Consider the following 72089-nt stretch of genomic DNA (forward strand, 5'->3'; position numbering starts at 1 on the left):
AAGCTGACACGTCAATCAGGTGTGTGAACAAGAGTACTCGTTACTCGAAACGCGTCGCTTGAAAGGTTAACAATAAAATAACATCTTGCCTGAAGCCGTGGGGTCCGTTTCTTCTTTCGCCACGCTGCGTGGAGGTCTGAGGAAATTGTTCGATATATATATATATATATATATATATATATATATATATATATATATATATATATATATATATGACTGCAAAGATCCTCAACAGAAGAACTCGGAGGCCAAGGGGAGTTCAGGGTAAACAGCTCGCTGTATTGATCGGTTCCCAGTGGCGGCGGATGCATTTCGGCTCGATAAGCCTTCCTCAGCGCCCAATCACTGTGGCATGTCCTCCCCCAAATGAATCCAACCTGTGTAAAATACCTCCCAGCACCTGGATCTCCTCCCCCTAATGTGGTCGTCACACCCTTTGTTGTTCATGTCGCATGTGGAACCACAAGTCCCAGAAAGCACTGTGGCGACTCAGTCCGGGTGGATGGCGTGGGGGAGTGAGTAAACGGTAGGTTCGTGCTGGAAACAGGTAGGTGGTGGTAGGCGCGCAGCCATAGAGTCGGACACTGTCCACGGCCGTTTTCCTTCGTCCCCTCGTGACTGCTACAGCCCGCATTAGCACACAGTAAGTCCAATGGGCAGGGGCAGTCAATGCGGACTGAAATCCCGAGTCGGTAAAATACCAAAGTCTTCCCACTGGTGCTGTGCGAATCCAGGCGGTCACCGGAGCTATCGATCACTCGATACCAGGAAATGCTGCAAGCAACATGGTGCCAGCCTTGCTCCGGGACGCTTTGATGTAGAAGGGCCATCCGTACTGCGTCGCAGGCAGGCGCAGGATACATGACTGCAAAGATCCTCAACAGAAGAACTCGGAGGCTAAGGGGAGTTCAGGGTAAATATATATATATATATATTACCTACTGGCGATAGCCAGTAGGTATATATAGTTAGGACCTAGCTACCATAGGAAATCCGCAACATTCTATTGGGAATAACTTTGGCGCCGGTTGAGGAATTTGCGTGTAATTTTCAAAAATTTTGGCCAGCTCCGCTGCGCTCCTTCCCTGAAAGTTTCGGGGGGATTCATGAAGTGGGGCTGAGAAAAAAGGGGGGTCCCAAAACGTGTTTTCCCCATGTTAATTTCCATAGGACGGTCTGACAAGGCTACAGCCCGAACCACTGAACGGAATTACACCAAACTTGGCAGAATTGTAGGGACTGGTACGCAGAAGTGCCTTTGCTATATTTGGTGAAAATTGCTCCAGTGGTTTTTATGAAAATTAACTTCAAAAACACATATATATCTATATGAGCTCACCGTACACTTACCCATAAGCTTACCCGTACGCGTACCGTACGCTTACGGTACGCGTACGTGCGCGTACCTCTACGTGCACGAGCTGCATGCTGATTGGCTGCCACTGTCTGTCAACACTCCAAAACAGAAATTGTGGGCAGCCATCTTGTGCCTCGGTAGAGTGAGGTACAGGAAAGCAGAAAAACAAATGTGTAGAACTCAAAAAGGGGGCAGGGTAGAAACACCCTGACGCCCTAGGCCTGCTCAGGGGTCCCACAAGGACCCCCCACGGCAAAAAGAAAAAAGAAAAATGTTTAAAAAGTCGCGGGGTACGCGTACCGTACGCGTATCGTACGCGTACGTACGCGCACGGTACGCGTACCCCGCGACTTTAAAAAAATATATATATATTTTTTGGGCCTGGAGGGTCCTTGTGGGACTCCCTGAGCAGGCCTAGGGGGTCAGGGTGCTTCTACCCTGGCCCCTTTGCGAGTTTCACACCTTTGTTTCACTGCTTTCTTGTGCCTTGGTTCTACCGAGGCACAAGATGGCTGCCAACACTTACTGGTTTAGAGTGTTGACAGACAGTGGCAGCCAATCAGCATGCCTTCCCGAGAAAGCTGCATGCTCAATGGCTGTCAACACTTCTAATCAGGAAGTGTTGGCATCCATCTTGTGCTATTGTTGACAGACAGTGACAGCCAATCAGCATGCCTTCCCGAGAAAGCTGCATGCTCATTGGCTGTCAACACTTCTAACCAGGAAGTGTTGGCATCCATCTTTGGCCTCAGTAGACTGAGGCACAAGAAAGCAGAAAAACAAACGTGTTGAACACAAAAAGGGGGCAGGGTAGAAACACCCTGACCCCCTAGGGCTGCTCAGGTGGTCCCACTAGGATATTAATATATTTAAACGTTATCCGCTAATAGAATTAGCATTTAAAAAACCTTGCAAATTCAGGTCCCACTAGGATATTAATATATTTAAACGTTATCCGCTAATAGAATTAGGATTTAAAAAACCTTGCAAATTCACTGAAAAAACTATAGGTTTTAAGCCTTATATAGTTAGGAATTAGCATTTAAAAAACCTTTGAAATTCACTGAAAAAACCATAGGTTTCAGGCCTTATATAGTTAGGAATTAGCATTAAAAAAAATTTGAATATATAAAGTTATCTACTAATAGAATTAGCATTTAAAGAACCTTGCGAATTCAATGAAAAAACCATAGGTTTCAGGCCTTATATAGTTAGGAATTAGCATTTAAAAAAACCTTTGAAATTCACTGAAAAAAACATAGGTTTCAGGCCTTATATAGTTAGAAATTAGCATTAAAAAAACGTTTGAATATATAAACGTTATCCGCTAATAGAATTAGCATTTAAAGAACCTTGCGAATTCAATGAAAAACCATAGGTTTCAGGCCTTATATAGTTAGGAATTAGCATTTAAAAAACCTTTGAAATTCACTCAATAAACTATAAGTTTTAGGAGTGTTATAGTTAGCTGGACATTTCACTCATACAAAACCATTGAAATTGCTCCTATATAGTTAGTTGGACTAACTATATTTCGCGCACCCGCAATCCACTGCTGATGATGTCACATATTACATCATTCATGACATGGTCTGTGACATCACTGATGACATCTCAAATGACATCACTGATGACATCACTGATGACATCACCCACGTGACAATTACATACACCTTTTCATACACTAGTAAAATCTTTCATCACTCTTTGTAAAATACAGAGTATCATATTTGAATCCATTGACACAGCAATACAAGTATCTAAAAACCCACTCAGTGATTCCTAGATGTATATACACATCTAATCACTTACCTGTAGATTCAATCATACATGCTGTCAATGAAAAATAGAACACTATCAAAAATACTTATACACCTATATCGTCATTACACACCAGCACACAACCTATTAAAATATTAAGTTATCCTACTCACTTATGTAAACAATGGATCATACTTACATACTTACTTAGCTACATACTTATACAAACACCACTTCATCTATTCATTTACATAGTAAGTCATACTTACTGTATTATAAAATCATTATTACAAGTATCATCCATATAGTCACTTACAGAATCATTGAGTCTTATGAATACTTATTTATATACAAAAACTGACATATACACTGCCTTTTATTTTTCTACTTTGTTGGACATGCACCAAAGAGAAATATATTTGCTCATCACCACTCCCATAAAGATATTCACTCACCCAAACAACTATTATAACATGTAGTTTTAACTTCATATATCTACTGAATCAACTATTGACACATCTTTGGGCACTCACACACCCCCCCACCGAACCACACACACATTCACTCTCCAATACAAATACTCAGTTAACTAATTAATAACTAATATAGACTTTCACATAGCTAGTAACCAACTGGAGAACCAGTTTATACAACAACTGACAAAGTGATACAGATATTCACACAGTTTAGTCACTATCCACTATATTTAGTGAGACACTATACATTGTTAAAGTAAACAGTCAATTACATTGCTACTAAATCCTCCATCCAAATATTTATTTTTATATATCCACTCATTCTTCAATGCAAATTGCTATATATAATGCATATTTAAATAACGAAGCAAACCACATTCACTGGATGATGTCATCAGTGAATATATATATATATATATTTATTATTATTAACCGACTTGGGTTGACATCAAATGTGATTGCAACAATGATGATAAATGCACCACCCACAGTGTAATGGGTGAATGATCCCTAATCTGGTATGGGATGATTGTATATTGTAAATACTTTGTAAATAGGGCTGCTGAGGTTCCATAATTTGCAGATCCACGGCAAGATTAGTATTATTCACTGCAATCCAGTGAATTAGGAACTAGTATAACGTAAGGGTCAATGCACAGTGTAGAAGCATAGTTCTGTGTAATAACTGACCCACTTAGAAATGGCTGCCCGTGTTACAAAGAATGAAATGATGTCCGTTTTCCTTTTCAGGTAACAGGAAATGAACTGTGTATATAGGGTGCTGGGTAACGCCGCGCGCATTGACACTGACGAAGGACTTTAAGTCCGAAACGCGTCTGTTTGTTTTTGTTTGTCAAGATAGCCGAACATTAAAATTTGAGCAAAATACCCCCGGGAGTGCGTGTTCGTCTTTTCTGAGTAAAGGACGGCTGGAGCTGCAATATTGACGCGCTGGTACCGGCGCGCAAAACGGCACCCGCCCGTGAGTGCCCCGGGATTTCGGTACCACCTTGGAGCTGAGAGCAACGTGTACCGAGGCACCGCGAAACGCAGCAAAGGGAGAGACGTGTCACACGGGTCGCACCAAGGAGCGACGAATCAAACGTGAGTCTCTTCACTGTATATCTTGAAAGACTGTAAGCTGAGCAGGGCGAGGGGGTAATGCTCATCGAAACGCGGTGAATTGTTCCGCATCGGCAAAACATTATTCTTTGACAAACATGTGTGATGAAACGGATCGCCGCGAAGCGGCGCTGGACATCTTCAAAAAAAGAGCACCTAATACACAGACAATACCGGCTAGAGGAGGCGCAGGGACTAAGTCTCAGGACGCCCTCACTACTTTACTCAACAAGCTTGAACGATGCTGCGAGAAGGAGATCAGAAAATGGTGGGAGGCCACCTCGCTCCAAAATTACATGGATGTAGATCGAGTCCCAAGAGGGCTCAGAATATATACTGTGCCGGCTTATGAAAACCCAGACCCCATGCTACTCGAACAATGGGCTGAGCTGACGGCGGCATCCTGCAAGGCAATGTTAAATTTACTAGTTAAATTTGCATGGAGCGACCGAGCGAAAGCGCTAGAAGAAATTGCCTCCCTGGAGAGAGATCTCTCAAAAGAGGAGGATCAAACTAAGATTCAGCAATTGAGAGATGAAATGAAGAAAAGACTGATGAAGTATGAACTTAAAATAAGATCAAGAAAACAGGAGAAGTTCGAAAGGGATGAACGCGATTACTCCCAAGGAAGAGTGCTAACATTCTCTAAAAAATATGACGGTGTCAGAGCTGCAATGAAGAACAAAAGCAGGAAACAAACTACTGAGCCAGAGGTTGAAGCAGCCACTTCAGAGTCCAGTGTCACTGATGAGGAACCCTCTGGAGATGACAACTTGGGAACAACTAGCCAACTGCGAAAGAACCCTTTTCATTTGGAGTTCAACCTAATCCAGAAGACATGGTTGAGAGGGGGAAAGAGCAAACCCCCAGAGGACGACGACAAACAACAAGGGGTGGCTGGCAGAGGAAGAGGAAGAGGCAAAGCCGCGAGTTACAACACTCGCAAGAAGGGCAACAGGTGGTAGATGGTAATGACAATCTGACCATAATAAACCTAACTGACCACGATCTATCAGATATTGAAAAAAACACCTTACAATTGGGCCTCACCTTTTGTCCCAGTGACAAACTAGAATTCACGCAAACAAGAATCGACTTGTTTAAACTAGTGCGAAAAATGAAGTTACACAAGTTCCACAAGATGAAACCTAGTGGTGTGGATTTCCATCATAAAACAAAGAAGAAAAGAACAATATCTGCTCAACCTACTGACAATCTAACCGTGAGAGATTTAGACTCAGTCCAAGTATTAGAAGATCTGAGGGAAGAACAAACACAAACAGTGGGGATACAAACCAGAATTGAGCAAGAATCACCTCAAACCAATTTCCGAGCCCCTTCGCAGTTCAACCCTCAAATGCCTTTTGATGCGATAGACACTTTTTCAGAGGCAGTCATACAGGACTTAATACATTACAGAATGGATAACAACAAGAGGCGGGGTTTGAATAAGAAACACAACCTGACCATGGAACAGCAATCGGCCTTGGATAATATTCAAAGAAATGAAAAAATTGTATTGAAACCATCCGACAAAGGAGGGAACATCGTTATGCTATCCAGAGAGCAGTACTGCAAAGAATCTCTCCGACAATTGGAAAATCAAGAAAACTATACCATCTCCAATGAGAGGGAATACGAATGCAGTAAAAAGTCATACCATGACCTACTGACAAAATTGCGGAATAAGTCCATGCTGGATATGGATGAGTTTCTGTTTCTGCGTAATCCCGAACCTATTACTCCTACGTTCTATCAGCTTCCAAAAGTGCACAAAGACATAAAAAAAAACCCGGGACGACCGATCGTATCATCAAAAGGTGGATTGACGGAGAATTTGTCAATATACATCGACTCTTTCTTAGCCGAATTTGTGGGGAATCTAAAATCGTATGTGAGAGATACGAAGCATTTCATTGAACAGATTGAACTCATCACTTGGGATAATTCTTTCCTGCTCATTACTCTTGACATCACGAGCCTATACACCTGCATAAGGCATGATCTGGGGGTGAAGGCCGTTAAGTATTTCCTTGACATGAGACCTGGGAAACACAGGGAACATGGTGTCATGTTAATAGAGATGCTGGAATTCTGCTTACAGAATAACATTTTTTTGTTTCAAAACACCCTGTTTAAACAAATCTCAGGGACGGCGATGGGAACCTGCTTCGCCCCCAGCTACGCGAATTTATTCGTGGGCTGGTGGGAGGAGCAGGTGGCCCTCGCCGGTGAGAACAACAAATGGGCAGACAACATTGTGATGTGGCGTCGCTATATCGACGACTTGTTTGTGGTGTGGAGGGGCTCCTCCACAGATGCAAACAATTTTATCAGGGATCTGAATAATAATGATCTGCATCTGATATTTACTGCCGATGTGAGTGGGGAGGAAGTCCACTACTTAGATCTTAGAGTTTTTGTAGAACAGGAGAAGTTGCAAACCGCCCTCTACAGAAAACCCACGGCAGGAAATAGTATCCTCCACGCTAAGAGTAGTCACCCACCCAGCCTGGTAAAAAGCATCCCTTACGGTGAATTGCTGAGGCTGAGGCGAAACTGTTCCCGAGATGAGGATTTTTTGATAGCAGCAAATGAGAGCATGCGGAGGTTCCACATGAGAGGGTATGATCCAGAATTACTAGATCAAACTTTGAGAAAAGTGTCTAGGATCACCAGGCGACAGCTCCTAACATGTAAATCAAAAAGAGAGGAAGGAAGTGAAAAGATCAACAAGTTCAGAATGGTCACCACATTCTCAGAGGGGGCGAATGCCCTTAGAAGCATGTTAACTAGAAGTTGGCATATACTACGCACTGATCCTGTGATTGGCTGTGATGTTCCGGAGAGACCTCTCATCACTTTCCGGAAATCACGCTCCATCAAGGACAAGGTGGTACAGAGTCACCTTACACCCATGAAGATTGCTGGACAGGGTACATTGAGAGATATGGCTGGATTTTTTCCTTGCGGGAATTGTCGCGCATGTGAAAACAGTCGTAGGGTACTCTCGTATTCTGTCCCAGGCCTGATGCAGTCAAAAAAGATCAAGCATTTTATTACCTGCACAACACCATATGTGGTGTACTGCCTTATATGTCCCTGTGGACACAAATATATAGGGAGTACAATCAATGGGGTCAAAATGCGTATTCTAGAACACCAACGGGCCATCATGAATAAGGACATAACGTACCCTGTGGCCAGGCATTTTGCTCAGGCTCACCAGAGCAATCGTGAACTTCTCCAATATTTTGGTATGGATCATGTCCCTTTAAATCCCAGGGGAGGTGACAGATTGACACGTCTACGTAGGCTAGAATCGCGTCACGTAATCGATATGCAGACGAAACAGCCCGGTGGGTTGAATATTGGAGAGGAACTGGGTGTTCATCTGGGAAAATAATCATGGATCTGGACGTAGTTCCTCCCTTTGAACAGAACTTGGCTTATGTATCCATGCAGATATAATTGGATGAACTGTGAACTACAGATCCTGCGGATAATATAGCCACTGTGTTTGCCCTGCATTGTCTTTTTGATACATGTATTCTTTCAGTCAAAGTTGGATCCAATCTACTTGCTTTGCTGTGTACAAATATGTATATAGATGTATATATATCTTTTTTCTTTTTTCTTTGTGCTTGTTTTTTCACTTCTTCCTCTCTGCCTTACTTCTCCCTCCTCTTCCCTGCCTTCTCTCTTTTTTCCTCTTTTTCCTCTTTTCAAACCCTCTTAACATCATAGTAGAATGTTGGCCATTTGCAGAGACCTATGGCCTATAATTTCACTTGGTTGATTTATGTAGTGAAATGTAAATAGAGTTGATTCTAGGGGGATTGTCTCAACCTATTCAATATCTGATTAATGTAAATATGAGAGTTATGCAGTGGTGGATTGAGGAATTGTTCTCACAAATAATGAGTTTTGAATTTTGTTTGATTATGACTTTGCCGGTCTATTATAGTCGGTGACATGCCGATACACGGCGAGATTTTGGATTTAACCGACTTGGGTTGACATCAAATGTGATTGCAACAATGATGATAAATGCACCACCCACAGTGTAATAGGTGAATGATCCCTAATCTGGTATGGGATGATTGTATATTGTAAACACTTTGTAAATAGGGCTGCTGAGGTTCCATAATTTGCCGATCCACGGCAAGATTAGTATTATTCACTGCAATCCAGTGAATTAGGAACGAGTATAACATAAGGGTCAATGCACAGTGTAGAAGCATAGTTCTGTGTAATAACTGACCCACTTAGAAATGGCTGCCCTTGTTACAAAGAATGAAATGATGTCCGTTTTCCTTTTCAGGTAACAGGAAATGAACTGTGTATATAGGGTGCTGGGTAACGCGGCGCGCATTGACACTGACGAAGGACTTTAAGTCCGAAACGCGTCTGTTTGTTTTTGTTTGTCAAGATAGCCGAACATTAAAATTTGAGCAAAATACCCCCGGGAGTGCGTGTTCGTCTTTTCTGAGTAAAGGACGGCTGGAGCTGCAATATATATATATATATATATATATATATATATATATACTAGCAGCCCGTCCTGACCTTGTCCGGGTGCAACAGGCTTCCCCGACCCCCGTCCGCCCTGACATTGTGCAGCAGCCCGGGCCCCCGCCCTGCCTGTCCCCCGCCTGCCCCGACCCCCGCCTGCCCTGGGTGCAACAGGCTTCCCCGACCCCCGCCCGCCCCGACATTGTGCAGCAGCCCGTGCCCCCGTCCGGCCTGTCCCCTGCCTGCCCCGATCCCCACCTGCCCCGACATGGGTCCCCTTACCTGAGCCGCCGCTCCTTCACCTGTCCGCTGCACGCACCGCCGCTGGCCTATCCGCTGCTCCTCATGTCACCGCTCCTCCCCCACGCCATGTCCGCCGCTCCTCGTCGCGCTCCTGGGCGCCGCTCCCCCCGCGCTCCTGACGTGAGCACGCACGTCGCTGCCGGCGCTACTTCGGAGGGACTATTTTTTTTTTTACTTAACATTTTTTAAATGACGTTTTTTTAAAAATTCATATAGCCTATAACCATCTACACACCCTGACGATTCCAACGGTGTATCGGGTGTGTGGATTGGCGCTGTGGTTCCCGAGTTTACCCGCCTCAAAGGCTGAAAGTTCTTCCTTTATTATAGTAGTATATATATATATATATATATATATATATATTGCCAACTCCAGGTCCCACGATCTTTGGGACTCGTTTTCCAATGAAGAGCACTCAGAGCCAATGAAGCGTGGTTTCGCCAAGTTATTTAATAACAGAAACACTTGCAGGTTTAATTTCAAAAGGGTTACAAACGCGTTTCGGCGTCACCGCCTTCGTCAGTGTGAACCCGCACTCTGTTTGTTTGTGATTTAAATAAAATCATGATGACAATCTGTCACGTGTTCTAAAAGAAATAAACATAAAAAGCGGCACAAAACTTGTAATTACTTCATTACTTGTGGCGGCCATCTTATAGTGGGTTTGATGTTATGCAATCTCAATCATTACCATCTCATTTGGTACCACAATGTACGACAATTCCGTGCACATAATTCATATAGTCACGATAATTCATTATTCAATTCTAACAATTGTGTGTATATACATGATAGATTTCATTGTCGTATATTTCTATAGGCCCCTATTTTCTCCGTGCCGTTAATTCGCAAAGCCCATGACGATCACATCGTCGGCCTTGTCGAATGGTTCACGGAAACAAGGAACAATTATATATTTCCAATGTACTTTAATCATATATAATATATACTGCCTAATAGCTCATTTGCACAGAAGCTGTTTGGTGATATCAGAATATACTTACACGTTACATACATATTTATTTATTTATTTATACATGTAGATATCGTTGTAATTATAATTGTATATGTATGACCAAATGTTTAGCTATTCCCAATGGACATCGATCGCTTTGGGTAAATGGACAAAATGTCCATTTGTGAAGAATTTACTTTATGCCTAACATTTAAATATGTATCATTCAGAACTGTACTTGCATTGATAATTGACTTCAATGGGACACAACATGACAGCCTGTCAGGAGGCTAAGGTCACAAGTGGCGTTAATCACCCACAAGAAGTACTGTAGCCCAATGCTAGATCAATGCGAGAGTACGTGGAATGAGAGGGTGCGAACATGGAGATTCAAAAGGGCCGTTAGGCGGGAGTCCAAATCGCTGTCTAGTGTTTCAGAGTGACATCATTCAGCCGAGCTCTGGTGAAGCGCGCGCTGATAGAATCCTGCGCACTTCACCTGAGAGCGTACGACGAGGAAGTGGATAACCCGTCCCCTGAGTGAAATTTCCGAAGAAAAACCTTAGTTTGTGTCATTGTGCCCAAGTAATTACTGAGCGAGAATAAGGGCTGTAGTTATCTTATAAAAGTCCGCGAGTGATAATCCGCTTGCTTTTCCTATGAGTCAGCCCTCTTTTGAAACGACCGCGAGTAACAAAAGCGGCTCGCGTATCTGTCACCCACTCGCTAAGTTAGAGAGAGAGAGATAGTGATTTTCCTGTGCCCGTTCCAAGGTTCGTAGTGAGTAAATCTGACCAGAGTCCTAGTGTACAGCGGAAAGTTCGTCGACCTGTTGTCAAGAGTCTGAGGAGGTCGTTAAGTCCGTTCTAATTCGTCATGAAGACGCCTGCAGAATGAAGAAATACGATAAGTGAACCTGAATACATGTTATGTCATTTTAAGGATTTAGTTATTGAAGTTGAATAATACTTACCCAGATGGCAGATGAATACCTAGGCGAATAGTAAAGGCCGAATAATCTCCCAAAAGGTCTCATCTGAAAAGAAAAAGAAAAAGACAAAGAATAGTTAAAAGAGAGAATAATCGTAAAAGCAGAGAGCTAGCACAATAACAAGTAAGTTAAGGTTACTAGTGTCATAATAGTGAGGCCATTATAGGAAGAAAGCGCAGTTTAATAATAACAGTGTAATTGCCCTCTTCCAGATAAGCTAGACGATAACAAACCACCAAGAAAGACCAGAGATAGGAAAAGAGGAGGACAGAAACAAAGTGAGTAAGAGAATAGAGCAAATAAGAGTTTGAGTCTAGATTTAATTAAAAACATACGCTAATACTATACAACACGTTTCTATATTGCAGAGACAAATAATAAGAGCTCTGTCAACCCAACCTAGTTAAGAAGCTAAGAAGAGAAGGCAATTCTTGGAGAATAAATGGTAGGTGAGGATATAAGAGGGAGGTCTTAGGAAAAGAGTAGAATAAGAGTTAGCGTTAATTGTGCTTCTCATTACAGGGTTCTAATCTAGGAAACCAGCCAAGAAGATCTCTTCTCTTGTTGTTTTTTATTTTATCCACTCCCCCTTCCCTTTTGGGTAACGGTTTTGGAGACTAGAAAATACTGGCTCTGGATTGGTGCTCAGGGGGGATTCGGGAATCAGCATATCTGTTCCTGTGCAGCTTCAAAGAAGTATCCTTTAACGAATCTGACAGAGTGAAGTGCCCAAGTTGCACCTTGCACCCGAACAGAGATGGCAGAAGGAATTAATTTACAAGGTCTAGGAACCATTTTAGACACGATACAAAAAGAGTTAAGTGCGTTGAGGGAGGAAAATCAAAACCTTAAGTTAGAGATAGTTAATTCCAGGAAGGAAACCGCAGATTTAGCGCAGAAGATTAGACAACCTTTTGGGGTAGGTCAAGATGTTCAAAATCCCTTAGCAGAAAGTACCAATAGGATGACTACTCAAGTCATCCATTCACTGTCCCCAGTTATTCCCTTAGCAGACCCAGAGAGATTTGGTGGGGATCCCCAAAAGGCGCAAATATTTTTAACCCAATGTTCATTGCATTACATGTGTCGCCCTTCAATATTCCCTGATGCGCAATCCAAAGTCGCCTTCGCCCTGTCCTACCTAAGTGGTGATGCAGCAGCTTGGTCACAACCGTTGATAACCAGAAACGATCCAATCTTGAGGAATTATGACGATTTTAAACAAGAATTTTTGCGAATCTTCGATAGGAGAAGAATATCTCAAGTGGTGGACAATGAATTATTAGATTTGAAGCAAGGAAATCGAGACCTAGTTGCATATCTGGCACAGTTTAACAAGCTAGTGGTGGAAACAGATTGGCCGGAGAGTAAGCGAGTAGCAGTATTCTACCGCGGATTGAAAGACGAACTGAAGGATGCCTTGGCGGGAGTACCAAACCGACCCACAGAAATTTCAGCGTTGATTGATCTGGTATTAGAGATAGACTTCCGACAAGGAGAAAGGAAAGGTGAGAAGAGAAGCGAGTTTCGGTCAACGATTCCGAGGTTTGATCGTGTCAGATCGGAAAATAGTCGAGTAAGTGAAGGATCCTCGGGAATCGAACCCATGCAAATCGGGACAATACGGGGCCCGGTATCAAAGGAGGAGAAAGAAAAGAGGCGAAGTAATAACCTGTGTATGTATTGTGGAGCTGGGGGTCATTTTGTCAGAAATTGCCCCAAAAAACCCAAGACAAGTTACAAGCCGAAGGAAAACTTGTTGCACCACCTGTTGCTGGAGTTGAACAGGTGGGTGCGACTTTGGAAAAGACTCCCGATCAACACCGAGTGGCAAACACTCTGCAGTCGGCAGCTCCTCATTTGAGTTTGTCCATGGAAGTTAGGTTCAGAAATTCTACCCTGGCTGGAGTTTCCGTAATGATTGATTCAGGAGCCACGGGAAACTTTTGCGACCTAAAATTTGCACAAAGAGTTGGAATCCAGGCAATTATGAAGAGCAAAAGTGAACCTGTACGAGCAGTAAACGGAACAAATCTATCTTCCGGTCCAATCGTGAGCCATACAGAAGTTGTGCATCTAATCTCCAACAATGGACACGGAGAAAAGATCCAATTTAACTTGATTGACGCTCCTCAATTTGAACTAATCCTAGGTTTACCTTGGCTCACCGAGCATAATCCGACAATCAATTGGAGTGACAGAACAATACGAATGGACTCAGAATATTGTATCGGAAACTATTTTGGAAATAATGAAACAATGCAGAAGATCAATCTGGCTCAATCCCTCTGCCACAATGGAGGATCGTTGTGTGTAATAAATACTCCAAAAATCCCAGAAGAATATATAGACTTTCAAGATGTGTTCAACGAGACTGAAGCAGAACGATTACCTCCACATAGAGTCTACGACTGCAAAATCGAATTAGAACCCGGCGCCAGTTTGCCCTGTAGCCGAGTGTACGCACTAACAGAAAAAGAACACAGTCATTTGAGAGAGTACCTGGATAAATACCTTGCTAATGGTTTCATCAGGCCTTCACAATCCCAAGTTTCGTCGCCGTTATTCTTTGTGCCGAAGAAAGAAGGCGATCTGAGAACTTGCATGGACTATAGAGCAATTAATCGAATTACCAAAAAGAACAGGTATCCATTACCCCTAATATCAGTGCTACTGGACCAAGTAAAAGGAGTACAGGTATATACAAAACTTGACTTGAGAGGGGCCTATCATCTGGTCAGAATGAGGGAAGGCGACAAATGGAAGACGGCTTTCAGAACCCGATTCGGACTGTTCGAATAGCAAGTCATGCCCTACGGTCTTTGTAATGCCCCTGCAGCCTTCCAGCACTTCATCAACGACGTGCTTAAGGAATACATCGACCAGTGTGCAATTGTGTATATAGACGATATACTTATCTATTCTCCAGATCAGGAGAGACATCAAGATCAAGTTCGAGGAGTCTTACAGAAGTTGCGAGAGAACAAGTTATTTGTCAAACTGGAAAAGTGTGCCTTCAATGTGACACAAGTGGAGTTTTTAGGCTTCATCATCTCTCCAACTGGCATTCTAATGGATGAGCGGAGGATTGAAGCTGTGATAACTTGGAAGTCTCCAGAGAGTGTCAAGGAAGTGCAAAGCTTCATTGGGTTCGCAAACTTTTACCGTAGGTTTATCAAAGAATTCTCTCACAAGATCCTACCATTGACTAAACTACTAAAGAAAGGAATCAAATTTGACTGGAAAGAAGAAGCGGAGAAGGCTTTCAGTTTGTTGAAACAAGACTTCACGTCAGCTCTAATTCTTCAACATGCAGATCCAGCCGAACCATTTTACGTGGAATCAGATGCCTCGGATCAGGCGGTAGGAAGGGTCCTATCCCAGCGAAACAAGATTACTGGACAATTACATCCTGTAGCCTACAGGTCAAGAAAACTGTCCCCGGCCGAGTGTAATTATACGATCACAGAAAAGGAGTTGTTGGCAATCAAAGACGCTTTTAAGGACTGGAGGCACCATCTCATGGGAGCCCAGCATCAAGTGACCGTATTTACTGATCACCGGAACTTAAAGTTTATAAAGACAGCAAGAACATTAACTCCCAGACAGTTGCGGTGGTCCCTGTACTTTGCTGATTACGATTTTGTGATTACCTATCGACCGGGAACACAGAATGGAAAAGCGGACGCCTTATCAAGAATCGATACCGAAAACCAAAAGACGCCATTAGAGAATCAGTCTATCATTCCAGAAGAAAAGATAATTGGTGCGATGTCTTCAGTGAGCTTGGAATCAAGTATTTCCGAAGTGATGAGTCCCGAAGATATGCAAACATGGGTGCAGGAAAAGGAAGGTAGAAGAGTCGTTAACCAACTTCCTTACTTCCAAGATCAGTTGTACATTCCTACAAAAGAATTGCAGCAACAAGTGATGCAAGAATGTCATGACGCAAAATTGGCAGGGCATAAAGGAGAGGCCAAGACCAAGGAACTAATAACTTGTCACTACTGGTGGCCGGTTATGGCTAAGGACATCGAGGAATATGTCAAGACTTGTGAGATTTGCGCACAGGGAAAATCTGAACGGCAATCCCCAAAAGGATTGTTACAACCTTTACCCACACCACCTTATCCCTGGCACACAGTCACCTTAGACCTCATAGTGGACTTACCCCTTAGTCAGGGCAATGACACCATATTAGTAGTAGTGGATTCATTCTCCAAGATGGCACACTTTACAGCATTGCGAGGGCTTCCTTCCGCTAAACAGTTAGCTACACACTTCAGCACCGAAATTGTTAAGGCGCACGGAATTCCAAAAATTTTGATTTCTGACCGAGGATCGCAGTTTATTTCACATTTTTGGAAATCCTTTATGGAAAGTTTAGGAACAGAAGTGAGATATTCTACCAGTTACCATCCGGAGACTGATGGTCAGACAGAGAGAGTTAACCAAGAATTGGAACAATATTTAAGATTGTTCCTTTTGAAACAGGATGGAAACTGGTCAGAGTATTTATGGGCAGCGGAGTTCGCTTATAATAATGCCAAGAATGTGTCCACAGGTTTCTCTCCCTTTTACTTCAACTATGGGAGACATCCTAATTCTACACTTAGACAAACTGAGGTCACAGTCCCCGCTGTAAAAGATGTAGTTTCTCACCTAGAACAGATTCACCAAAAGGCAGCAGAGAGTTTGAAGGTGGCAAAAGAGAAGTATAAAAGCTATGCAGACAGAAAGAGACGAGAAGGGCCAGATTTGACAAAGGGGGATCAAGTTTGGTTGAACACCAAGAATCTCAGACTGAAAGGTAATCGAAAGTTCCAGCCCCGATTTATTGGGCCCTACCCAGTAGAGAAAAAGATTAATCCAGTAACTTATAGACTTAACTTGCCATCCAAATTGAAGATCCATCCAGTCTTTCATATTTCTTTGTTAAAAAAGGCTCCAAGTAATTTGCGAAAGGTACTGCCTCCGAAACCTCTTAATCTAGATACTGGGACTGAGTATGAGGTAAAAGAGATTTTGGACTCAAAATATTTAAAAGGACAATTGTTCTATTTGGTGGACTGGAAAGGTTATGGCCCTGATGAAAGGTCTTGGGAACAAGAGAAGGACATTCATGCTCCAAGACTAATTAAGACCTTCCACCAACAATTCCCTTCAAAGCCAAGACGGAGAGAATCTACCTTGTTGGGGGGTATTGTCAGGAGGCTAAGGTCACAAGTGGCGTTAATCACACACAAGAAGTACTGTAGCCCAATGCTAGATCAATGCGAGAGTACGTGGAATGAGAGGGTGCGAACATGGAGATTCAAAAGGGCCGTTAGGTGGGAGTCCAGTTCGCTGTCTAGTGTTTCAGAGTGACATCATTCAGCCGAGCTCTGGTGAAGCGCGCGCTGATAGAATCCTGCGCACTTCACCTGAGAGCGTACGACGAGGAAGTGGATAACCCGTCCCCTGAGTGAAATTTCCGAAGAAAAACCTTAGTTTGTGTCATTGTGCCCAAGTAATTACTGAGCGAGAATAAGGGCTGTAGTTATCTTATAAAAGTCCGCGAGTGATAATCCGCTCGCTTTTCCTATGAGTCAGCCCTCTTTTGAAACGACCGCGAGTAACAAAAGCGGCTCGCGTATCTGTCACCCACTTGCTAAGTTAGAGAGAGAGAGTTAGTGATTTTCCTGTGCCCGTTCCAAGGTTCGTAGTGAGTAAATCTGACCAGAGTCCTAGTGTACAGCGGAAAGTTCGTCGACCTGTTGTCAAGAGTCTGAGGAGGTCGTTAAGTCCGTTCTAATTCGTCATGAAGACGCCTGCAGAATGAAGAAATACGATAAGTGAACCTGAATACATGTTATGTCATTTTAAGGATTTAGTTATTGAAGTTGAATAATACTTACCCAGATGGCAGATGAATACCTAGGCGAATAGTAAAGGCCGAATAATCTCCCAAAAGGTCTCATCTGAAAAGAAAAAGAAAAAGACAAAGAATAGTTAAAAGAGAGAATAATCGTAAAAGCAGAGAGCTAGCACAATAACAAGTAAGTTAAGGTTACTAGTGTCATAATAGTGAGGCCATTATAGGAAGAAAGCGCAGTTTAATAATAACAGTGTAATTGCCCTCTTCCAGATAAGCTAGACGATAACAAACCACCAAGAAAGACCAGAGATAGGAAAAGAGGAGGACAGAAACAAAGTGAGTAAGAGAATAGAGCAAATAAGAGTTTGAGTCTAGATTTAATTAAAAACATACGCTAATACTATACAACACGTTTCTATATTGCAGAGACAAATAATAAGAGTTCTGTCAACCCAACCTAGTTAAGAAGCTAAGAAGAGAAGGCAATTCTTGGAGAATAAATGGTAGGTGAGGATATAAGAGGGAGGTTTTAGGAAAAGAGTAGAATTAGAGTTAGCGTTAATTCTGCTTCTCATTACAGGGTTCTAATCTAAGATGGTCTGCTGGTCGGACTGACGAGAGGAAACCAGCCAAGAAGATCTCTTCTCTTGTTGTTTTTTATTTTATCCACTCCCCCTTCCCTTTTGGGTAACGGTTTTGGAGACTAGAAAATACTGGCTCTGGATTGTTGCTCAGGGGGGATTCGGGAATCAGCATCTCTGTTCCTGTGCAGCTTCAAAGAAGTATCCTTTAACGAATCTGACACAGCCATAGCACATATGATCTCAGGAGTCATTACCATTATTAGACATGTGGTACATAGTGTTATATGATACATGAACTTCATGCCAGATTAGCACTATGAGTATTTGACAATGACATATTTACCACAGTATTTAACTATGAACATGTAGCACCATGATTTTGTTAATTCTCCACGACACCAGCACAATTAGGATTATTTGGCTTTTGACACCCGATGTACAACACAGTCCGGTTCTCAGTAGCTGTTTTTAAAATTATGATTGATTTTGCACTTTGCACCCATCTCACAATCTTTTTTTTAAATGAATTTATTTATTTTTGTTCATACAGAAACAGTAGCAGATAATATACAATCATTAAAGTTGTGGAATTGACATAGTATGCATGTTATATATACTCTTATTACATAACGCATAGTGTGGTGTGGTATAACGCCCAGGGCATAAGAATCTACATACATGACACTCGTATAATGTACAATGCGGGGTGGATACATGCAAGCCCGTCTTATGGACAGCTTTCGGGCATCAGATGTCAGTTACTGCCAGCAAATAAGATGTAAGTGGTCCCCATGCATCCTGTGGCTTGGAGTTAGTTGGCAGTTCCTCTGCATAGCATGTAAACTGATCCCGGCAGTAGGTCAGATCCTGCAACCATAGCTTAGTGGTGGGTATAGCCCTACTTCCCTAGCAGATGGAAACCCTACGCTTAGCCATCAAAAGTGCTATGGAAACAAACTTTTTGTTGGATGATTTCACTTTAGCGCCCACTCCCAGCAGACACACCTTTGGGTTATACTCCACAGATTCGCCAATCATCAGGCCAATAATTCTCAAGATTGAGCTCCAGTATTCATATATTTTGGGACATGCCCACGCCAGGTGATAGTAGTCAGACCCAGGGGCACTACAGCATTTGCAGGTGTCAGCCTGTTGTAGCCCATATCGATGAAGCTGCGCCGGAGTATAGTATAGCTGATGCAGATATTTGTAATGCACTAATCTTAGATTACCATTCGCTGTCAGCTGACCCGTTAAACAGCAGCTATCTAACCAATCATTCTCAGAGAGGGGCTCAGGCAGTACGGCATTCCATTTTGGCCAATGCAGCGGCATCCCCAGCTGGCATTTCCCTTTGTGATACTTTGTAAAGTCTAGTGACTAGCTTGGCCCTAGATGTGGTGGTGTACAGTAATTGCAGTGCCTCCAAGGTCGGTGGTTCTGTAGGGAAGTGGGGGTAGTGTGCACGCATAGCAGAGTGTAATCTAGTATAGACAAAGAGGTGCATGGCGGAGATATTGCCTCGAGTGCTGATGATATCTGGGGTTATGAACTGGCCACCCAGGAACACATCCGCCATCGTGGCCAGCTCGATGTCTTTGAGGGTCTGCAGCGTGCGAGCTTCACTAGTAACCGAGAGTGCTGAGCGGTGGAGGAGCGGCATGCTGGGTGCGTACAATGGCAATTTATGCGCTCGCTGACCGAGTGCACGCCCTGCCTTAGATGTGGTTTGAATAGTATCGAATTCCCCTTTTTGAACACTGTATACTTGCTTACTATCATGGCCTTGAGCGGTATGGGGTGAACAGCACCCGCCTCAACCACCACATGTGGAATATATGCTGGATCATGCTGCCAGTAATAGGCATAGTGCGCCTGCGCGCAGAGATAGTAGAGGTAAAAGTCTGGTGCTGAGAAGCCACCCTGATCATATGGAAGGGTGAGTACCTCCCATTTAAGACGAGGTTTCCTACCTCCCCAGGCTAGCATGGTCAGAAGGGAGCGAAGGCTGTCAAAAAAGCATCGTGTGAGGTGCACCGGGATGTGTAAAAAAAGATATAAAAAATCGCGGAAGGACCACCATTTTCATCAGTGCTATTCGATCTGCAAACGACAGCGGCAACTTAATCCACCGGTTTACCTGCTCCTCAAGTCGCGTGATGGCTGTGCCAAATTAGACTGTATGACAGCTTGAGGGTCTCTATGTAGCCAAACTCCTAAATATTTTACAGTATCTGCACACCATGTTAATGGATAGTCTATGTGGAACTGCTGTGTACTCTCCGTGAGAGGCAGTATAGTCGACTTGGACCAATTGATGTCCAGGCCCGAGAATCGTCCAAACCGGACATATTCCCGTATAAGCTGTGCAAGAAATCTGCAAGCGGACGTTGCAAAAACCGCAAGGCCGTCTGGGCATGGTGCTGCCGTACGATATTGGCCAGGGGCTAAAGCACGAGAGCAAATACCTACAGCGACAGCGTACAGCGCTGCCGTGTGCCCCGTTAGATAGGGATATTCTCCCATAGCTGCCCATTAATCCTAACCCGTGCCACTGGATTGGTGTATAATAATTTTATCCAATTAGTAAAAATAAATGGACCCCCATGCAATGCAGAACCACGATCATATATGACCAGGATATCGAATCAAACGCTTTTGCAGCGTCAAGTGGCACTGCCACTGCCGGTAGCGTGGGTTCCAATACTTGCATTACTGCAAAGATCATACGTAAATTGTGCGACGTAGATCGAGTGGGGATTAATCCCGATTGATCTGGAAGCACCATAACGGGAAGGAGCAATTGCAGCCGGGTGGCTAATACTTTTGCTAAAATTTTAACATCCGTAGTTATGAGGGACAAGGGACGGTAGGATTCGTAGCTGTCTGGTGTTTTCCCCTGGTTTTAAAAGCGCAACCACTAGTGCCTCACGCAGGGTTGGTGGTAAGCACTGAGCGTTATACGCCTCTTCATATAGTTGCAGGAGACGTGGGGCCAACTGGTCGACATATTCTTTATAAAACTCGGCCGCCAATCCGTCAGTGCCTGCAGCCTTCCTATTATGCAGAGCGGCTATAGCATCTCGCACTTCACTCAGTGTGAGTGGGTGCATCAAGAAATCTTGTTGTCCACGCGAGAGCCATATCAAAGCAATGTCCTCAAGATATTGCTCAAGCTCAGCAGCGTCAGCTGTGGGTCTGTGGGCATACATCCCGGCATAATAGTCTGTAAAGGTATTCAGAATAGTCGGCGTGTCATAGTGTGTGCCAGTAGCGGTGGTAATCGCTTGTATCGTGTGTGCCCTAGGTTGAGGTTCCAGGATACGGCTAGCTAGCGTTCTTCCCGGCCGGGCCTCCCCTCCATACTAACGCGCCTTACAGCGGCGTGACAAATGGTTTATTTCTTGATCAGCTATTTCATTGTATTCCACTATTTTCTCTTTAATGAGTGCTAAAATACTGGGATCCGCTCGGTCACTATATTTCCGTTCCAAATCTCCCTATTCACGCTCAAGCCCTATCATGGATCTACGTAATGATTTTAAAACCCCGGCCTGAAGACTTATACATTTACCCCGAATGGTTACTTTAAACGCTTCCCACAGCGTCTCCATAGTCTGCACTGACCCTGTGTTTAATGAGAAATAATCAGAGATAGCTTCACGGATCCCCTCTCTAAAGACCTGATCTAGTAATGAAGACCATTGCAAGCGCCATTGAAAGGGAGGAGGAGTATGAGTTGGCAGAACCATGTCAAGAGCCACAGGCGAGTGGCCCGATAATGTTGAGGTAGATGTCTTATCTGCGTAACCCATGTGCAGATTTCTTGCGTGCCTAGCCAACAGTCCAGGCGGGACCAGGACTGTCGAGCATACGAGTGACATGTACCTTCTTTAGTGTTCGGGTGCCTTAATCTCCAGATGTCCGTGAGACCCAATGACCACATCCTATCATGCACAGCTTTAGCGACTCTTCGGGGGGGCAGGACTGCCATGGACACCCGATCTAAGGTAGGATTTAAGACGACATTGAAGTCACCCCCACAGATAAGCGCCGTGGGGGACAGTTGACAGAGTTTGCACCATATTTTATCAAAGAAGGCGGGATCGTCTACATTAGGACCATATAAATTCACAATAGTCAGGTGTGTGTTATAAACCGTACCCTGCACTATGATATAGCGCCCATCGCCATCTTCATCCACATGCGTCGGCACAAATGGAACACCCCTCTTTACAAGGATCATAACTCCCCGTGCATATGAGGAATATGAGGCAGCCACCCGTACCCCTGCCCATCTAGTGGCAACCTGCGAAACAGCTTGCTTAGTCAGATGCGTCTCCTGCAACAGGGCAATTTGGAAATGATGCCGGTCTAGATAAGACAGTACCTGTCGCACCTTCCTGGCATTATTAAGTCCCCGCACATTCCAGCTAATCCAGGAGATATTAGACCGTTTGGAATCAGCCATGCCCGCACCCTTCAGCCATAGAACCCACCACATAGGTTAGAAAATATGAGTCATACAAAGCTATGTTCGCCGAATCATTCCAGTCAATGCCATCATAATACAACATAGATCCCCAACCACCCCTCCCACATACAGCAGCAAGAACAACGTGCTGCCAGTAGACCTCCCCAAGAAACACAACAAAAACAAAACAGTAGTACTCTCAAAGTATGCATCATGAGAAGAGTGAAAAGAAACAATAACCCCGTAAGGGCGCCAGAAGGGGCCCTACCAAAAAACGTAACTCTTTGGGGTATTCCCATACAGTGGGTCGCTAGTAGCCCTCAGCCCCCCGCATAGACAGGGTGGGCCGAGATAGGTAGAAATAGGCTAACCAACATACGGCCTACCATCAAACATTGGTCCTGCATTAAAGCAATATCTGGTGCATTGCACTCCTCTGAACTTGAACGCGCAGTAACACACGGTCAACCTAGGACCAGACCCTAGCAAACGCAATGAAAAAACATGGAAACATTTTTCGTATTGGCCAATTCCTGGACCAGAGATTGACATTTACATTTAAGCATCCAGCAGTACAGGACTAACAATACCATCAGAAATATTCCCAGCAATGTCTCACATGTTCAGCCTTCAGAATCGGAGGCTCCGCCACTTTCGCGTGGCGTCTCCTGTCGCTCAAGTCGTCTGGTGTATTGAAGAGCTTCCTTCGGCGTCGTAAATATACGTGCCTTCCCATTGTGTTGTATGCGCAGACGCGCTGGGTAGAGCATTGCATACTGAATCATGGAGCGCTTGCAACTTTTTCTTGACCGTTTGGAATTCTTGGCGGGCTTGCTGCACTGCAACGGTGAAATCAGGAAAGAGCTCTATCTTCATCCCTTGATACTCCACCCTTCCCTTTTCTCGAGCCAGACGGAGTGCCGTGTCCCTGTCCCTATAGTTTAGGAGTCTGGCAATTACAGGACGTGGTGGAGCGCCAGGGACCGGTCGAGCAGCTAAGGAGCGGTGAGCCCGCTCGACTATTAGCACCTTTGAGAAGTGCTCCGCCCCCAGCAGCGTTGTGAGCAGCGTTTCGACATATGCCTCCATGGGTCCGGTGTTGGTGGTTTCCGAAATCCCAGTAATGCGAAGATTGTTTCTGCGGGAGCGGGCTACTATGTCCTCATTTTTCGCCTTGATGACCTCCAGTATTTTCTCCATGCTAGCCCATGACACACTAACCACCTCCACGCGATCCTCCACAGTCTAAATGAGCTGTTCAGCCTCTGCGATCTGTGAGTCGTGCTTCTCAATCTTCGATGCCATGGTATCCATAAGTAGGTTGATGTGGTCTATCTTGGCGTCAATAGAGTGCAGGCTTTGTTGCATAGTGAGCATCATACGCTCCAGTTTTGTAGTCGCACCAGCCTCTGGGTCAGGTTCTGTGTCCGAGGTATTAGGCGTTATAGCTTTAGTGTGTTTCTTAGCCTCAAACTGCAGATTAGTTTGTTTCTTGTCTGTCCTGCCCATGGTGAAAGAGTTCCAGCTGTCAGAGTCGCGGGCAGGGGCGTCACCTGGGGGGTCAGACCGCAGTGGGCTGGCTAGTCCCAGGGCACAATCAGAGCAATGCAGGTAGATACAATCCAACGTTATAAGCCCATTGTATGCCAATGGATGTACTAGAGGTGTATCCTAGGAGCTAGCCGCGTGCACAAAATATCCAGATCTATAACAAACAGATTCCAGTGTTGGCAGATGGTAGTGATGTAGGGCACACTGCTTAGTAAGCTACCACTGATATGAAGAGACAACTTTTAATTATGCAATGAGGCAGGCACAACTGTGTCCAGCTGTAAATAATGAAAGGAGCAGCACTCGGCACCAGCGGGGGACCCGACTGCAGCCCAAGAGTTGTGCTGCGAGGTGAAGGGTGCTGCATTATGGCTCTGTATTATACGTGAGAGGCAAACAGTAATACAGCGCAGTGTCTGCCCCTGAGTGTTCCAATCATCCAAAGTGCAGCTGTCCGCGTCTAATGGTAAGTGCCACAAGTGAGAGTCCCCAAACAGCGCCAAGACCCAGCACCCCACACAGTAGGCGCTAATGAGCTAATGGAGAGGGCAGCTGGTGTTTTGGTCAGAGCCCTCATGAATTATAACATGTAGGCAGGGTGCACCATCTGCATCAGGAGTGGGGAGGTCCCTGCAGTTCAGTGAAGCAAAGTCCATATGCTGAAAAATTCTAAATATCTGAGGAGAAGCTGTCCGAGGCTGCTAGCAGGCGCTGTGGTTAAGTGTCCCCAGGCACCAATGAGTCCCAGTGGGTTCGCTGAAGTAGATTAAACAAGCATTTACAATGCAACGGTTTCGCCTTTGGAAAAGTTTGAGCTATTGGCATTATGAATGACAAACGTTTTATTTATGTGTTAGTTTTGAAAACAGATAAATAAATGGCATTGTCATTTACAATGGCAATAGCTTAATCTCTCGCAAATGCGATTTGTATTGCAACTATTTCACTTATCATTTTGCACTACAATGAAAACTGGCTTGTGCATTTACTCCTGCAGAAGAGTATCAAGAGGAGAGGCCCTGTTGCAGACCCGTGGAGTTTCAAGTATCTGTTGTGCATCACCTCATAACAAACAGCATAATTGTAAACGGGACTGAGAAAACTTTTTTTTTTTTAAGAGGAGTGCCCCTCTAAAAGAAAGGCCCCGGTCTCTACTGCTTTCTTTTACAAGGACGCACTTGGTTGTTGTGAGGCGCAGGTTGAAAAGAGAAATTGCGTTGTCAGTCCTCGCCCTGGTCCAGTCAGCAGGGCCACATTGGTGCTGCCATACCCAACCTAGCGCTGCCAACTGCATGCCCAATGAACTCAGTGCAGCAACGTGTGCCCACCCTCATGCTAAAGCAAGCCACCCTGTCCTGAAGGCAGCAGCCCTGGTTCCGCCGCGGTGTCGCCGCCCTGGTCTCCCTGGTCCAGCGGGTGTCTTCCTGCTGCGCCCGCTCTCTTATCGACCAGTCAGTCACTTTCCCTCATCCGAAGCCCTGCTCCGTGCTGCACGTGTTCCTACCCCGCTGCAGGTGCCCCTCACCCGGGGCAGCTGCCCTTCACTCCTTCTGCGGGTGCCCCATTTCTGTCTCCTCGTGCAGCTGCCCTTCACAGCCCCCCCTTGCAGGAGCCCCTTTCCCTGCTGCAGGTGCCAGTGTCTATCTCCCTTGTGCAACTGAACACCCCCACCCTGCTCCCCACGGTGGTACACCTCTCGCCCTGGCGAAGGAGCCTCGCTGCCTGACGCATGTGTCCTGCGCCCCTCTTCCGGGTGCACCAGCCCCACTCCCAGGTGCCTCGCCCTCATCCTGCTTCCCCTCTGCATCCCCTGAGCCCTAGTGCAGAAATCTCACTCCAGGCCTCCCTCTCTCCAGCGCAGTTAGCCCTGCCCCTGGAGAATGTGCCAACTCTCCCTGTGCCCTTGGTCCATGCTGATGTAGTCCATCTCGCCAGTAAACGTGTGTCAGTCTCTGAATGCAGCTGTCCCTCATCTGCACGCGGCAGTCTCTTTTTCCCTTTCGTGCAGGCCTCCCTTCACTTGTGCAGCTCTCCCTCTCAAGGTGGTTCTCCCCATGAACGGGCCCCTCTCTCTAATGCAGCAGCCCCTACCCCACAGGTCTCCCTTTCCTGGTCGAGCGCCCCTACCCCCTAATGGGAATGGGCCCTTCTTCTCTTATGCAACACCCTGTCCCCGGAGCGGTAGTCTCTCGTCCATGTCTAGCACTCAGTAACCCGCTGCTTTATGCCCCGGCACGGCTCGGCCCCGGCCTCTGAGATCATTTACACGCACTTTATGGCTCTGATGGGCCGGGCGCATGTTCTCATCAGGAACAGGGTCAATACTGTTTGCATTAGGGGGTGGGGAGAGGATCAAGTGAGCAGAAAAACGAGGATGGATTTAACCCAGATGTTTCGTAATTCAGTAAATAATTTCCTGTATATTTAGCAGGTGTCGGTAATACCGAGCAGGAATCCTGTAGCTCACAGAATCTTTTTCAAGCAGCAGTGACTGCTGGAGAAGCACATCCTTGATGTCCGATCATGTTGCTTTCATCTAGGATCTTTCTTGTTAAATTATTGCCGTTTAGACCTTGGTAATTATTTTGACTGCTCCATATATACACGGAGAACGGTTAAGTTTGCGAGCAATCATTGAACCTGGGGCACTGTGCGTATTGCTTTTGTGGAATCGTTTGGCCATGGCTGTCTCTGACTTTTTGGCACTCAAATATTTAAAAGTCCCTTGAGAATATTGATTTGAACTTACTTGCTGTCCTAGATCAGTTTAGTGCATGCAAGAATAAATCAATTTAGCTGTATATTTCCATAGGCCCACAAACCTCTCGGTGACGAGTGGCAGTTATTGTTCAAGCCCCGCTGTCCCAGCACCGACGGCCAGGTGCACTTCTACACGGAGGACTTTAAAAATCCTTTAAATTACTTGAATGTATCCCGGGAGAGTGCACTCGTCTCGGGGCACGACGGTGTCACGACAGCCCTCGTGCAATGGGTGCCCCCTCCCCTACACGCACATATATGCACACCCAGGCGGACACACACAAACAATACACACTCTCACACTGATACTCAACAACACGTAGACACATATGCAGAGACATGCAGACGGACGAGCTGACACGCACAGGCACACTCACTCAGACATACACAATGCGCAGACAAACATACACACATGAAGAAACCCGCACAGACCCACGTGCACAAACACACAGGCGCATATACATAGTACGTTCACACTGTTGAGCTTCACACGATACTCCTGATCTTATGTGTCTGTTTCCAGTTTGCCGAGGCAAAGACTACAGGGAGCAGGAAAGGCACACGGACAACGGGAGGGGGGGGGGCGGGAACCGCACACGGACAACGGGAGGGGGGGGGCGGGAACCACACACGGACAGCGGGAAGCAGGAACGGGCACTCACCTGGACTTCTTCCGCTTGCACACATTTTGCGAAATACAGTGACATCCCGTAATTTCTATCTTCCGAAACATCGGGATCAGCTGCGGCTCGGGAGGCGGGGATCTGCTGTGGGAGGGGAGGGGGAGAGCGGAGGCCGTGTTACAACGGCATCGGGACCGGCTGCGGCTCGGGAGGCGGGGATCTGCTGTGGGAGGGGAGAGGGAGGCGGGGAGAGCGGGGATCAGCTGCGGCTCGGGAGGCGGGGATCTGCTGTGGGAGGGGAGGGAATGCTGCAAAGACAATGGGACACAAGGGTTGTTTTGCTTCTGTGGGAGGGGAAGGGGACACGGACGGCCGGCGGGAAACGTGCACAGGACAGCGAGGAGGGGGGAGGGGGGACGGCGGGAGGAGGGACACGGAGGAAGGCAGGACAGCAGCAAGCACGGCCCGGCCGGACCAGATTCGGGGGCGTTCCCGGCTGACGTCGCGTGACGTCGGCAAAAGCCAAAGAATCTCGGGAACGCCCCCGAATCTGGTCCGGCATTGACGGACAGGCCCCTCGTCCAATGGCTAGGCTCCATTTATGGAGCCAGCCAATGAATGACGAGGGCCGACCCAAACCCACACTACAGTTCTCATTAGATTTCTCCTGCGCAAAAGCTGCTTGCGCAGCTTTTTGCAGTCGAAACCTAAAAAACGGCACTCGCCAGTGTTAGTTGTCTGGCAGTGCACGCTGATTACACGCTTCTGCCTCCAAAGCTGATCGAGGCCCGGGTCGCGCGCAAGGGGGGGGGGGGCTCTGCCGTCAGTTACCAGGCCGCCGGGCCGCGCTGCAGTCAGAGGCGCGGTCAGGCCAGCGCTGAGGCCTCCGAGCAGGGGCAGCCAAAGACGGACTCCAAAGGAAGTAGGGCACACGTGGCGGACCTCCAGGTCCCCCGCATGGCCAGATGCCTGACACCGCACCAGAGCCCTTCAATCACCAGCCCGCCGTCCGCAAGCTACAGGTGCCAAGCAATGCCCCACAGCCGCCAACAGGTAGGATCAGCCTGATGAATGTCTCTCCTCAGTTCCTCTGAGCCACAAAGCAGGGGTCAGCCAGCGCCGCACATTCCCAGCAGGGCACAAAAAATGAACTCGTAGTGTGCCGGGGGTCAGGCAGCGGAGAGATCGGTGAGTCCCAGCAGACCAGCAGCAGGCGATTCAGTGCACTAGATAAAGAGAGTAGGAGCCCGTGTCCCCAGGAGCCGACATTTTACATGAAGTAAGGTGCAGCAAGATGCAGCCTGGCGAGGATAGGTAGAGGTGTCCAAAACACGATTTTGTGATTTCCAAGGGTTCCTCTGCGCAGCAAAACCAGTTACCAGTCAGGTGCAGCCATGGATGGCGCCAGGTGTCACGGATGATTGTCGGATAATTATCTCGGCCAGCAGAGCTGCACTAAAGTGCGGCCATCTTGCTCCGGGCTCTCTAGCGCCCCCCACTCATCTCACAATCTTGCACTTACTTCAACACAAGTGACAGGGAACCATGGCTTTACTAATTATGTGAACTGATAGTGAGCTGCTTCAGTTATTGCTCTAAGTTAGAATTGTCAACCATTTGCTATGCAACAAATTTTATGCAATCATGAACAATGAGCTATTATTTGTTAGCTTTAAATTGTATTGAAAATACGAAGCAGTTATATCCCTTTATAATATCATGTTATGATCTGGACAAATTAGAAAGTTGTATTTTACCACAGGCGAGGATTTCTTTCAGTCCCATTGCCATGCCGATCACGTGGCCACTTGTAATTCACTGCACTAGCACTTTAAAAGCAGCTTGATGGTAGTATTCTATGTCGAGTGAAAAAGGCTTATGGAGCCGAAACGCGTCTTTGACATAAAGGATTAAAATATTCTGAAGCACTTACCATGGGTCCGTGTCCATTTTCGGCGAACTTCGGGAGACTGCTGGATTTCGCGTTGGAACCTTTTTCATATATATATACATATATATGCATTTATATATATGTAAGTGTATAAATATACATACATATATACACATATATATAATCTGCATATCTATATAAATACAACTACTCACTCGCTATTAATCTCTACTACCCACTCTACTACTCACTCGCTATTACTCTCTACTACTCTCTCGCTGCTACTCACTCTCTACTAACTCCCGACTACTCACTCTCTATTACTCTCTACTACTCACTCTCTATTATATACAACTCACTCTACTACTCACTCTCTAGTCCTCACTCTCTACTACTCACTCTCTACTACTCGCTCTCTATTACTCTCTACTACTCACTCTCTACTACTCACTCTACTACTCACTCTACTACTCACTCTCTTCCACTCACTCTCTACTACTCTCCACAACTCACTCTCTACTACTCTCTCGCTACTACTCTCTACTACTCACTCTCTACTACTCTCTCTCTGCTACTCACTCTCTCTCTACTACTCTCTCTCTACTACTCACTCTCTACTACTCACTCACTACTACTACTCTACTATTCACTCTCTACTTCTCTACTACTCACTCTCTACTACTACTCTCTACTACTATCTCTCTACTACTCACTCTCTACTGTTGTTTAACATTTTAGGACCCTATTGTAATTTTCCCGATTCATGCCCTTATATAGGTATAAATCACCATATCCTTATATAGGCATAAGAATCATTACCATATTTAGACATAGCTCATGCAGTCCAAATACGGCAGGGCTACTTCCACTAGTTCCGAAAATCTACAACGATTTCTTGGAAAACTCGGCTTCAGCAGCTAGGGACTTCCCCTTGCTTGAATACTGACTTGTCCAAGAACTCATGGAGTTCTCAAAGAACTGAGACTCTTTGATGACGTTACTATGTCCACCTTTACGTCAATCGCGGCACCTTCAATGTATAAAAATGCCCACACTTGCCATAGCAAAGACACGGTGGTTTGGAGCAGTTCGACTATCTACTTGACCGACGCGCCCTGCTACTGCAAGTGACGTAGGAAGCCGACCCTCCGGCAGACGCACTGAGAGAGACGCTGTCTTTTCTCCTACCGAGAAATCCAGCTCCAGTGTTTCCAAGCTACCCTTGCGGGTTGTTGGGAAATCGACCCTAAGAGAAATCTTGGACATATTCTTGGCAAAAGAATACTACATTTATGCTACACCTCACTTACTTTTTCCCTCATACTAAGCTTAGGTTAGGTACATCGGGGTAGACATATTTTAGAAGCACCAGTTGAGTACTTTTAGCCTCTGTTATTTATGTATGTATTTATCTATGGTTTAGGAACCATACAATGCTCTTACAGTATTATTTTATTCTACTATTTTTACTGTCTGCATTATATTTTGCAACCAGTCTTACGATTGTAGCAGTTCATTTCTTATGCTTGAGAAAGAAGACTGTTCAATAAATCCTTTTATTGAAAACGCCCGTCTATCTATTTCTCTGCACCTCTGGTGAAACGAAGCATGCACAATTGACTGAGTGAAATATCTATCTATTGTTTCCACGAATCTGAAGATCAGTTTATTCTTGGGGAAACAAAGTTGTCATGTTTTTGCGGTTGTCAGAAACCAATCCCTTCTTGTTTATTCAAGAAAGTTTCTAGTGACCTCTGAGGTAGCTGGCACTCACAATTAAGTTTAATATATTCAATAGAGACCTAGTCAACATAAGTCCTACGTCACATCTATAGGATATATTATTCCAATGCGCAGAGCCTATTGGGAATATAGGAACTACACTACACTACTACTCTCTACTATTCACTCTCTACTACTCACTCTCTACTACTTGCTCTCTACTACGCTCTACTGCTCACTCTCCACTATTCACCCTCTACTACTCACTCTCTACTGCTCTCTACTGCTCTCTACTACTCACTCTCTACTACTCTCTACGACTCACTCTACTACTCACTCTCTACTACTCTATTACTCTCTCTACTACTCACTCTCTACTACTCAACTACTCTCTACTACTCACTCTCTACTACTCACTCTCTACTACTCACTACTACTCTCTCTCTACTACTCACTCTCTACTACTCACTCGCTACTACTCTCTACTACTCATGCGCTAGTACTCTCTACTACTTACTCTCTACTACTCACTCTCTACTGCTCACTCTACTACTTACTCTCTACTACTCTACTACTCACTCTCTACTACTCGATCTCTACTACTCTCTATTACTCACTCTACTACTCACTTTCAACTACAAAGTGATAGAATGTTGCGGATTTCCTATGGAATATAGGTCCTAACTAAAACCATCTACTGGCGGTCGAAGGTAGTTATAGTTAGGACCTAGTTCCACAGGTAAAACATGTTTTCTTTTCCCAATAACTTTGGCTCCAGTTGACGAACCTTCGCGAACTTTTAAAAAGTAGTGGTGCACTCCGGTGAGCTCCTGTCCTGAAAGTTTCAGGGTGATTCGAGAAGCAGGGGTGAGAAGAAAGGGGGGTCCCAAAACGTGTTTTCCCCATGTTAATTTCCATAGGAAACTTTAGACAAAGTTACAGCCCGAACTGCTGAACGGAAATGCACCAAATTTGGCAAAAAGGTGGCCCTTGGTTCAGAAAGAGTCCTTTTTGTTAAATGGTGTAAATCCATTCAGTAGTTTCTGACAAATTCGAAAAAGAAAAGGTTTCAATATCTGGGGCAGCGGTGGGTTCGCAAAACCTCCAGAGCACGAGTTTCACTGTGATTGGCTGCAAACACTCCAAACCAGAAAGTGTTGGCAGACATCTTGTGACTCGGTAGAACTGAGTCACAAGAAAACAGTGAAAAAGAGGTTGAAAAACAAGACACTGGGGCAGGGTAGAAACACCCTGACCCCCTGGGCCTGTTCAGGGGGTCCCACAAGGACCCCCAGGGCTCAAAAAAGCATTATTATAATGTTTTTTAAATCGTCCGAATTCACACTGGTGTCGCGAATCTGGCTGAGTAAATTTTAAAAAAGCAAAGCGCGGTATCCCGCGCTTTGTTTTCTATAAGCCCCACAGTGGCCCAGGTACCGAGGGCAATGTGTGACATCTGAAACTTTAAATCTTTGTGTGTCCCATGGAACTAGGTAACTCATAGTCTGTTCCCTTCTGCACTGAATGTTCTGTACCAAGAAGCAGTCAAGTGTTAAAGTGCAATATAGGCATACAAAAAATACTCAGATTTGGCCCGCATGTTCCAGAAATGACTAGGCGGCTGCCTGTGCCGTTCGGCAGCTCTGAACTCCACGTGTAGTACTCACACTCTTTTCAGTGTAGTTAACCTCTGACCTCAGAGTCAGCACAGCTGCACTGTATTCAGTCGCGCGCTCTGCAGTCTCTATTGCTCCCTGTGTAACCTGGCACTGGCGCGCTCTCTAGGAACAGTGAAGTCATTGCATCCTCTTTTAAAGACCGTAACAGAAGCTCATTACTGTACCAATCACAGAAAACGCACATTGCAAAAGAAATCTGCAGCCATGCTTACAAACTCATGGTATATGTCGGTGGCGAGGGAGTGTAAATGTTGCGCCCAAATCACTGAATTACCGAAGAGATTTGTCAGGGACCCGCCAGGGAAATCCGACACCTCCTGATGGTGCTGCAGTGTTAAGACAAAGATCGCGAGGAGCACGGGAGAGATGCACAACCCTGCCAAGAAATGAAGCAGTCAGAATAGCACAGGCGTGCACGGGCCCATCCAGCACAGTGTTTTAAAGCATACTTGTGGTCCCTATTCCAAAAGTTATTTGTGCGCCTCAGAAGTGGGGTGTGAAAGTGGCAGCATTCATCTGTCAAACCCCAGCTCTCAAGTCACAGAATCATGAAAGGTGGGGTTTCAAGTGGATGTAGTCGCTTGTGGGCCAGTAAACCTGCAAACAGGTGCTGATATGTTGGTGGACCTAACGGGAGGAAAGTGTCGCTGTTCAATGGGCCAAAGCCCTGAGATGTGTCTTAGGCGTTTTGTTTACAGTGAATCCGGTAACATATGAGTTCCTGTCGTGTATGATGGCAGTGTTCTAGCCTCTAAGAAGACTTCAGTTTAACACATTGTTTGAAGGGTCCATGTTGGGGGTAGCATGGATGTGTGAGGTATTCTGACCCAGACTGGTGAAGGATCTTAGTTGCTATGAATTGGATTCTTTGTCATAGGAAAGTGCTATTTGAGCACTCACCCATCAGAGTCATGGGACTGTCTAGAAATCTGGTTTTCTGTATAGGCACCTCTGCCTCTGCTCGCTGTGGTCACTTCTGGATGGTGGATTCAGGTCTTTGATGCGTTAAAGTCAGTGTTTCTATGAAGCTAAAGTCAGTGTTTCAATGAGGTGTTGTTCAAAAATAGACTTGTTGGCACCTCAATAAACAGAATTATATTTCACTCCTAAAACAAGAACAGTTCAAGGTCTAAATGCTCTTTGACACCAGTTCAGCACCCAAGATAGCAGATTTATGCAATCTCACCGTTATAGTGTCACTGTGTTTTTCTGTGTTACTGTGTCTTTACTATGCCCCCTGCGCTGCGCAGCAGACATGCCTAAGGTAAGCCCGTCTGTGCCCGTCTGTGCCTGGACCACGCCCAGCGCCAGACCCGATGGTCCCTGCAAACACCACGACGCCAGATGCCGCTATGACGCAACACCCTCCACACACTCAACACCAGACAACCGCACACCTGCTTCTTGGCCGCCCGAAGCACACTAAAGGACCCTTCTCCTGACAGAGCTGCAGCTTCACCAGCCTCTGAGCCGCCAAACCGCCCACCGTGGCAGGACGCAAGCACCTCAGATGCATTCTACCGAACACCCGTTCCACACGCAAACACACAGTCAAACTCTGGGATCTGCTCGACACATCCTCGTCGGACGTCGCCTTCCTGACAGAGACCTGGATGAACGCATCCTTGGTACCTGACATCGCCATAGCCATCCCAGACGGCTACAAGGTCACCCACAGGACCGCACCAATGAAGTAGGAGGGAGAATCGCCATCATCCATAAGAACACCCTCAGGGTCTCGACCAGCACCGATGACACCCTCAGCACTGCCGAACACCTGCACTTCCAGATCCACACCGATCCCAACACCACCCTCAGAGGAACTCTCGTCTACAGAACCCCAGACCTCGGCCTCAGTTCAGCGACTCCATTGCCGACTTCGTCAGCACGCACGCCCTTGCCTCTACAGACTACATCCTCCTTGGAGACCTGAACTTCCACTCGAGAAAAACAATGACACCAACTCCACCACCCTAATTGACAACCTCACCAAGCTCGGACTCAGAGAGCTCGTCACAACGCCCACCCTCGACGCAGGCCACACGCTTGATCCCATCTTCTCCCCAAGCCCAACTTCACCTTCAGCCACACCAACAAACTCCACTGGAACGACCATCGCTGCATCCCCATCACCTTCCGGAAACCCACCACGCACCATCACACACATTAGATCCCCCTCCGCAGCTGGAGCAAAATCACCGAAGACCAACTAAACAACATCCTCGCCCGAAGCCCACCCACCGGCACCACCGACGCTGACACCACCGCCTTCAACCTCAGACTCTGGATCGACAACTGCACCAACACTCTTGCCCCAATCAAGAAACCCCCAACAGACACACGAACAAGAAAGCCAGCTGGTTCAACGCAGACCTCCAGACCTCCAAGCAAACCTACTGTACACTAGAGAAGAAATGGCTCAGCGAAAAGACACCAGACAGCTACACAGCCCACAAGAACGCCATCTGCAGACACCATCACCTCATCAGATCCGCCAAAAGGGCCTCCTTCAAGGACCGACTCAACAACAATGTGCACAACAGCAAAGAGCTTTTCAACATCGTGAAGGAACTCTCCAACCCCAGCTCCAACACCAACGACTTCCCACCATCGCAAGACCTGTGCGACTCCCTTGCCACCTTCTTCCATCGCAAGATCTCAGACATCCACGACTACTTTAACAACCTGACCACCCCGACAACCACCAACATCCCAGACTCCGCAGCCACCACCCACACAGACCCCTGCTCACGTGGACCAACATAAACGACGATGACACCATCAAAATCATGAACACCATCCACTCCGGCTCACCGTCAGAGCCTTGCCCAAACCACATCTTCAACAAAGCAAGTGCCACCAACGCACCCCAACTCCGCAAGGCCATCAACATCTCCTTCGAGACCGCAACCTTCCTGGAGAGCTGGAAGCACGCCGAGAACAACGCCTTACTGAAGAAACCCAAGGCGGATCCGAGTGACATCAAGAACTTCCGGCCCATCTTCCTGCTCCCTTTCCCGGTGAAGGTCATCGAAAAGACCATCAACAGACAGCTGACCTGCTACCTCGAAGTGAACAACATCCTGGACCCGTCCCAGTCCGGGTTTCGCAGCAACCACAGTACCGAGACTGCCCTCATCGCCGCCACCGATGACATTAGGGCCCTGCTAGACAACGGCAAAACCGTGGCCCTCATCCTCCTGGACCTATAAGCCACCTTCGACACTGTCAGCCACCGCACCCTATGCACACACCTCCATAATGCAGGGATTCGAGACAAAGCTCTGGCATGGACCACTTCCTTCCTCTCCGGCAGAACCCAGAGCGTCTGCCTCCCCCTTTCCATTCCGAAGCCTCCGAGATCACCTGCGGCGTACCCCAAGTTCATCCCTCAGCCCGACATTGTTAAACGTCTACATGGCACCGCTGGCCCACGTCGCCCGATTACACAACCTCAACATCATCTCCTACGCCAGCGACACCCCGCTGATCCTCTCCCTCACCAAGGACCCCTCACTGCCAAAACCAACGTCCATGAAGGAATGAAAACCATCACTGAGTGGATGAAGAACAGCCGTCTGAAGCTGAACTCAGACAAGACAGAGGTCCTCATCCTCGGCTCCACCCCCTCAGCCTGGGACGACTCCTGGTGGCCGTCCGCACTGAGCAGCACCAACGCTCACCGACCACGCACGCAACCTGGGGTTTATCCTCGATTTAACACTCTCCATGACCAAGCAAGTCAATGCCATCTCGTCCTCCTGCTTCAACACCCTCCTCATGCTCCGCACGATCTACAGATGGATCCCCACCGAAAAACAAGAAGAACGGTCACCCAGGCCCTCGTCAGCAGCAGGCTGGACTATGGAAACACCCTCTACGCAAGAGCCTCGGGCAAACTCCTGAAATGACTACAACGCATACAGAACGCCTCCGCATGCCTGATCCTCGACATCCCGCGCCACAGCCACATCACACCACACCTGAGAGACCTTCTCTGGCTTCCTGTCCACAAGAGGATCACCTTCAAGCTCCTCACCCACCCACACAAGGTGCTCCACAACACCGGACTGGCATACCTCAACAGACTACTCACCTTCTACACCCTGAATTGACATCTCCGCTCTGCTGACCTCGCCCTCGCCGCCGTCCCCCGCGTCTGAAGAGCGACCACCGGCACCAGATCATTCTCCCACCTCGCCGGCAAGACCTGGTACACCCTCCCCATCCTCCTACGGCAGACCCAGGACCTACTAACCTTGAGGAGGTTTCTCAAGACCTGGCTATTCGCGCAGTAGCAGCACCCCTACCCCCCAGCGCATTGAGCCCCTCACCGGTAAGAAGTGCGCTTTACAAATGTATTGATTGATTCATTCATGCTCTAGAAAACTTGTAGGGAATAGAACGTTATCCACTGTTATTTCATAAAACAATTACATTTAGGAGGCAGAAATAGTTTTTGGAGAAAACAGACAAGCCACCTTGAACACAACCTAAAGAGAGAGACACTAAGCTACTTGAAATAAATGGTGCCATTTAGGTATTCTTGGTGATAGTGCTGGTCTTAATTAAAGACAGTGTAATAATAAAAAAAAGTAATGTTTGGACAGAACTTAGAGGGCTTTGTTTGAAAAGACTGCATATTTAAGCTAATTTTATCCATTCAATTAAAAAAGTTACCTGCTGCCATTTTCCTTTAGGTCGTAAGCTGTGTGGTTGCTCAGGCCTTGAATACAGAGAGAGGTCTTTCAGTTTTTTGCCTGCTGCCCGTCAAAGAATTTTATACACACAGAACCTATGACTATTTACCAATTAATTTATGTTTAAATTTAAACATAAATCACACTGACCAATCAGCTCTCTGTTCATCAATATATTCAAATGTTGTAAGTGCTTGTGGCCTCCTGTTTACCTTACTGATACATAATTATAAAGGCTATTCTATGTTTACATCACTAGTGCTAGCTGTTGCCCAATCATTCCCCAGAAATCATTCATGAAATATGGAATAGGCAGTGGGGGTTCAATTACCCAAAATAGTTTTTTTTGTAGGTAGTGTTCTTGAGATACCATCATTTGTACTACTTGGGGAAGTGCCTTGTGCCTTTGTGCTTGGGGCGACTCTACCCCAGTCTCCGAGATGACATTGGTTATCAGTGAGGCGGTGAGCACAAATAAACCCTGTGTTATCCTAGTTTGAAAATATATTGTTTGCCCAAATCAGATTTACAGCTGAAAAAGCATATTTTACTTGAATTTCTCTTTGTCCCTTTTCAGTTTTAGGGTTAGATAAATTTGGAAGAAGACACTCACTGTGATTCATTGTAGAAAGGAAGCTTGACGTGTACCTTTGTGCACAAACACTACGGTTCCTGTCAAGGGACAAACAAAAGCTGTGCATTTGCACACTCACTGAGAAGTACATTGAATATACAGACTGCTGGTAACAGGGTCCCTACTCTAGTCCCTGCCTACTTTTCCAGCCTCTTTCGTTCTGCACCCATGTTGCTTCATTCTGCACTTTCCATGCTTCTTTCTGCACCTGTCTTGCTTCTTTCTGCACCCCTGTTGTCTCTTTATGTACCTCTTTTACCTCTTTCTGCACTTTTCTAGCCTTTTTCTGCACCTCTCTTCACTCTTTATGCACGTCTGATGCCTCTTTCTGCACCTCATTTGCTTCTTTCTGCACTCGTCTTCCCTCTTTCTGTACCTTTCCTGTCTGTTTTTGCATCTCACTTGCCTCTTTCTGCATTTTTCTTGCTTCTTTCTACACCTCTGTTGCTTCTTTCAGCAATTTGCTTGCCGCTTCGTGCACTTGTCTTGCCTGTCTAGCACCTCTCTTGCCTCTTTTTGCACCTCTGTTGGCACTTTCTGCACCTCACTTGCTCCTTTCTACACTTCTCTTGCCTCTTTCTGCACCTTGATGCTTCATTCTGCACTCTCCATGCTTCTTTCACCACCTGTCTTGCTTCTTTTTGCACCACTGTTGTCTCTTTATGTACCTCTTTTGCCTCTTTCTGCACTTTACTTGCTTCTCTTGCCTGTTTCTGCGCTGCTCATCCCTGTTGCTTCATTCTGCACTTTCCATACTTCCATCTGCAAGTGTCTTGCCTCTTTGTGCACCCATCTTCCCTTTTTCTGCACCCCTCTTGCCTCTCTCACCACCCCTCTTCCCTCTTTCTGCACCTCAGTTGGTTCTTTCTGCACTGCTCTTCCTTCTATCTGCACTTTACTTGCCTCTTTCTGCACTTGTCTTGCTTCTTTCTACACCTTGGTTGCTTCTTTCTGCAATTCGCATGCCTCTTTGTGCACTTCTCTTGCCTTTTTTTTGCACTTCTATTGCCTCTTTCTGCACCCCTGTTGCTTCATTCTGCACTTTCCATGCTTCTTTCTGCACCCGTCATCCTTCTTTCTGCACCTCTGTTGTCTCTTTATGTACTTCTTTTGCCTCTTTCTGCACTTTTCTTGCCTTTTTCTGCACCTCTCTTCCCTCTTTCTGCACGTCTGTTGCCTCTTTCGGCATCTCATTTGCTTCTTTCTGCACCCCTGTTGTCTCTTTCTGCACTCGTCTTTTCTCTTTCAGTACCTTTCCTGCCTGCTTTTGCATCTCACTTGCCTCTTTCTGCACTTTTCTTGCTTCTTTCTACACCTCTATTGCTTCTTTCTCTTGACTCTTTCGGCACTTCTCTTGCCTGTTTCAGCACCTCTCTTGCCTCTTTTTGCACCTCTGCTGGCTCTTTCTGCATCTCACTTGCTCCTTTCTACACTTCTCTTGCCTCTTTCTGCACCCCTGTTTCTTCATTCTGCTCTTTCCAAGCTTCTGTCTTCACCTGCCTTGCTTCTTTCTGTACCCCTGTTGTCTCTTAATGTACCTCTTTTGCCTCTTTCTCCACTTTTCTTGCCTTTTTCTGCACTTCTCTTGCCTGTTTCTGCACTTCTCTTGCCTCTTTCTGCACCCCTGTTGCTTCATTCTTCACTTTCCATGCTTCTTTCTGCACTTCTCTTCTTCTGTCTGCACTCCTCTTGCCTCTTTCTGTAGCTCGCTTGCCTCTTTGTGTACTTCTCCTACCCCTTTCTGCACCCTTTTTGCCTCTTTTTACACCTGTTGGTTCTTTCTGCACTGCTCTTGCTTCTTTCTGTACCTCTCTTGCCTCTTTTAGCACCTGTGTTGCTTCTTTCTGCACTTCCCTGGCCTCCTTCTGCACCTCTTAGATAGGGGTAGTTTTAATCCCATGCCCTATTATGTACTAGGGCCATACAGAGGAGGTCATGCCAATCACAGGGGTACCCCAACCCATAGTGTACCCTGGTGTATGTAGGTGTTTTCACTGTATTCTAAGTGTCTTTCAGCATAGCACTGGCTCCAGGCCTGGTTAGTCAGAATCAGTTACCACCAGTACCCATCAGAAAAAAGTTGGGAGAACAGGATGACTTTGCAACAATGCCTTTTTCTGCTCCTCTGTTGCTTCATTGTGCACATTTCTTGCTTCTTTCTGCACCTTTCTTCATCTTTCTGGACTTCTGTTGCCTCTTTCTGCATTTCTCTTGCTTCTTTCTGCGCCTTTCTTCCTCTTCCTGCAGATGTCCTTCTTTTGTAGGCATAGTTAAAAATTAGCATTTTAAAATCCTTTGAAATTCACTGACAAAACCACAGGTTTCAGGGACCCTATAGTTAGAAATTAGCATTTAAAAAACCTTTGAAATTCAATGAAAAAAACCATAGGGTTTAGGGATGTTATAGTTAGAAATCAGCATTTAAAAAACCTTAGAAATTCACAGAAATGTTGTTAGTTGGACATTTCACTCGTACAAAACCAGAGAAATTCAGCCATTATAGTTAGTTGAGCTAACTATAACTCGCGCCCCCGCAATGAACTGCTGATGTCGTCACATATTACATCACTCATGACATGGTCAGTGACATCACTGATGACATCACTCATGACATCTCAAATGACATCACTGATGACATCATTGATGAAATCATCTATGTGATAATCTGGTGCACCTCCTCACACCCTAATATAACCTTTGATACGCTCACTCTAAAATGCAGACTACCATTTTCAAAACCAAAGACACACCAATACCAGTTAGTACATACCCACTCACTAATTCCTCGGTCTACACACACATCCACTCATTCACCCATACATTCACTCATACATGCAGTCAACCATCAATACGGCACTATCATATACACTAACATTTCTATACAGACACTCACACACCGCCACTCATCCATAGAGTTACTCACACACCTAGTCAGTCATGCAAAGAATCAATCACGCTCCCATTTACTCACCTATACAGTTATACACACTCCACCGTACTTTTTCATACATATACTAACACATACTTACACTCCTATACAATAACTAATACAAGCACACACTCATACATACATCCACTCTCACAATCACTCAGTCTCACATATAGTCATTTATATACTCCAACACTCACATATACTGCCTTTCACATATGCAGGTACTCACACATGTACCACTGAGGAACTCACCTATCGAGGGTCTCTCATTACAGGCAAACGTTCATTGTTTGAATGTTCAACGGCATGCCTGAGCCGCGAGAAGAGCCCCGCTGTGCTTCAGTGAAGCTCTGCTGAGGCGCCAACCGGCGTTCCGGCATTAGGGATGGGTACACGCAGATGGAGGATGTTAACAGCTTACAAAACGACAGAACTACCAGCACAACCCACTTGGGATGCTAGTTGCAGAAAGGTGAGAAGCTCGGTGACTCACTGAAGTACTACAATGGCACCACAAAGACCAACAGGCCACGCGGGTGGACACGCCCACGTGGGCGGGGTATGAATCGTTATATGTGGAGCTTTTAAACCGCCACAGCATTGAGCCGACAGAAAGCCCAAAACCCATGAAGAAGTGCCCTAGAGGCACAAAACGCGTCGAATGGACTTTTAATCATCGTGTGGCACCATGCTGTTTTTGTCTGTCTTCGTCCATTAAATTAAAGCTCAATGAACACTCATCTATCGAGGGCCTCTCATTACAGGCAAACTTTCGTTGTTTGAATGTTCAGCGACATGCCTGAGCCACAAGAAGAGCCCCGCTGTGCTTCAGTGAAGCTCTGCTGAGGCGCCAACCGGCGTTCTGGCATCAGGGATGGGTACACGCAGATGGAGGATGTTAACGGCTTACAAAACGACAGAACTGTCAGCACAACCCACTTGGGATGCCAGTTGCAGAAAGGTGAAAAGCTCAGCGACTCACTGGAGTACTACAATGGCACCACAAAGACCAACAGGCCACGTGGGTGGCCACGCCCACATGGGCGGGGAATGAATCGTTATATGTGGAGCTTTTAAACCGCCACAGCATTGAGCCGGCAGAATGCCCAAAACCTATGAAGAAGTGCCCCAGAGGCACAAAACGCATCGGATGTACTTTTAATCATCGTGTGGCACCACGCAGTTTTGTCTGTCTTCGTCCATCAAATTAAAGCTCTATGAATACTCACCTATCGAGGGCCTCTCATTACAGGCAAACTTTCGTTGTTTGAATATATATATATATATATATATATATATATATATATATATATATATATATATATATATATAGATATATATATATATATATAGATATATATATATATAGATATATATCCTACTGGCGGTTGCCAGTAGGTAGTTATAGTTAGGACCTACTTTCCGTAGGAAGTTCACAACATTCTATTTGGAATAACTTTGGCGCTGGTGGACGAATCTTCGCAAACTTCTCCAAGAAAATGGCCTGCTCTGCTTCGCTCCTTTCCTGAAAGTTTGGGGGTGAATCGTCAAGTGGGGGCCGAGAAAAAAGGGGGTCCCAAATCTTGTTTTCCCCATGCAATTTTCCATAGGGACCTTTAGCCAGGGCTACAGCCCGAACGGCTGAACGGAATTACACCAAATTTGGCAGAGAGGTAGAGTTCGGTTCGCAGATTGTGCTTTTTGTTAAAAGGTGTAAATCCGTTCAGTAGTTTCCTGAGAAAATCAAAAGTAAAATCATAGTGATATCTAGAGACGAAGTACGGCGCGCGTACCGAAATACGTACAATTACGAGCTGCGTGCTGATTGGATGTCAGCTGTCTGTCAACACTCCAAACCAGGAAGTGTTGGCAGCCATCTTGTGCCTCGGTAGCACTGAGTCACAAGAAAACAGTAAAACAAAGTTGGAAAATAAGGAAAGGGGGCAGGGTAGATACATGTTGACCCACTAGGCCTGCTCAGGGGGTCCCACATGGATCTTTATGCGCAAAAATGTATTTTTTTTTTAAAATAGGAAAAATGCGGGGTATGCGTATGGTACTCATATGCGGTGGAAAAGGAAAAAAAAAAACTAGAAGTCCGTTTTATTCTTAATTAACTCCCGAGGGGGCCAAATCCCGGGGGCAATTTTTTTCTATAGTGGGGGCTTGGAAGTGTCCAACAGGAACAAAAGAATGAAAAAAAAAACTAATGTCGAGGACAGCGATGTTCCTGCTTCCTGTGTTTTATCAGGTCAATATCAGGTGTTTTATCAGGTCCTATAACACTAAGTTTATTGCAATAAATGCATAGAATGTTAACTTTAGCAAGATCAGGATCAATTTGTGGGTGTGGACTGCTTGCTGAAAATGCTGGTGCAGCAGTTGATGTGCTTGGTGCAGCAGCAGGTGGCTTGCCTTCAACCTCTGTGTTGCAGCTCGAGCAAAGTTGTTGGGGTGTAAGTTCTTCACGTGTCGCTCCATATTTGCTGTGCCAAAGGAGTATTTTTGAGATGGATCACCCCTTGAAAGAGTTTGGAAAATTTTACAGGTTACTTTTGGAGCATTAACCTTTTTTTGCCCTTCTGAAAAGTAAAAAACTGCCAAATTAGAGCTTCTTTCCTCTTCTTTGGAGGTTCTTCAGGAATGAAATATTCCTCTGAAGAATGGCTGGAAGATGAGTCCATTGCTTTTATTATGGTAAACTTCGTTCTATTTGACAAGATTCTCAGAAGAGATACTTCTTCTTAGAAAGTCAAAGTAGAATTATTCAAATGAGATGGAAGTTTCAACAGTTGTAATAGGAAGTGTTATGAAACAATCAAATCGATTCTTTTAAAGTCACGTGGCTTTGCGTACGCTTACGCTGTGATTACGGTACTCTTACGATGCGAGAACGCATGACGTTCCACCGCGATTTGTGTAATTGCTTTTAAAAGTAATATAGGATTATTGGAACTTAGATTTTTTTTTCATAATTATCCTAGATAATGTCTACTGTTAGTATGTTCATTAACACATAAATATATGTTTTTAAACAATTAAAAACATTTGCGTCTTTGCATATGGGGCGCCGTACATGACATCACGCGGAAGCTTTGATGCGATGTGTAATGTGAAAGCATATTCGTAGCGTATGCTGAGAATGATTAGCAGTACAAACTATGGTGCAATCACTCTCTCACTGTCAAATCAGAGCACAGGGCGCGCTATGAGAATGGTTAGGAGTGGTCACTCATTGGAGATCCGATTCAGCTGTGTGGCTTATCCACGGTATCATAACGTTACTTTTTAGCCTGTTTAAGTTTGAGGTTTGCATGAAATACTATGCTATAGGCAGATATGGATCTTTAGGCAGCGCTTATCTCCATGAAGCTTGGTTATTATCATTTACATATAGGTGCCTGAGGGAGGGTAAAGAAGTCTATCTGAATGGCGAGGATTGCACAATAGCACCAGATCACTCCTTAATTTGTAGACACATACAATTGCATGGCTCTTGTTATCAAGATGCGCCTAATTTGGCCTGAGTTTTGAAAGGCACTCCGACACCTGCTATCATACCAATATTCAGTTTACTGGAAACGTGAGTTATTTAATTTGAAATAATGCAGATGTGGAAAAGTCAGCCCATAACGCACCTGATGCCCAGGCTGCTGGCGCAGGACGCCTCTTAGTTCCCATCTTGAACAATTACCAAATATAGAGACGGGCGCTGGTAGCAGGAAAACAAGAACAGAGTTTTATTTCTCATGAGGAGAGCCTGTCATTTCGGACACTCGCATAGTGTCTTCAGGAGGTGCTCTAACAAGTTTCTCTGAGGCTTCGTCTTTTATACACATGTTTATGATGCACAAACATTCCTTATTGCAATAAAGACGCTTTGAAGTAGGAAAAAGCATGCTTGGAATCCCAGCTTCAGGCCTATTCCCATACCAGTCGCTCAGATGTCATCCTCCCCTCCTGAATGTAACAAGAGATTGTGATCTCTCAGCCGGACATTCCTACAGGACACGAGGGCAGGAGGGGATGATCAGATCAAAGGTTGGGCAGGCGATAAGATCGGGCACTTCGGTTGGTGTATCACGGTTTTGTTATGCTGGGCAGGAAAAGGGGGGGTGTACATCCACGAGGCTTGGTCTTAGGACTTGGGACCGGGTCGAAAGGCCAAGTGCAGCTGGGGGGGGCTCGTCAGCTGAGAGGAAGGGTGTTCTTGGGAGGAAATGGGGGGGTGTGGGTCAAGCAGGAGTGTTACTTCTAGAGCAGGGTCACGCAGAGGGAGAGGGTTTTATGGCCGATGCATGAGCAGTGCGCGCGGGGAGGGGTGCCGGGGGTTTAACAAACGGGCAGAGAGGCCATGGTGCCTAAAATGGCTGTCGTGTACGTGTGTGCATGGGTCTATGCTGGCGGGATAACACAGTCAGTGTTTCGCGATATCCGTTCTGCTTACAACAAGGGGTACAGTGAACACAAATGAACGCCGCTTATGTGCATATACATTGCCATTTTCAACAGTCGCCGGTTTTTTACATAAGTTAGTTCATTTCAGTGTTTACCTCAACTGACGGAGTGTACATATAGCCATGTGTGGCCAATGAAATAGCGTTTGTCAATACTAGCAGATTGCGTGTAACCATATACAGTCGATACGATTGGCGGAATGCGGTACATATGAATTTACATTTGTTGGGTTATTCATACAAGTCTAGAGATCGGCATAATACTTAGTTGGGGTCAATCAAGAAAAAGGTTCCGACACATTATAGAATCAGGTTCTGACTTTCTCTCCGGTGACATCAACATACAGTAAAAAGTGCTCTGATACCTTCGGGTCTTGTCAGTGCTATAAGAGACTTTTGGAAAACTAAATACATGAGTGACCGATGAAACATTTTTGAAAGCAATACAAAAATGGTTGAGGGAGGAATTCAGTTCGATACAAGCAATTAGTCAAGGGGTGGGTAGAAAGTTCAGGAAGGGGGTCTTCGTCACAATGTCTTTTTAACAGCGAGCCATCACTGGTAGGCTCTGGTAGTCCGTCTTCTTTCGTTGGCGCTGTTGAGCACCGGCGGTGGAGCTATAGGTCCAGCTCGGATTCATCCTTACGCGTTGCAGGGTGCGATCAGTCCTCTGCTGTTAGATCACAGTCCTGTTTCCTAACTGATCTTCTTAGGGGTGCCTCATGCTGGGCACCTGCGTGTCTTTCTTCTTCCGTGGCAAAACCTTATTCTATCTAAATGCTGCTCTTCTTTTCTGAGTCAAAAGTTATGCGAAAAGGGTGATGTTGTTGAATAATCGAGGGAAGAGAGGGCGGAGTGGGATCAGATCTTTGAACACACTAAGGGACCAAAGGAGCAAAGGACGACGAGCAGGCAGGCCCATCAGTTGGGCTCAAAAGGGACGGGGACTTCAGGCACGAGTGGGTCAGCAAATCGAGGGCTTCAAGGCAGCCCTTCATTCCTTCATCTGCCGAGTTTGAGAGTGGTGCCACGTCCCGCGTCTCGTTGCTCTGCGACTCCACCTTTGGTTGAGGTCACACGTGCTTCATGATCTGTGGCCAGGCTGTGCGTCACGTCCAGCTCCTCTCCTCCGGTGATTGTATCTTTGAATGGGTACAAAACAAGTTTTAGAAAAACTGGCAGGAGAAGACATTTATACATCTCAATTCCGTCCCCAATCCTAAGTAGGTGGGGGATAGGTTCATCGGTCACAGTCAGAAGTCATCACTTATGGAGTATGTAGGAGGGCATTTCCACTGAATTCGTAAGCCTATTTGGCGTTCATTCGTGACGTACGTGGAGAGAAATCGGACTCCCATCGACAGTGTATTCTATCAAACTCGAAATCGAGTCCTTAGGTAGAGACTCGCCCTTTTTTAACCCAAGTACTGACAATCTTACATTTCCCTTCGGGGTCGGCTAACTCTTGCAAGCAGGGGGGTTATCATCATGAGAGGGGGGCAGAGGTTAAACATGCTTTTCTTGGGGAGCGACGGTTATTCAAGGTCATCAATTACGCTTCGGGGATAGCTGATATGGAGCTGGGGTCAATCGGGAGAAGCGAGGACGCTTTGGACAGGGAGCTGGGGTCAATCGGGAGAAGCGAGGATGCTTTGGACAGGGAGCTGGGGTCAAACGGGAGAAGCGAGGACGCTTTGGACAGGGAGCTGGGGTCAATCGGGAGAAGCGAGGACGCTTTGGACATCCGCACTTAAGTGCAGAGGGGTGAGGCAATCTGGGCATTGGGGATTGCATTTCTAACGAACTGAAAAACAGAAGACCATTGACGTTATGGTCCCCCTATAAAAAGGCCAGATTAGGGGACATCAGTCGTCTTACCTGTCCTTTCTTTCATTACCAACTCGGGTTCTATCGTTTTGCAGAAAGGAGAGGTAGTAATATGGCAAGTTACAATCGTTTTAGTTCCTGTCAATTTTGCCGAACACCTTTGTGTTCGAAGAGACCCAATTAGGTGGGGCACAACGTTACCACACAAGGGAGGAGGGAACAGGGGGACCCTCAGAGAGAGAGAGAGTCGTCCGCACTCTAAACGAACCATTCGGTACACGTATGACATGGAGAGAGAGAGAGAGAGAGAGAGAGAGAGAGAGAGAGAGAAACGTGTACAATAATAGGCCATTTAGTGCGCACACAACACAGAACAGCAGGGGTCAAGTAATACGGAAACACAGGCAGAGGGACGACGTAGATCCATATATTACGTACACACAAACTCAGGCGAGGGAGACAGTACATGTATTATATACAAAAATCCAAGACAAAACATAGAACAGTTATTGGTATTATATAAAAAAATCCAAGACAAAACATAGAACAGTTATTGGCCAAAATGATCTCTTCCTGTATGCTGCGCATCCTTAGCATCCTAAGCTCTTTTTACCTTTTTCTTCTCTTTTATCGTCGGCTGCCTTCACTGGTGGCTTTGGTTGCACACACTTACGCCTTTGGCAATTGGTCAAGAACTAACCTGGTCGGGCTAATGCTCACGGTGGGCTGAGGCAACAGTGGGTGTCAGTTGGGAGAACAATGGGGCAGCTTTGAGTTTCATGTCTATGAGGGTGCGAAAAGGAGGTAGTAGATTTTAAACACTGGCAACATTCCTAGTCCTCCAAGCGGAGGGTACTTGGGTAAACCTCACCTCGGAATATTCCTTAAACGTTCCCTATTTAGTTAAACGTAGGAATTTATTCATTAGTGCACATCATTCTTGGTTGTATTATTCGGGGTGCCGAGCGAAGTCATATTTTGTAGTTTCCGCTTCAGGCTGTCCTCCCAAGCGCTAAGTTCAGGGAGAGAAATAGTCATTGTTTGCTCGTCGTGTGTAGGCACCATAATCGAACCCCTTTTTCCCATCTCTTCGTCCGCTAGATCACCATTTTTTTTTTCGTACTTTAATCGACGTTCCGATGTGACCTGCAGAAAGAGGGAAAAAAGAAGGGGGGGGGGCGGGGGCAGCATTTAAAAACACATTAGCGCGCATAAACCCGAAAAGGCTTTTACTTACTACATACTCGGCCTATCTCCACGGGATGCAGTCCCTGCCAACTTGGCGTTTAAGCCCAGGTGGACCGTTTAGTGTGGGAGAGATGATTATCGGAAGCCTGTGGATAGCATAGGTCGCCCAAGTGTGGTATTACGGATCGTGTGCAGGGGGGGGGGGGTCAGAACAAAGGGCAGTCGGTGCAAAGTGGGGGGCGAGCTCGTGCTCTCCTTTGAGGCAAAGGGATAACCTACAGTGGTACGGGGTCGTTGTCGTTCGTACTAGGGGGGTCAGGTGGCACTCCTTCGGGGAGACTTAGGGGCATTTTAAAACAACTTTCCTGATACAGGTAGTGTTGGAACCTGGGATATCAGGTCACCTAGGGTAGCCTGGCCTAGGGTAAGACACAATACTAGAGGCACAAGTGTAAAGGTTGCAAACCACCCAGCAGTAAATCCACGCAATAACACATAAAAAGGACGCTACACCAATGTTGGAAAAATACGTACTTGTTTATAAAAATAATATCTTTGCTCTCTTGTTTTCAGAATCACAACTTAATAATATACATTCAATCTGTAAATACTCTTAGTCTTTCACAGTTACTAAATCAACATCTTAAGCAGTTTTCCTTTTAGAGTTTACAACTCAGCACAGTTTAGTCATGAAATTGTTACAATCTCTGTAGAAATGCTAACTCAAATCATCAATTAACATCACTAGTACATTTAATCAGACTCCAGAATTGATTAAATTTATCCTTAACAAGGTGCCCTTATCCTTCCTCCCACAGCACCTCTCACCCTCCTAACAGTTAAGCAGTCACTGAGAGGGTTTAAATACACAAGAGTTTCACATGGGCACTAGCAGTCTCTAAAAGGAACTGATATCTTTATTTTAACAGCAGGCCCCACCACCTCTACACAGCTGAGGAAAATGACCAGTGTTTAAGCTACTTCCTCGTCAGCTCCATTACCACTCTTCCCCTTTAATCAGAACTTCCAGGGGCCCCTCTCCTCTGCTCCTCGAAGAGAGAAGGTCAATTTCTAGTGGCTTAGTTTTCCCTCCTTCCCCACGTTCTCCTTAGTGTAGCGTGGAGACGATGCTTCCCAAGTCTCCATGCGTCGCTGCCGCTCTGAGGCTCCCCCGTAGCCCAAGTTGCCAAATCCACTGCTCCTCGCCCAGCGAACTGCTTACTCGGTACTGGCGCGGGGAAAATGTTAATTTCTAATTTCCCCTTTTGCGAAGGACATCTCCGCGGCCGGTTTCTAGCCTCAGAACACACACCCTCGGGTTAAACTCTGCCGAGGCTGATCTGCGCAGGCAAGCGCTGCTTCCGCTCCAACCTCCTCAGCCGGCTCCGCCTCACAGAGCCCGGCGGCACTACTGGGCAAGCGCGGAAAGCGAGTGTCTCCCTGCCGGAGACTGCGCTGCTCGGTCGACACTTCTCCTCGTCTCCGCCCACCCGGAAATAGACCAGGGCTTCCTCAGGTCCACTCCTCACCTCAGGATTTCCAGCTACTGCTCCGTAATGGCGCCGCTCACCTCGCGCCGGTTAAGGAGCAGAACGGCTTGTCATCTCGCTGCCTCCGCTCCCTCAGCACTCACACGCCGATTTTAGAGCAGAGTGGCTCCTCGTCTTACTGCCTCCGCTCCCTCAGCCCCCGCTGCAACAGGTAGGAAGAGGGACACGGTGGGGTTGTGGTGCTAGGGGAGAGTTTCCAACAGTCGGTCAGCACTCAATCAACGAGCTGAGCAAGGGGGGGGGGCACCAAGATTAGCCCTCCTCCGATTGAGGGATTCTCAGCAATAGTCTCTTCACTGGGCAGAGGACTGCACCCCACAGTGCTGTAGTCTCCTTCTCCTGTTCACCTCCCTATTCTTCCAGTCTAGGGATTAGTCAGGCGCCCAGGGTCTCCCTTAACCATACACAGCGGGGACAAGACAAGGATCCCAAAGGAGGAGTAGAGAAGTGGATTAATTAGGCTGCTTCCCAGTCCAGGAGCTCAACCCTTTCACTAGCCTCCCTCCACCTTCCAAGATAGCCTGTCCTCCAGCTGACTCTCTCTGGCAAGACAAAATGGCTGTCCAGCATTCCGCCTTTTATAGGCTGACCCTCAAAGGTCCAGAAGGGACCAGAAGGTTCTGGAACGCCCTATACTTCTCTATGGGACAGGTTCCAGGTGTGTCAGTTAGGGCAGTTGGTAGCCACCATTTTGTGACTCCAACTATTCCTGTCAGAACAGGCCTCTAGGCCTGAGGTGAAAAACTATGAGGGGGGAAAAGAACACCTATCCCCTTGACCAACACCTAGAAAAGCTAGTGGACACAAAAATTAATAAAGGTATGAGGGGCAAAAAGGGGAAAAAATAAATAATAAATTGGAGGGACTACGCAAAAAGCCAGACAGGTCTAACAGGTAGCATATAAAGTATAGGCTAAATACCAGGATCTTTAGCGGTTGCTTTAGGCTGTACAAAAATGAAAAACACATACAACAAAAACCTGGACCGTTCATATTTGCAATATTTCTGCGTACTATACTTTTTAACCCTTAACTAATCGAGCTGAGCCATTTCACCTGTATTTTAGTTATATCGGAAATAGTGGTCATTTATTCGAAACTTACCAATCTACGCGTGACAACTACGTTTGCTTTTTCCAAAAATCTTTAATAAGAATGTCGGTGCACAAATACGGGCCTACAACCCCGTGGGCCGGCCACGGAGCAGGCTGGAACTGTACATGTGGGGATACTTATTAGTGGAAAACCTAATGGAGTCGGTGGTCGTTGATTTCATAATAAAAAGTGCGACAAGTGCAATAAAATCATATCGAAACTTCAGTGTGAGCGAGTATCATAAGTGTTGAAATTCGAACTTTCAATAATCATGATGCGCCAAAACTTAACAACAATTCATTGTCCGAATGTTCAATCAGTACCCATCTCATGTCAATTCATTGTCCGAACACATAATCAGTACCCATCCCATATCAATTCATTGTGTTTAAAAAAACTGCATACATATCTCATGACACCAAGGCTGAGCAATCGGGGTACAACAAGGAGTTGAAAGTTTCATTTGTACCAGCGCCATTTTGGGTGCAGCCAGGCAGATCCAGGCATAGTCAAAATCTCCACCAACTCGTGGTTGGCCCAGAGCCTCTTTCGGCAGTCCAAAAGTTCCGTTAAAGGGCAACAGAAAGGATCGGCGGTATGAACCATCAGTCAAAGGGGGAGGGAGGCAACAATTTTTTTTTTTTTTCTACCGGGTCATACTGGGTTTTCACCGGAACTGATCCGAACTGTAGTCTGCAGGATTTTAGTCATTCAAACTGAGGCTGGCGCCAGCATGGGAGCGCCGACGTCTCGCGGCTACATTTTCATCGTTCCGCGGGCAATCATGGCAGTCATTCCCCATCGGGGGTGTCTGCGGGGGTCGGGGCCCCCGTGGCTCTTATAGAATCTTCAAAGTCGTGGAGAACACTTCTGATTGTGGGACTCATTTCTTAATTAACAAGCAACCGGGCCATCCCTTCACGCCGGGCCCGCTCCTGCAGGGTCGACCGCCATTTTACGAGTTCCAGCAGTCACTGCATCACAAGAGTGGATGAACCCTTGTCGGGTGAGTGGAGCGTTGGGGGTGCCACTGGGGGCCTCCACCTGGGGAGGTGGGAGAGGCTCGTTCGCGCCGCCTCTCCCTCCCAGCGCACCCCATGCCGTTTTTCTCGGCGTTAACATTCATAATGGCCGGACCAGGCGATGAGAGGGGGGGGGGGGTCGAGGCATAGGCAAGACATCCCCCCCCCCGGTGGCCTGCAAGGCGCCGCTTCAGGGCCGAACGGGGAGCTTATACCAAGCCGGGGCTGGACCAGGAGATACAGGGGGGGGGAGGTCGATGGCATGAGCAAGACATCCCCCCCCGTGTTGTCGCAGCCATTATTGAAGAAAGAAGAGGAGGGGACGCCCGGATCCCGTCGGCCTCGGCTCCTCTTCTGGCCCACCTTATGCGACAACCTCCCCGGCCGACGGCTGGCAGCAGGACCCGCCCTACACGTGCCGAAGATCTCGTCTTCCGGAGGGGCGTAGCCGCGGACCTGTTGCACTTCGGGAGTTTCCAGAATGGGGGTAGGTATCTGCTGACTTGTATCTATCTCATGTTACCGTTATTGGGGCGTGGCAGGCGGTGGGACAGACATGTTTGGAGCAGTGAGGGGTGGCAAAGCCTAGTTGCCTCGTGGCCGTCGCGATGTCAAGCTTGGCTTCTCTCACCATTTTCATGTTTCTTATTACGGGCTTATTTCTAACGTTTCTTATTTCTAGCGAAATCATGTGTTTTATCGTGAGCTATTTCTATCGTTTTCCTATTTGTAGCGAAATCAAAAACTCATCAGTGGCCTACTGATTTTGCTTTCTTATTTCTTTTTTTTTTTTTCTTTTTTTCCCTTTCTAGCGTGTTTCATGCTAAAGTTTCTGTTAACAGGATACGGTGATTACTTCGTTATTGTTGCATATGTCCTTTTTATTAGGGGTGCCCTCCGGTCGAGCCAGATGACCTACCTCTAATAAATGGTCCGGGTGGAACTAGTTTACCAATCAGTGGGGAGTAGATAGGCACGAGAGATTACAACGGGGGACAAAGGTCCACATTACCTACCCTTCACTACTTGCAAAGATTAGACAGAATATTTCTTTTCTACGTTATTTGCAAACAGGGAATGCCTCGAACGAACTATTCCTTGAACAATAAAATGTCCAAGTAATCAATCAATCAGTGGGGAGAAAAAATGGGCATGACGGATTACAATAGGGGACAAAAATATGCATTACCTATCCTTCACTATCTTCAAAGGGGGGCAGAATATTTCTATTCTTCCCTGTTTGCAGACAGGGAATATCTCAAAGAGCAATAATCGATAAAAATCGATAACAAACAATCAGTGGGGAGAAAGATAGGCATGACGGATTACAATGGGGGACAAACGTCTGCATTACCTATCCTTCACTATTTGCAAAGAGAGAGGAACGTTCCTATTCATCGCTGTTTGCAAATAGAAAATGTCTCAAAGAGAACCAATACTTCAAGTACAATCAATCAATCAATCAGATGGATAAAGCCATCCTACCAATCGGACGTAAAGACGTCCTACTTAACCTTACCCGGACCGGACCGTGTGGGCAATTCTTCGCCTTCCCTTTTCCAGCGCCCAATCGTTCTCTTTCTCCATATTTTTACCACAGCATTCCTGTGGGATTCCAGTCAGGACAGTAGGTCACTTGAGAGAGGTCCGTTCGGAATCGGTGAAGTTCATTCAATCGGCAGCGGGACGAGGGCCCTCTCAAGGCAGGTATACTCCAATCGTTTAGATGTTTACCCCATCGTCTGGACCTCTCTTACCGGACCTTATGTCGCTGATGGGCCTCACGTTGGGCGCCAATTGTGGAAAAGTCAGCCCATAACGCACCTGATGCCCAGGCTGCTGGCGCAGGATGCCTCTTAGTTCCCATCTTGAACAATTACCAAATAAAGAGACGGGCGCTGGTAGCAGGAAAACAAGAACAGAGTTTTATTTCTCATGAGGAGAGCCTGTCATTTCGGACACTCGCATAGTGTCTTCAGGAGGTGCTCTAACAAGTTTCTCTGAGGCTTCGTCTTTTATACACATGTTTATGATGCACAAACATTCCTTATTGCAATAAAGACGCTTTGAAGTAGGAAAAAGCATGCTTGGAATCCCAGCTTCAGGCCTATTCCCATACCAGTCGCTCAGATGTCATCCTCCCCTCCTGAATGTAACAAGAGATTGTGATCTCCCAGCCGGACATTCCTACAGGACACGAGGGCAGGAGGGGATGATCAGATCAAAGGTTGGGCAGGCGATAAGATCGGGCACTTCGGTTGGTGTATCACGGTTTTGTTATGCTGGGCAGGAAAAGGGGGGGTGTACATCCACGAGGCTTGGTCTTAGGACTTGGGACCGGGTCGAAAGGCCAAGTGCAGCTGGGGGGGCTCGTCAGCTGAGGGGAAGGGTGTTCTTGGGAGGAAATGGGGGGGTGTGGGTCAGTTGTGCAATGTTAGCAGGCATCGCTTACATGATTACGGTAACTGAGCGTGTAGTTTGCTATAAACAAAGTTGTGTTTACTCCTCTGCATGGGAAGCTGGATGCTTCCATCTGGCCGTCGATTCCGACCTTGAAAGAAGAGTCAACCAAATGAGCCGTATAAGAGCGCTATTGTCTCAAAAAGAGGTCGCTCTTACATCTGCTTGAGAAACATTTGTCCTTCATGTAGCAAACACCCACACACAAGTGCATGATTTATTAAATACAGACGTGCCCCAGCATTTTGGGGAGTTAATTCAGAGTATCTTTAATGCGTCCTTGACTACAGGGTTACCTTACTTTTTTAGAAGCAGTGTCCTTGTGACTTCTTTTCAAACTATATTTGGTGTCTTCTCGGCATTTTTTCATTCGATGTTTTACAGCATCTTTGGTGGATTCCCCTTAATACTCGCATTAGTTGCCGATGTGCTTCTATTAATTTGTTTACTTATATATGGATGCACATCCTGCAGCACACGAGAATATGTCCAGGCTGTTGCTGCTCCGCAACCGAATGCTTAGTTATTACGGAGCGCTGCCTCTGGCTACATTGAGTGCAGCTTATGGATTATCGTTTCGATTCTCCTTTTTCACATGCGTTCAACCTGTCTTCCTTTGCCTGAGCTGCGATTTCGACTGGGCCCTGGATTTGTGTCTCTGCTGTACGGTGTCTCCCAACGAGGATTATGACCAGCTGATGAGCCCCTTAGTGGTTCATGACTTGCTCTGTTCTGGCGGCGGGATTATGGCCTTAGCAGGGATACATGGAATATTGGGATGTTGGAATGTTTTTGCAGCGGCGCATGACTTCTTGGCACGCAGTTACATTGAAGATGACCCGAGTTTTCCTCCGATGTTGATAGAGGCTCCGGTCATTGAGGAACATGTATGTTCATTCTCACTATTGAATTGGATGGCTGAAATTTTTCAGATAAGAACAATGACTTCCTCTTGGAGGCTGTTGCTACATACTGTGCTTATACGCTGTTGGATTAAGACTCTTTGATTTTTCTACCTATTCTTTATTATCTAGTTACTGTTTTCTATCAAAGAGCGAATAATTTTTTTGTAAATTTGAACTTGACTCTGCTTTTCAGGCTTGGACTCTGCGTTCCTAATTCGCCCACGTTTATATCACGTGCTTCGATCGAGGGAGGGTGTCGTGGGCTGAGCCTTGCACTCACACCGTGTTAAGTTAGCATGGGTTTATTAGAAGCTTAAACGCCATTTTTGCTTTCCTGCTCTGCTTTGCACATGACACGCACTTGTGATATTGTTTAGAGAAGGCTGAGTATTTTGCTTCACATGAGAATAATTTGTTATGCTACATTTCTAGACTGCCTCGCTAGTTTAGTGTGTATAGTGAGAGCATGGAACATCAAGGTTATCTTGGATACTGTGTCTGTTATTCGGAATGATCCTCGCACGTTCGACCCATAACACATATGCAGCTGTGGCCACCTCTGATACTGGCGCGTTTAATAATGTATTGTGGAGGCATAATTACACACAGTTGGAGAACATTTGTATCCTGACAGTTTGTGCAGAACTCAATGTGATCCACTACTGCTGAGTACCAGAGGTATGGGTCCACCCATGTAATCCTATGAGACCTTCTGTAGTTATAAACTAACCTGGTAGGTAGGGAGGGAGAAATGTAGGTATATTTTAAATCTGTTTCCCTTTAGCATTATAGAATGCTTTCTCCCTTTGTATTTTATGGAATAGTAACAATGCAGACAACCTTGTTTCTGATAATAAGTTTGGTTGTATTATCTAAGGTACTGCGCATGAGATTATGGCGTTAGAAATAAACATTTCAAACTTGCACGTGTCTTTATTTACTCCTTGTTTTGGACTGGAGTAAGAATATAACCAAAGAGTGCTCTTTTTATCCACCTTACTTGAGGTAATCTAAGTCGCATATTCTGGGTTGACTAGTCATTGGCATTTTTGCTGTAGGACGAAGAACCAATGAGTCACTGATTGCTAGTCTGGTAGGGAGTTTGGGTACTAAGGTGGGTTTTGGTACACCGTAATTCACTGAGGTCCTAAGTCTTTATGCACAGTTCTGTGTAGGAGCAGGATTCCTGCAACAGTAGTTACAACAAAAAGGCTCGATAAAGGGCCTTGAGTTTGAATCAGAATATGAAATTGAAGAATAATTGATAACCCCAGCCAAGAAAGGGAGCAAGTGTGCAAATTTACAGTGCCTTCGGCCGGGGTAGTTGTTACGATAAAAAGGCTCGATAAAGGCCTGCACTTTGAATAGGAATATGAAATAGAAGAATAGTTGATAATCACAGCTAAGGAATGCAGCAAGTAATTGTGTGTATGTGTGGATGATGTGTTGATTAAGTGGAAGATGAAAAAGGTGAAAAATAAGAAAGGCTGGAGACACGCAAACTACCAACTGCCTTGTCAGTGAAGTGGATCTTTGGATTTCCAGCTCATTACACAGATAGGGTGTTGGATTCCGCAGTGGGAGCAAGAGAAACGAGTACCACATCTAAGGAAGCAAGCTAGTGCATAAAGTACACACAGTGTGCGGTAGAAAGGACACAAGAAAGGACAGAAGTGTGCAAATTACCCACTGCTATTCACGGGTAGTAGTTACCAAGAAGGCTGAATAAAGGGCCTGCACTTTGAATTTGAATTAAAGAAGAATAATTGATAAGCCCAGCCAAGAAAGGCAGCAAGTAGGTGTGTGTATTTGTGGATGATGTGTTGATTGAGCGGAAGATGAATAAGGTGACAAATAAGAGAGGCTGCAGAGATGCAAACTTTCCATTTCTTTGTAAGGGAAGTGGGTGTTTAGTTTTCCAGTGCATATATATATATATATATATATATATATATATATATATATATATATATATATATGTCATGTGATCAAGGCCCAGGTGGGGCTGAAATGTGTCGTGGCGGCGATGCAGGGTGTTTCTAAATAAATACTATTGGCACAAAGAACTTTGGGTCCACAATTCATCTTTTCCTTTAGATTGGAATGCTACCGGATGAAAGACTGGAAATATATATATATATATATATATGAAAAAAACATAGGTATTAGGCACGTTATAGTTAGGAATTAGCATTTAAAAACCTTGCAAATTCACTGAAAAAAACCATAAGTTTTAGCCACGTTATAGTTAGGAATTAGCATTTGAAAAACCTTAGAAATTCACTGAAAAAAACACAGGTTTACATATGTTATACTTAGCTGGACATTTCACTCATACAAAACCATTGAAATTCCCTATAGTTAGTTCAGCTAACTATAACTCGCGCACCCTCAATCCACTGCTGATGACGTCACATATTATATCACTCATGACATGGTCAGTGACATCACTCATGACATCGCAAATGACATCACTGATGACATCATCCTTGTGAAAGAGTGGCAGACCTCCTCTCACCCTAATATAACCTTTGATAAACAGATTGAAAAATAGAAACTAAAATTTTCAAAACAATGGAGATACCTATACCAGTTAGAAGAACCTATTCAGTAATTCCAAAATCTACATACATATCCACTCATTCACCAACAGTTCTATATAGTCACTCATACATGTAGTCACTCATCATATGTACTCATACACCTATACATCCTGTTACACACTAATAGTCATCCATAGGGTTACTCACACACATACTCACACATGCAAAAAAATCCATTTACTTGCATATACAGCTATACATACACCACTACACTTACTTTTACAGAAACCTACACATACTTACTCTCTTAAACAATCACTTATAGAAACACATACTTATTTATACAGCAACTTCTCCAATCTTTCACTCTCATATATACTCACTTATATACATCAATGCTCACATATACTAGTTTAAAACATATGTACTTACTCATAAAGACCCTATTGAGACAGTCATTCACTCACTAACACACCCATAAACACACCCATCCACCCATACAGTCCTGCCCAAATGCTGTCTTCAAAACACATACAAACAGTGAGTCACTTATTCATGCATCTATGCACTAAGTAATATCCCACAGCGAACCATACAGACAGTCATACTGATACTCAAAAAACCAACTAATAACCCATATACACACTCATGTAGCTACTCACCAACCCATGCAGCCAGTTATACACAAAGTGAGACACTGATAGAGATATTTAAATATTTAAACATTACTCGCTAATACATGTATTCACTAAGATACACTTAATAAGTCAGTTATACAATCAATTTTACAAAAAAATCCATTTAGACACTTATTTACCCATTTATTGTTCCATCGACCTTTATATATATAATATTTATTTTTCAGAAAGACACACATTCACTGAATGATGTCATCAGTGATGTCATTTGAGATGTCATGAGTGATGTCATGAGTGATGTCACTGACCATGTCATGAGTGATGTAATATGTGACGTCATCAGCAGTGGATTGCGGGGGCATGAGTTATAGTTAGCTGAACTAACTATAACGGGGGAATTTCAATGGTTTTGTATGAGTGAAATGTCCAGCTAACTATAACATGTATGAAACCTATGATTTTTTCAGTGAATTTCTAAGGTTTTTTATATGCTAATTCCTAACTATAACGTGGCTAAACCTATGTTTTTTTCAGTGAATATATATATATGAAACATATTTAAACTTTACAGAAACACAGTCACTGGATGATGTCATCAGTGATGTCATTTGAGATGTCATCAGTGATGTCATCAGTGATATCACTGACCATGTCATGAGTGATGTAATATGTGACATCATCAGCAGTCCATTGCGGGGGTGCGAGTTATAGTTAGCTCTACTAACTATAACGGCCGAATTTCTCTGGTTTTGTACGAGTGAAATGTCCTAACTATTTTCTCTACTGATGAGGGAAGTTATCCCGAAACCCGAGCCATGTCTCGGGCGATATCCAAAAACCCGGGACATGTTTCGGGTCTAGAGATCATCAGTCCAACAAGTACCTACTTGCATCCACCTGGGTGAACCACTCAAGAACTCCATGTACCAAATTCCCGACGGGCGATCCGGAGGAGGGGCTAGTGGTGTGCGGTCCATTGCGATTGTTCTACAAATTGGCTCCCTTGAGCTTTGAGCCGACGGGCTCCTGGACGACGCACCTGCGTGCCGGTTTGGGCATCAAGGCCTTTGACGGTTATTTGGCGGCCTTCTCTTCCACCCCTAACTATTTTCTCTACTGATGAGGGAAGTTATCCCGAAACCCGAGCCATGTCTCGGGCGATATCCAAAAGCCCGGGACATGTTTCGGGTCTAGAGATCATCAGTCCAACAAGTACCTACTTGCACCCACCTGGGTGAACCACTCAAGAACTCCATGTACCAAATTCCCGAGGGGCGATCCGGAGGAGGGGCTAGTGGTGTGCGGTCCATTGCGATTGTTCTACAAATTGGCTCCCTTGAGCTTTGAGCCGACGGGCTCCTGGACGACGCACCTGCGTGCCGGTTCGGGCATCGAGGCCTTTGACGGTTGTTTGGCGGCCTTCTCTTCCACCCCTAACTATTTTCTCTACTGATGAGGGAAGTTATCCCGAAACCCGAGCCATGTCTCGGGCGATATCCAAAAACCCGGGACATGTTTCGGGTCTAGAGATCATCAGTCCAACAAGTACCTACTTGCACCCACCTGGGTGAACCACTCAAGAACTCCATGTACCAAATTACCGAGGGGCGATCCGGAGGAGGCGCTAGTGGTGTGCGGTCCATTGCGATTGTTCTACAACTAACTATAACGTCACTGAAACCTTTGGTAATACAGTGAAAAGGTGTTGAATGATGGCAGATCTAAAACAATTGACCAATTGGAAAGAAAGAAAGTTTATATTTTTCTCAATTTTTCTGTAAATTGTGGTGATGGTAAAAAATTTTTGACTGTATATAAAACCCTCAATTTTCTATTGTACAATGACATTTTCTCTACTGTCTTAAAACGGATGGGTAAAAATGTATAAAACGATTAAAAGACACTGAATAGAGGCAGCCAATACAAATTTGTCAAATGTGGTGCATTCTCATCTGGTTGATTTGGAATATTATGTAAGGGGATATGGTGGCAACAGTCAATTTGCTGCATTTTGATAATTATGAACCAAATCCGGCAAAAAAAGTGAGAGGAATCCACTTTTCTTTGGAAAGTGTGGTGCTGATTGATAAAAAAAACAGGACAAGAGTATTATTATTACTCTAGTAATACAGAAAAATATTTGCAGTATAAAAATAAGACATGAAGTGGCATTTTCACTTTTTATGATGAGGCACCACATATTTCAGTGTTCGCATTTTTTATTCCTGCAAGTGTATAGCTTTTTTGTAGAACTGTTTACAAAGGAAGTGAAGGGTATTTTCACATCAAACGGGAGCTATCCAAAAAGCACATTATTTATTTAGGGAATTTGGTTGTGCAGCCTGAAGAGACAGCGATTTTCATCACGTTGGGTTGCAATAAGAGCGCCTTTAGATTACAAAAAGCAGTCATGGTAAAGGCTGAACATATTTTTAATAAGACCTACTTTCTATGCAATGTCTGGTTTTAGCTATTCCAAACGTGCGCAGAGTTCTGAACCATGATCCATCATAGCATCATATAGTAGATAATGGTATAGATTCATATAGGTACCCTCAGGACGTTAATGATTGACTTCTGAAATAATAATGTCGTTTAGTGATTTAACTAGTGTGTTCAAGAGGTATCCATTTAGCTTCTGTTAGTTTAAGTGTCTTGTTGTTTGTGTGTTTGATCAATCGCTATTTATAAATATGCTTTAGCCTTTAATATTCAATAAATGTTTAAAAACAAACATACAACAGTTCAGCATAGGGGTTCAAATTTGTTTTGTCACTTCTTGTGATGCAGGGTTACAGGGCATGTAAATGCACTTCTTTTATTAGAATTTTAATGAAAAGACCCTGGTGATGTTCTGGGGAGCTTTTGCTGAGGATTGTTTTCCTTGATGTTCTAGGTCAGGCCTGTTCTGCCCGCTAGTGTATCTTCATGGTAAATTAAAGAAACCTCAGATTACTTACTGCTTTGTGCACTCCACTAGCACTTTCTGTCTGGCATAGGGTCTCAACCAATAGTGTATCAGTAACAGTGGAAATATCTGTAAGGTGCAAGCTGCATCTTGGTTTAAAGAGCAAGGAGGTCCAGCATGTTCCAACATGGGCTGCCTTGCATCCTCTCCTGACTCTCTTGGTTCTGCTATTCAGGAACTGACCCAACTGACAAGGTGGCTAAGGAATTCTGTCAAGTGATGACGGGATTTCAGTTTGAGCAAAAGGTTAAGAGTTCCACACACCAACTGGGCCACCTCTTGGACCCAATTTTTTCAAACTGGGAACAAGTGGAAGCCCAGGATCCTGTACCAATTCCATGGTCGGATCACCATCTTGTACCCTTTTTAATCCATATGCAGGGATTGCGGCCGGCTGAACCATCTGCTGATAAACATCCCAGGCGCAGATGGGCGGCCTTCTCACAAGCTAAATTCAACCAGGCACTTACCATGAAGGGTAACCCAGGGGGAGTGGGAGTGGAGGAAATTAACACCAACCTGGCCCAGCGGATTACAGAGGCCCTGGACCTGGTGGCCCCACTCGGCATGGTAAGGGAGGGGGGCCGCGTTCAGAGGACAGCACCATGGTACAATGAGGAGGTGCGGGTGGCCAAAGTAGCATGCAAGCGTGCGGAGAGACTATGGAGAGCATCCCTCACGGCTCATGCTAAAGCAGGGTATACTGCGAATAGGCGTATCTACCACAGACTTATTAGGAAGGCCAAAGACCACATACTTTGCCAATAGAATTGATGAAGCTGCACACTCCACAAAAGAACTATTTTCTATTTACAAATCACTTGCGGTAGGAAAGCCTGCAGTGGTGCCCAAAGAGCTCTGTTCGGCGGAGGGCTGTGACCGCATAGCAGAGTTTTTTGCAAACAAAGTGGCGACGATATATACCACCTTCTCTCATCAGGCTGGCAATAGTCCCAAGCTTGTGGAAACCACTAAGGTTGGAGGGGAACAGCGGCTAACCACTTTTTCTACCCCACCAATTGAGGAACTTATCCGCATTTGTGGGACCATAAAATCTGGTTCCCCGAGGGACCCCACTACTCCTAAGAGGCTGATGGGTAGCTTGCAGGCACTAGAACCCTACATTCGCCATTTACTAGATGCCTCGTTTGAGACGCAGACTGTACCCCTTGCCTGGAAACAAGCAATTGTACTTCCGCTGCAGAAAAAAGCTAATGTCAGCTTCAAAAAACTAGAAAATCTTCGCCCCATCTCTCTTTTGCCTTACATGGCGAAGGTTGCGGAAAAAAACGTGAATCTCCAACTAATGAAGTTTGTGGAGGAGGCTTCCCTGCTCCGCGACTCTCAGTTTGGTTTCCGTCCCCGCCACTCGACGGAGTCTGCCCTCCTCATGGCGGTAGAAGCCTTGCGACAGGGTCTGGATGAAGGCCAAACTATGGCCTTGATCCTACTGGACCTTAGCGCCGCATTCGACACTGTAGCACATTCCACCTTGCTACAGTGTCTGAATGAAGGAGGGATATCAGGAGCTGCGCTTGGTTGGATCCGATCGTTCTTGTCAGACAGGTGCTTTCGGGTCCGTCTGGGCGACTGCTACTTGAGAGAGATTGGGCTGGGCCAGGGCGTGCCTCAGGGCTCGTCCCTGAGCCCGACCCTATTTAGTGGCGCCGCGGCCAGGGCGACTGACGCTGGAATCTGGGGACCACGGTTCGATCCCCGGCTCCGGCGGCAGGTTAGCCCAGCACCATGTGACTCTGGGCAATAGCTTGCTTAATCTTCCCGACGGCCCCCAGCGCCTAGAGACCCTTACGGGTGATTGTGCGCTTTACAAATGTGGACTTTTTACTTTTTACTTTTTTATCTCTATGTCTCCCCTCTAGCGGCAATTGTGGAAAGATTCGGTTTGCGCTTGGTGTCCTATGCCGACGACACGCAGCTGGTCATCTCCCTCTCGCGTGTGCCCGGTCTTGCGGCGGACAACTTCAGGGATTGCATGCAAGAACTTGCTACCTGGATGTCCGCCAACTGCCTGAAGTTGAACGGCAGCAAGACCGAGGTACTCGTGGTGGGGGGAGGGCCGTCTGCCTGGTCGTCGGCATGGTGGCCACCCTGTTTGGGAGAGATTCCAGTGCCCTGTCAGGAGGCAAGGAATCTCGGAATGTGGCTGGATGCGGATCTGGCCTTTAGGTCTCAGATTGACCGGGTGGCAGGGGTTTGCTTCGGCGTCCTGAGAACTTTAAGGAAGGTGTTAGATCTCCTCCCTATTGTGGCTCGCAGGACGCTGGTGCATGCCCTGGTCACGTCGCGCCTGGATTACGGGAATTTGCTGTATCTGGGGGCGACGGGAAAGGTCATGAACCGCCTCCAGGTGCTGCAAAATTCAGCTGCGCGCTTAATTTTGAGGCTCCCTAAGAAATCCCCCTCCAAAGCAGTGCTTCAGGCACTACACTGGCTCCCTGTTAAGGAAAGGGTAGAGTTCAAAGCTCTTTCCACCTGTCATCGCATTCTGAGCGGTAAAGCCCCTGCTCCGCTACAGGGTCTGGTGACTTGGTACGAGCCTACGCGCAACCTCCGTTCCTCCCGTACTGGGTTACTGAAGGTTCCGAGAGTAAGGAAGGCCCGTATGGGAGGGAGGTCCTTCAGGTACCTTGCTCCCAAGCACTGGAACGCCTTGCCTCTGGACTTAAGACTGGAGCTATCTGAGACCACGTTCAGAAAAAGACTTAAAACTCACCTATACAGTAGGTAGATCTCCCTGAGGGTGGGTGGGGCTACATTTCTTTTCACTTATCACAGCGCGGGGACACGCCGGTGCGCGTAACCAGGCGCTTTAAAAATGTCAAAAATAAATAAATAAATAAATATAAGGAATAGAAATGAATTGCATTTAAAAAGAATATTTCTTGAGGAGGATTTAATTTTTAGCTGTATCACTACCTATGATTCGATTCAACAAGGGTTCAACAGCAAAAATGTATTAGCCTGTCAGAATATAAGAGCATTAAAAAGGAGCTGACATATTTGGAAAGGTTATGAAGATTCATATTTTGTGAGTAGATATTTTTAGTTAGCATAACTGTTACTTGCTTCAGCCACGTTTCCAGTGAATGCTATCAATCAATCATTCAAACAGGACATCTGGAGCACTGCTAATCACCCGCAAGGGTATCCAGGCACTGAAAGCCACGCTGCCAAAATCAGTTGAGCAATCAGGTCTTGATTACCTTTCTGAATTTCTGAAGAGATTGTGCGGTCCGGAGGTGGAGGGAGAGGCTGTTCCAGGACTTCATGGCGAGGTAGGAGAAAAAGTGTCCTCCACTGTTGCATTGACGGATGCGGGAGGTGTGAGCGAGGGAGAGGGAGGCGGAGCGCAGGTGTCTGGAAGGTTGGTGGAAGCTCAGGTGGTGGTAGGTGTATGCCAGTCCTTGTTTGTGTGGGCTTTGCAGGCACTGGTCCGCATCTTGGATTGACATCTCTTGTGGATGTGGAGCCAGTGGAGTTTCTTGAGCTGTTCGGTTATATGGATCCACTTGGGGAGGTAGAGGATGAGTCTGGCTGCTAAGTTCTGTGTGGTCTGCAGTCTCCTCTGGAAGTGGGTGGTAATTCTGATGTAGAGTGTGTTGCCATAATCCAAGCAGCTAGTAACAAAGGCTTGATTGACGGTACCTCTGGTGCTGACTAGGAGCCATTTCTTTCAGCGCAGGTGAAGAGTGAGTGAACAGGGTGGAGGAGACTGCTTTGATCTCATTTTGCATGGTGAGTGTGCTGAGGTTCCGGACGTGGTCTGTAGAAGTCGGTGAGGGTCCAAGTTCAGCAGGCCACCAGGATCTGTTCCATGAGGAGGTGTTGTTCTGAAGATCAGGACTTCTGTTTTGTCTGTGTTGAGTTTGAGGCAGTTGTTTTGCATTAAGTCTGTGATGCTGGTCATGCACAGGCTGAAGTTGGCCCTTGTGGTGGATGAGTGGGTGGCCCTTTCTCCCCGGTCTAGGAGGGTTCTGAAGTCATGGGTGACTGTGATCAGGGTGGTTTTGGTACTGTGGTTTCATATGGAATCTAGATGGGATGAGTCCAGAAGGTTGTTGTTCTCCAGGTATTCTGTGAGTTGATGGTTGATGGCTTTTTCAAGGACTTTGGTGGGAAAGGGGAGCAGAGAATTGGGGCGGTTGTTCTTGAGCTCGTTGGGTTTGGCGGATGGCTTCTTGAGGAGGGGTTTGACTTCAGCGTGTTTCCATTCTTCTGGGAAGGTGGTCGAGGTGATGGAGGTGTTGATGATGGTGGTGAACTTGTTGCTGATTATCCTGTTTCCGAGGTTGAACACATGGTGGGGACAGGGGTCCGTGGGTGCTCCTAAGTGGGTGGAGTGTATGATGGCAGTAGTACTCTCTGTAGTGAGCTGGTCCCAAGCAGTGATCCTGTGGTTGGAGATTGTATTAGTGGGAGCAAGGAGGCTGAGGATGTCGGAGGTAGCAGGTTTGAGTTAGAAGAGTTTCTAGATGGCAGAGATCGTTCATGGAATAAGTCTGCCAGAGTGTCCCAGAGTTCTTGGGAAGGGTTAATGATGTTTTCAGTTTCTATGGGGTTGGAGAACTCCTTGACGAAGATGAGGAGTTCTTTGCTGTATTTGGAGCTTGTTTCGATACAGTAGGCTACGGTGGTCTTTTTCATTTCTTTCAGGAGTTAGTGGTAGTGGTTGAGCTATATCTTAAAGGTGGTGCGTTTGAAGGATTCCTTGCTGGTGCACCATTTCCTTTCTAGTTGCTTGCAGTTGCATTTCATACATGAAGTGCCCACCTCTGATGTTTCAAACATCTTTTTACATCCTGACTGAGGAAAAGAGAAAGTGATGATTAGCTAGCTCAGCTGAAATGTTTCCATGCCTGGTGCATTCTGAGGGTGGTATTCTTCCTTTCTTATGAGCTCAGTCTTCAGACACCAGTGAGTGCCTTTTTTAATATCAACCATGTGTTCCCCATGCAAACCTGTGTGTCCAATTCTATAATTTTGAGCTGCCAACTGAAACACTCCTTACCTTGTGTCTGCTCCTGCAAATACAGTGACCCTACCATTGCTGTTTCACTGTACTCATGTCAACCGAATGTGGCTGCTTCTCCTGTTCTCAGCTATGGCATGCAACCCCAGTAGTAGTAAATCTCCCAGCAGCCTCATCCTTCAATGGGTTTGGCCAGCCCTCTTCGCTGATATCCTGTTTAATTGGCTCACCTTATGACTCTGTCTATAGGTAGCGGCTATGCAGCACTCAGCCATACTGAGCCTGCTGCACACATCTGTAATAAACATTACCTATGCAAGGACAATACTTTACTACAAGTCTTGGAGAAATACAAGATTTGAACCTTTCTTCTTGCTGGTTATGCACTCATTTGCCAATGGGTTCCAGTGGATGACTGCCCATGATCCTGATTCCTTTAAATTGAAAGGAACAGTTTGATGCATTGAAAGTGCATGGGCACTGCATACCTGAATGTAACAATAGCATCATTAGCAATCTTTCATGCTGATCAAGTGGTGGCATTGCCTGATCAATGAATTCTGCCCCATGTTTTCACCTTACATACCCTGTCTGAGGATTGGTTTCTGAAGTCATAAGTGGTATTGTCTACATGTGGTATAGTGAATGTATCTTGGCCATTCCCAAAGTTTCTGAATTGATCCATTTTCCTCTTTTTACCCAAGTGAATGTGACATGAGCAAAATACCCTTCTGGAACCGTGCTTGGCTGGCTGCTAAAAGGTCTGGAACATATTGCATCTGAAGGTGATTTTGGGGAGGGTCCTTCAATGGGCTGATGACAATAAGATACTGTCTGACTTTCAGGCGGGATTACGTTCAGGTACTGGGACGATCGAACAGGCCTTTAGGCTGATGCTCCTGTATTGGAAGGTGGTGGTGCTGGGCAAGGGCAGTCTTTACTTGGCCTTCATTGACCTGAAGACTGCCTTTGACCTAGTACCTAGGGAGGAGCTATAGAGGGTTCTGCAGGGGTTGGGGCTGCCCCCCTATATCCTGTCGCTTTTGATTAAACTTCATACAGACAACTATGCACAGGTACGGTGGGGTGCGAATGGGGAGAAAACCAATAGGATTCCGGTGTGCAGGGGTGTCCGCCAGGGATGTGTGTTACCTCCCACACTATTCTCTTTGTATATGAATGGTGTGGTAGAGCACCTGCTTAAAGAGCCAGCAGATGCTCCCTCCCTGGCGGGCATTCGGATCCCCACCCTGCTCTTTGCCGACGATACCCTTCTCATCGCAAAGACACCCCAGGGTCTCCAAAAGCTTCTCAATCGTTTCCAGGAGTTCTGCTCTCTCAGGGGCTGGACGATCAATGTAGATAAGACCAAATACCTGACCATGAATCCTCCCAAAAAACTAGGGCGCCCCCCACTTTTGAATACTGTCCCCCTGGAGAGGGTCTGTGAGTTTGATTATTTGGGGATCCGCCTTAGCAATTCCATGAGTTGGACCCCACACATACACAAGATGCTGCTCAGCCACAAAAGGGTGGCTGGCGTCCTACTCAGGGAACATCGCTCATCTTCTAAACATTGCATTTCCCCGGTTATAGACATTTATAAAGCTAGAGGGGTTACTGCCGCCCTGTATGGGGCGGAGTTGTGGGGCACCTCTAACCTTGAGGTATTAGCTAAAGCGGAAAGTAAATTCCTGAAAGAACTTATGGCTCTTCCATTGAGCACACCCACAGTTCCGGTGTTCCTCGACTTGGGCTGCAGACCAATCGCGGACCAGGCGCAACTCCGGCCCTTGCTCTTGTGGGCTCGCTTGTGGAGGGTCCCTGAGCTAGCCTCATATGCAGCAGGTCTGTCTGAGGTGATTGCAATGGAGGGATGGCACCGAATAAAATGGCTGAGGGATGTCAAGAGTCTCCTGGGGGAGCTGGGTCTGGATGATTCTTGGGCTACTCGATCTGCTCCTCCCAAGGCCACCCTGAAGAAACTATACTGGGACTGGGTATCTTCCAAACTCATTGGCAACCCACGACACTGCAATTCGACTGCAGCCTTATCTGGACCTCATCTCTATTTCAATGGATAGGGCTCTCTACTTTAAGTTCAGAGTGGGCATTTTACCTCTAGGCAACGTGGTGTCCAGGTGGAAATCATCTTCCCAGTCCTCGCCCTTCTGTGCTTTGTGTTTGACACGGGTGGAGACGGTGGCACACATTCTTTTTGAATGCCCGGACTATTGTGCACCAAGGAGGCGCTGGCTCATACCATTGTGTAGACTTTTAGGTACACGCCAGCACTTGGTGGCCCTCCGCATCTTACTGACTGATACATCCTCCCCTATTGTCTGTGGTGTTTCAAAATTTTTAAAATGGTCATGGTTGATTCGTTCAAAAAGGCTCTCCATTTCAATTTAATTCTTTTTTAACTATTTATTGTAACAGTCCGATTGTTTTATCCTTTTTAAATTACAAATGTATTTTATTGTTGGCCTTGATAACGTATTTTCTATTAATGTATGTACTGCTTTTAAGATATTTATGTATCGAAATAAAGCATATCAACCAGATCATATATGTGATTACCAGTCGACTGATCTGGATCATGCTGCCTGCATACATTTTTTCTCACAATTGCACAATCCTCAACACAACCTCTGGTTCCATGAAGGAGGAAACCCAGAGACATTTCAGAGACTCTCCGAGTCTTTGCCATCCTGGTCCCAAGTTGCAGAGTAAGACTGTCCATACATTAGATATGCCAAGATGCCTGAGTATTAGAGGAGATAGCCAACTTGACCGCAATTATTGTAGGCATGATCTCTGACCATTTAGAGGCTCAACAAACTGTAAATTTACAAACTATAATGGCTCCTGGTTCTGTCCTGATTGCCACAGTTGAAGTTCGTGCTAATAAAGGTATAGAACTTGTACTTTTATCTCAAACATCTATTTCACATACATGAAAAAATGTATCATATACATAATGAAAGCATTAAGGAGTTAAATGCAGGGAATGGTGCATTTGCATTCAGTGGTGTTTTGTCATGGTTGGGGGTGAAGATTTTAGAGATTGTGCTGCTCATCTTCATTGTACTCATACTGATATACTTCCTTGTCAGAGTCTGTGTTGCCCTGGTCACCAGATTAGGCAGTGAAAAAGGTACCTTTCCATTGAATTGTGAATTATGATCATTTTGATTGCAAATCTGAATGAGGATCTTTTGGAATGTTATGAACCTGATATGAAATAGATAGTGAATGAGTTGATGTCTATTAATCGGTCTTGCAAATTGCACAAATAAAATAGCGCTAGAGGGAGGGACTGTGGAATATAATGTTTCATGGGCATAACTCTTACACGTGATGTCCCTCGGGATGAATGTTGTGCTCCACAAATACTCTAAAATACAATACAAATACAAATACTTGTCAGCCTTAATTTCTGCTCATGCTAACAAATGCATAACGGAAGGGGCTAAATATGACGTTTGAAGCCTTTTTTTACAAGATGGGAAAGTGGTGATTACGTTGCTCTGCTGAAATGTTTATATGCTTGCTGTAATCTGAAGGTTGTCTTCTTTCTTTCTCATGTCAGGGCCTGTTTTTGATGTTGGCGGCCCTGGGTCCGCCGTATGGGTGGATGGTGGTGCCATTGTGTCGGGCATCCCACCCGATCATGATAGAACCAGGATCCAGCAGCGGTGGAGAAAGCAGACGAGAATCACGGCAGTGCCGATGCCAGCACTACAGACTAGATTCCAATATGCCTTTCCTCCAAGCATTTTATAACGTGGACCCTGCCATGAAATGCTTGGTGGAAAGGCATGTAAAGGGTTCCCCACAGGGGCCCCAGGCTCATCTGTTAGGGGGCCCTGTGCAGGCTCCCGGATGCCCCCCAAAAGTACATGGTCATTGAAGGAAAGAAGGATCTGCTATTTATGGTTACCCCCACTTTTTGCTTGATGTTAAACTGTTTTGACTAGTCTGACTGGGATCCTGCAAATCAGGATCCCAGTCTATCTGCTTTTTCCTTAAAATGTTATGCCATGTACTTTGGTACACTTCAAATTGGATACTGGGGTACTCTTATAAGTTCCTAGTATATGGTACACATGTACCCAGGGCATAGGTACTCCAGAGGCCTCCCATGGGCTGAAGCATGTATTATGCCACCCATTAGAGGCCATGCAAAATAGAACTACAAGCCTGTCATTGCAGCCTGTGTAAGTTGGCGCTTGCACCACTTACTTTAGATATAGGTTCACTATATCTATAAGTCAATACACTTAAAACTTATGTTATGTTATGTTATGTTATGTCATTGGCATTTATTGTGCGCACAGCTGCTCCAGCGAAGGAGCGTCCCGGCGCCTGACAAGGCAGCCACATAACATAACTGAAGAATGGATTTTATTTTAAAATTTTAGTTTAAAGGGCTATGGAAACAGAAGAGTCTTAACAGCCCTGCGAAAGGAGAGCAGGTCAAAAAGGGTCCGGATTTCAAAAGGAAGTGCATTCCACAAGGCGGCTGCCCGCACCCGAAAAGAACGTCCCCCGGCTCGGCTCCGTTTGAAACGTGGAGCTGCTGCTAATTCACGGTCCGAGGAACGAAGAGAGCGGCCAGGGATATAGGGGCACAGAAGGTTATGCAATATCTGAGCAGAGGGGCCTTTTAAGATCTTAAAGGACATACAAAGCACCTTGAAGTGAATCCGCTGCCTAACAGGCAGCCAGTGGAGAGCACGCAGGGTGTGAGAGACAGAGCAAAACCTAGGAAGGCCTACAACTGCTCTGGCTGCTGCGTTTTGCACTCGCTGGAGACGAGTAAGCTCGGCCTGGTTTAAGCCTATAAAAAGGGAGCTGGCGTAATCCAGCCGAGACAATACCGACGCCTGAACCACAAGTTGACGGGTTGCGGCATCGAAAAATTTGAGAGCAGGTCTCAAATTACGCAGAATGCCAAAGCAGCAGGCCGCCGTCCTTTTGGTGTGGCCAACAAAACTGAGGGTAGGGTCCAACCACACCCCCAGATTTTTAATCTCCGAGACCGGAGTGGGGGTGGGGCCCAACTCAGAGGGCCACCAAGTATCGCCCCAGAGTTCCGTCTGTTTACCAAAGACCATAATCTCTGGTTTTTTGGCATTCAGTTGGAGACAGTTGGACGTCATCCAACCGGCCACCGCCCGAAGTCCGTCCCGGAATCTTGGGGCCTCCACCCCGGGGTCCCCGCTGATCGTGAGCGCTAGCTGAGTATCATCTGCGTATGACACCATGGTCATACCGCAGAGCTTTACGACCTCAGCCAGCGGCCTCACGTAAAGATTGAACAACGTGGGACTCAGCGAGGAACCCTGCGGGACCCCAAGCGTCAGAGGGTGGAATTGGGACTGATGGGGCGGGGCAGCCACACAGAAGGAACGATCCGCTAGAAACGATCGGAAACCACTGGAGCGCAGTGCCAGTCACGCCTGCCTCCTCAAGGCGCTGCAGGAGGATCCCATGCGAGACGGTGTCAAAGGCGGCGCTCAGATCTAATAAGACAAGCGCCGCCGTTTGACCTG

This window comes from Lissotriton helveticus, chromosome 1_1 (genome assembly GCF_964261635.1).
Source record: "Lissotriton helveticus chromosome 1_1, aLisHel1.1, whole genome shotgun sequence".
NCBI classification, from domain to species: Eukaryota; Metazoa; Chordata; class Amphibia; order Caudata; family Salamandridae; genus Lissotriton; species Lissotriton helveticus.